The sequence below is a fragment of the Carex rostrata genome, chromosome 11 (assembly GCF_964058835.1).
Source record: "Carex rostrata chromosome 11, lpCarRost1.2, whole genome shotgun sequence".
Taxonomy (NCBI): Eukaryota; Viridiplantae; Streptophyta; class Magnoliopsida; order Poales; family Cyperaceae; genus Carex; species Carex rostrata.
Window position 1 is genome coordinate 6,554,106 of NC_135928.1, and position 72,089 is coordinate 6,626,194.

Sequence of the window (72,089 nt, forward strand, 5' to 3'; positions counted from 1 at the left end):
AGGTTAAAAAAATTGGTTAGATTTTTTTTTTTTAATATGTGAAGTAATTTGATTTATTTTGAATAGGTTAGATTTTATTTTTGAAATTCAGATTTATTTTTAATAGGTTAATAAAAGATGTTAGATTTATTTTTTTTGAATATGTGAAGTAATTTGATTTGTTTTGAATAGGTTAGATTTTATTTTTGAAATTCGGATTTATTTTTAATAGGTTAAATAAAGATGTTAGATTTATTTTTCAAAATGTTGGATTTATTTTTTCAAAGGTTAAAAAAATTGGTTAGATTTTTTTTTTTTAATATGTGAAGTAATTAGATTTGTTTTGAATAGGTTAGATTTTATTTTTGAAATTCGGATTTATTTTTAATAGGTTAAATAAAGATGTTAGATTTTTTTTTTAATATGTGAAGTAATTATATTTGTTTTGAGAAGGTTAGATTTATTCTATTAAGAATGAGTGCCAACACAGCGGAATCTCATACGCGAGCTCTCAGCCCGATTACAGAGCCCTCAGCGGAATCTCGTACACGAGCCCTCCCCTACTTCCGCTCAAGAGATCTCGAGGAACTTATGAAAGAAGAAAACCCCGAGAACCTTCATGAAAAGTTCCAACAACGTACAAACAAAGAACCGGTGGATTTTTGCAATCCTTGTCACCAATATGGGAAGAGGAGCGAGATGTTCTGTTGCGCGGAATGTTTGCAAGTTTTCCACCCTTCCTGCATTAGCGCCTACCCGACACGCACAAGGGAGGATATAAGGTTCAAGCATTTTATATGCCCACCCTGCGCCTTAGACAAGTCTAAGCGAAACAGGCAAAAGAGAAAACGAAAGAAGCAGTGGAACTCTGATTCCGATTAGGATTATCTCAACGTTGTATTATTTGTACTTTCAAACGCGAGCTATCAGTTGCTAGTTGTAATTTCCTTTACTTCAATGTTATTTTTTCTTCATTTATCTCAATTAGTTTTTTACTTTCAAAATTGAGTATTTATGACTTTAATTCACAACAAATGAAATTTTTATCTTTTAATTTTCTTATTTTGTTTTGTATATATGTATTATTTATTTTTATAGGAAAGATATAATTACATAAGCAATTAAGATGTGTTAATTAAAACAAAAATTATTGAGTTCAAAAACAAATATAATTACTTATATTTCAAATGGAGAGTGAACAAATAAATCAGAATTTTTATAGGTTATAAAAATAGGTTATAACCTATTTTTAACAAATATAATTACTATGTCAAATGAATTTTAATAGGTATGAATTTGGATTTATAATTTATTAGTTTTCAAAGAAAAAAAATAGAAAAAAAAAACAAAAACAAAACAGAAAAAAAAAGAACAAAAAAAAAACAGAACAAAAAAAAACAGAACAAAAAAACAGAAAAAAAAACCGGTCTAGACCCGGACTGGACCGGACCGCCCGGCCCCCGTACCCGGACTGTCCTGCCCCCGAACCCGTGACGGGCACGGGTATTAAAAGGGCAGGGCATGATTTTTGAAAAAAAAAGCCTGTGATCCCCGGCCCGTTGTACCCGTGACGCCCGTGACCGTGGCTACCCGTGCCCGTGTCCGGATTTTGTCCGGACCGCCCGACCCGACCCGTTTACCAAACACTACCCATCCAGCCCTTTCCAAACGACATATATAAATAATCAATTAAAGAGATTCTTTTTGGGCGGTAAAATTAAATATTCTGGCAAATTCGTACAGCACACCACCTGCTTAAAGAAAAATTATAAATTTATAAAAGTAAAAGTACCGCCAATTAGGGCTGTCAAAAAAGCTCGGAGCTCGTGGATCGCTCGTGACTCGCCTCTAGCTCGCTCGCTAACAGCTCGCTCGATAGTGGACCGAGCTGTTAACGAGCGCTCGGCTCAGGCTCGGGCTCAATTAAACAAGCTGAGCTAGAGGCCAGCTCAGACCGGGCCAGCTCGGCTCAGCCCATTAAGGCCCATATAATTTTAGGTCTAAGTCTCATTTTGAAATAGCGGCAAATTTGAGTCCCGACTCCTCTTCACTCCCGATCCCGTCCTGACTCCTCTTCACTCCCCGACTCGTCCTCTACTCCTCTTCACTCTCCTAGGTTTAATCCTAACTCGGCGACTCCCGACTCGGCGACTCCCGTGGTCGCACTGCCTCGCGCTGTCGCGCAGTCCTGCCGCCTCGTGCTGTCAAGCAGTCCCGCCGCCTCGCACAGTAACTCCGCCCGCCGTTCCACCTCGACTGTGCGACTGTGCGACTGTGCGACTCGGCGACTCCTCTCCACTGGACAACAAACTGTGCGACTCGGCGACTCCTCGCACAGTCGCTCCGCCCGCCGTTCCGCCTCATATCTGACAAGTAAGGGTTAAAGGTTTTTTCTGATTTTTTTCTTATGATAAATAACAGATGCTTGATGGATTTTTTTCTGATTTTTTTCTCTGATAAATAACGGTTTTGTGCTTACTGGTACGTTGTACCAGTATCTGTTTCGTACCAGTTCTATTTTATAATGGTTCTGTACCAGAATCTGTTTAAAGGTAATGGTGCTATTTGTGGTGTTATATATTGTGTTTGTTCTTGTTTTAATGGTTCTGTACCAGTACCAGTTCTATTTGCTGATTTTGTTTGAGGAATCAACTTCTATTTAAATGCAGCCGCCAGCTGATCAGTGAAGATTGTTTGAGGAACCAACTTCTATTTAAAGAAGTCCATTATGATTTAAAATAAAATAAAAATAATAGGTCTAAACATTTTATCAACTCTCACTATTAAAAAAATCATGAATTCTCGTTTACTTGAAAAGTTGTTTTTCCAAAATTCTCATAAACAAAATTATAAATGATATAATCCTTTGTGTAACCTGGAACGATATTTTGTCAATTAAGTCCATATGTAGACATACTGCACTGAATAATATTCATGGATATTAACAAAAAAGAGTACAATCCTTTTCTTGTATTTTTATTGACATCACAGGCATTTATCTTGATTCTTTATTAACAGTATTGTATGATGGTTAGAAAGCTAAATTCTAGTATACATATCTTGAACAGTACAAAGACACAACAGAGGCTTCATTAAACGGGATACATACAATCCTAAAGTTTTGTGAGCAATCTGGTACCGTTAGGCGGGTCGTTTATACCGGCTCGGTGGTTGCAACCTTGCCGTGGAAGGAAGACTTCACCGGCTACAAGGACTTCATTGCTGAATCAAATTGGACTACAATTGATCTCCCTTACCCCCATTATACCGACCACTTGAAAGTATGTTTTTTTTCATTTGGTATATACATGATAGTTTTTTAAATTAAATTATTTTTTGCTAGACCAAAAGGCACTATAGGAAATTTCCTTTTATCTGGTATGCTAATTTACCTTGCATCTCTTACTATTTTGAATTTTGAATTGATTTTATTTTGTCTTTGGGTTAGTTTAATAAATGCAGAGTTAGACCTTGTTTCTTTATTTCTCTTCTCGGTTAGAAATTTTTTCACTTTTTATTGCAAATATTCTTCTTATTATTTGCATCTATAATTTTCAGCTAGCTTTGACTAATATTTGTGAGCTTCGATTAATAGGCACAAATGTCAAATACATCATCTGATGGTGCTACTGCAGCCGGCAGTAATCCAGTGATACCGGAAAGTGCAAATAGCACAGCTAGTGGATTTAGTTATTGGCTGTTGGCATGCCGCATGAATTTAGTTGTGTTAATTTATGTTATTTGGTGTGGATTCATATAAATTTATGTTATTTTGTATGAATTTATGCTCCATTTCAATATATTTTTTTCCTGTGAAAATGGTGTATGTATCAGTAACAATATTAGTATATTACTTCTGGCCCGATGGTGTATGTTTATATTTTGATAAATTTCTGAAATTTGAATGATACCTGTTTCATATGGACATATTTAACTGCTTGTCCATTTATAAATCATCAGAAATAACTTTTGTATATCAGCAGAGCAGCCCAATAAAGCAGCAGAACAGCCCAATAAAGCCCAGTGAGCCAGCTCGCCAGCTCGCGAGCTCGCTCGAGCTGGCTTGTCACAAGCTGAGCCAAAACTTTTGGCTCGGGACCCCTATGTCCAGCTCGCTCGGGCCAGGCTCGGGCCAGAATAAACAAGCTGAGCCAAGGCCCAGCTCGGCCCGAGCCAGCTCGTTTACAGCCCTACCGCCATTACACCCCTACCCCACTAATTCCCTCCCTAGGTCAAACCTCAAAACCGAATTCCTTGTCGTTTTTCTCGAGGCACATGGGAAACCCAAAAGAAAATAAAATCCGAAGCAACCATTAGGGGTCCCAAAAAAATTTGTATTTCATGATTTGAGTTTGATTTGAATTTAGTTAAATTTGAAATTAGTTCAACCTGAAACAATCAAACTAATTCAGTTCGAATCTTATTCAAATCAAACTGGATATAATTCATTCGAAATTGATTTGCAAACTATTTAGGTTCGAATCTTAAATAATACAACTAACGGATTCAACCTAATATCTTTAATAATGCAGGAACCAAACTTATATCACAGCTCAAAATTGTTAATATAATGATAAATTATAATAATAATATATTTCAGCAGCGTAACAAATTAACAATAAATAAGTTTTATTTGACAAGGTCCATGCCGTGATTTTAATCAATCTAGCAGCGTAAAAGTTAGGAAAATCTTGAACTGGCCCATAATCTATTAGTGTGAATTCGTGAAAGGTAAAAAAAAATCGTGTGAATTTTGTTCCGCGAGAAGAAAACTAATACATAAACTACCGATATAATTAGGACTGCTAAAAGAAATTGTAGTTCGTAATTCAATTGACTTTGATTTGAAAAATGTATAGTTTGTAATTAATTCGATTCGAAATTAGTTCGGTTCGAAATAAATCAAATCCAGGTTCAATTCGAATTTTATTCAAACTCAAATTAAAACTAGAGTAAGCTTGATTCGGTTTGATTTGTTGCTACAACCATCCTCCTATAATTTCTTCATTTAATTTTTGAAAAAAATCGCCTGGTCCAGTCAAAATAAAGAGTCCATAAATACCGGACCATTAGGCGTGTGCCCTCCATACTCCCAAATCTCTCTCCCCTCAGATTACTTCATTTCCTTCTTAAGTAATCTAAGATCTAACACTAGAGACAGCAACTATGTCTTCTCGTATGAACTCTGTTGTCCCCACAAGAACCCCATCACCAGAAATTTCCCAAATCCCGACGCCCCCCAACCAAAACAAAGACCTTGAACTCGGCAAATCCGATGACACAATCGACTACATGCAACGGGCCCAGTGGCTTCGTGCCTCTGTCCTAGGGGCCATCGATGGGCTTGTATCCGTCGCTTCCCTGATGATTGGTGTTGGTGCAGCTAGCTCGGCTGCCAAGGCTATGCTAGTCTCTGGCCTGGCTGGTCTGGTAGCTGGTGCATGTAGCATGGCCATCGGTGAATTTGTGTCAGTTTACGCTCAGTACGACATAGAAAAAACTCTGATCAAGGAAGGCGAAGTGATAGATGGAGAAGAAGATAAGGAACCATTAGCAAATCCGTTACAGGCTGCTGGTGCATCAGCTTTAGCATTTTCAATTGGCGGGCTGCTACCGTTGCTTGCCGGGGCGTTTATTAAATCTTGGGGAGCGAGGCTGGGTGTTGTTTGTGGAGTGAGTAGTCTTGCATTGGTTGTGTTTGGTGCAATTGGTGCACTTCTCGGTGGTGCCAAGCCGTATAAGGGTGTGCTTAGGGTTTTGATCGGAGGATGGCTGGCTATGCTGATTACTTATGGGATTCTCAAAGTGTTCAGTTTACTTTTCCATGTGAATATTTCCTCATCTGTTTAAAGTGACTATAAATTATTAACGGCTATAAGTGCCTAGTTGGGTTGCAAGCCAAGCCTATGTATTATTTATGTTAGTTATATATAGCTCTCTATTTTTCTTTTTCTTTTTTTCCTGCTAATAATATATACGGCAGGAGTGCCTGATAAGTGTAGTATCATGCATGGTTCAGAAAATCGGAATCGGAATCGGAATCGGAATTGGATTTTTGACCGCCTAGTTAAAATCGGATAAATCGGCCGGAATCGGAAAATCGGATCGGTAAATCGGGTTTTTTTGGCAGAAGCCTTGTTTTGTAGCCAAAAAATAGGAAAAAATTGATAAAATTTTTTTATAAAAAAACTATGTTAATTAAGATAATATTACACTCATATAATCCACTAATTATTTAATGTATTACAAACATTACAAATATAACATATTTTTATTGCCAGAAGCTATGCCGAGCTGGCTGGATCATCTCATCGTCCTCTGTATTAAAAAACGAATAGGGATATTGTTGTACAGGGCCAAAAAATGAAGAATTATTAGCATCCTCATATCCAACATATGGATTGTATGTGCTAGAAAATTCTGAATTACTACTTGAATTGTAGTCTGGTTGTACTCCATACGTAAATGAGCTTGAATGATATCCTCCACTAAACTCTGAGGTCCCATACATGCCATCATAAGAATTAATATTTCGATGCCTTGCTGATAGTGAGTTAATAATGTATTTGTTTTTATTGTTAATACTCACTAAATTTTCATCAGAAGAACTCTAGTAAGTCACATGCATAATGTAATGAGCATCACATGCAAGAAAAAACAAATTGAACACTAGTCATGCTACTGCTGAGGGCCTTTCATTAAAAAAAAAAAGAATGAGGGCCTTTCACTAAAAAAAAGATATATACATATTAAGTTCTGAATAAGAAAAACATCAAGGGCCTATTTAAAAAAGTGCCAAATATTAGCACTTCTTCGGTGTTCATCTTCTCCTCCTGCACGACTTGGTGTTCTTCTCCCCCTTCTCACCATGGTGGCAAAAATCAACGCCTTTCGAAAAATCAAGTCTTCGGTGCACGGTGTTCTTCTCCTCCTGCACGACTTCGGTGTTCTTCTCCGGATCCCCCCCTTCTCACCACGGTGGCAAAAATCAGCGCCTTCTCAGTTCTCCATGGTTCGAAAAATCAAGCTCAAATGGCGCGTCTTCAGTGCCTTCTCCCCCTTTCGGGCTACCTTCTCCTCCTGCGCGCCTTCTCCCCCTTTCGGGCTGCCTTCTTCTTCTCTGAATCGACATAGAGGTGGATTCAAATGGCGCGATTTTCTCTGAATCGGCACAGAGGTTAGTCAAATTGAAATTTTTTTGCTTTAAATCGTTTGAATCGGTTCAAATCGGCGTAAATCGGACAAAAAATCGGAAAATCGGCCGATTTTTTCACTGTTCATCCGCTTTTTTTGAAAAGAATCGCACCAACTTGAGAATCGGGCAAAAATCGGATCGGTCCAGTCTGATTCCGAGTTGAATCGGCCGATTTGAATCGGAATCGGCCGATTTTACGAACTATGGTATCATGTCATTAGCATGTGTAATAATATCTTGACGGTGGTTAATTCCATGTAGATTTAATAATCCTTGCTTCTTTTTTTCTTGTAATTTATATATTTTCTGTCACTTAGCCGGGGAAGTTTATATTTGCCACTATTTTTCTTGGTATTCCAGCAGTGCGTAGCTTAAACCAGGATTCCATGAACTGCAGTCAAATTGTGTCACACCCCCGGACAACCCGCCGCGCATTTATGCGCTAGGCGTTAAGCACATCACATACATCATCAATAAAAACATTCAACAAGCCACTTTATTTAAAAATAAATGGAGTTCACAAACAAACAGAAAAGGGACAATATGTCAGACATGGCTAGTCAAACAGTCACTGCCATGTCCACACAATATATTGTTCATACAAATATAAAATAAACAGAGAGTGGCTATCTTAACAACTTCTGCTAATTTCCTCACCCGCGGCCTTCCTCCATGCTTTCTTCTTCGTTTCCTGGAACCCACATAACAGGTGGTACGGTGAGAGATCGAACTAACTCTCAGTGCGGGATTTAGTTCCAGCCCGGTGCTTTTACAAATCAATGCATTTAATTCCCCAAATAACATAAAAAGAAGGTTTTTGAATTTTTCCCCATGTCCCTATCAATTCGGATATGCAAATCACTTTAAAATAACCAGTTTTTATTCCCGCCCCTTTTTAACTCATTTCAAAAGGTTTTAAAATTCCACACTCTGGGAATCCATGCCCGTACATGAAAACCCGGTGAATCGCCACGCAAGGACGACCCGATTATCACACTCTAGATGGGCCATTTCGGGGACCCATCCGGCGAACCGCCGCGAATTTGGCGACCCGTTCTGTTCTGTTCTGTTCTGTTCTGTCCTGTTCACACACTGGGCTGCCACACATGGACAGCCCGCTTTTCAAAAACACATGCAGAGCCGCCTCACACGGACGGCCCCAATTTAAAACGATTCATTCAAGTTCCCCATTCTCAAATTCAAAATTCAATTCCTATCAATTCAATTTCATGCATCAAGAGTTCCTATCATGCAATTCTACACAAATTCAAACGATTGTTCGACATTCACAACATGCAGTTTATCCACCAGATTAAGGAAAAGGACTACTTACCTCAATCCATGCATTTTTTGTATTATTTGTAAAAAGACCAGGAACCCGCACCTGTATTTTCAGTGCCTTCGTTTGAGCGGTTGTCAGGATCTCGCGTATTCTCAGCGTCTCCTAAATTCACGCGGTTTGCTCCTAAGTTTTAAACGCTTAATTAACTTCTTATTTCTGTTTTAAATCCAAAGAATTTATACATAATTAAAACCCTCAATTCAGTTTCCCCCACAATTCAATTTGGTATTATTAAATTGGTATTAACCTTGACCCTCGTACTAATTTGATTGACTTTAAAGAGGGAAGGGGTTCGGTTCGGATATTGGGTTATTGGGTTTAGGTTTTGGTTTCCTTACCCCGTATATTAAATCGGCGGTTCCGCTAGCAGGGTTAATGGGTTTCGGGTCTAGGGTTAATGGGTTCGGGTCTAGGGTTAATGGGTTCGGGTCTAGGGTTTGGGTTCGGGTCTAGGGCTGTGGTTCGGCCAGCAGGGGTCCGGCTAGGGTAGTGGCCGGCGGCAGCGGCAAGGGGAAGAAGAGAGAGAGGGAGGGGTTCGGCCAGGGGGCTGTCGGCCTAGGGGGCTGGCGGCCTTGGGGTTGATCGGGTCAGCGGCCAAGGGTGGGGCTCGGGTCAGCGGGTCAGCAGCCAAGGGAGAGAAGGGGGGCGGCGGCACAAGGGAGAACAAGAGAGAGGGAGGGCCGGCGGCATCCAAAAAGAGATGGGGGGGGGGGCGGCCAAGAAGAGAGAAAGAGAAAGAGAAAGACTTACAGGAATAATTGAAAAGGAAACAATTGGGAATGAGAAGAGAGGAGAGACTTTGGTTGGTTATATTATTGGATCTGGGCTAAACTTAGGATTGCATATTTCTAATTTGGGCTTACTAATTGGGCTAAGAAATGCATAATTAAAATTTATATGCAGAATTTAGATATAACTTTCATGTAAATTAATAAAACGTTTTGCTATTTATTTTCTGAACTATATATATTATTCTTATTTTTATTTTGATTCAAATTGGATTCTAAATTTAAAATATACCCGAATTCAGAAGCGTTACAAATTGTGAATTATCGAAATATTTATGGCCAACACATGCAGATACATAATACGTGCAAGTTATTAGCTATACCAAACAAGAGGACCGCTCTCTCGGATCTGAGTAACTTGATTTCCTTCACATCGTTTTTAAGCATGTGATCACCTGGTTTCAGTAACAGTTTTCAGCATAAAGGAAAGAGGCTAATTAATTTGAATTTTCTTGACACTATAAATACTTTGGGGGAATCAAGGAAATCCGCTAAAGAATAATTCTATAAAGCAGTTATATATATATGCAGAGGATACCAAAACAAAATTATAAATAAAGTCAAAATCTTTATTGAGTAGAACTTGGAATCACATAGTAAAAAGAGCTTTTTTATTAGGGAAAATTTCCTCCATGCCACCTCAAAACTTGAAAAATACCAAATTGCCACCCCAAAACCTAAAATTACTTATTTGCCACCCTAAAATCAATAAAATTATCAAAATGCCCCATTTATACATCTAATATACATAATTGATTAAATTTATTCTGAAAAGTGTTGTATAAAAAACGTATTTTCATATTTCCTATTTTGCCCTTCAATTCATCTGATAAAATTTGAAATGGAGAACTCCAGTCCCCTTCCCTGTCTTCCTCCCGTAATCCCTAGCACCTTTCTCCCTTTCATTCTCTCTTCTCTTCTCTTCTGTTTCCATCGGAGTCTCTCTCTCTCTCTCACTCGCTAGTTACAGAAAACAACAAGCATGCCTAGCGCGATCCGCTCACCCCGCCGATCCACCTCGTCGCTCTCCACCCTGCACGCCCCGGACCCAGACCCAATCCAACGCGAGGATTTATATCATGTTTCTTTAATGTTTTTAGGGATTTATATTTATGTTCTCTGTGTAGTAAGATACTGTTTAATTTCTGATCAGCTACCGAATGTAATTGAATGATATTCTGTGTAGTAAGTACCATGTGTTTAATTGTACTTCACTGTTCCCCGCATATTCAACTTCTCAAGCATAATAAATCTTGGTTAAAATGACGGTTTATTATTATGCACCTCTTGGCATTGTGTGTTAAATTATGTTCCAATAAGAGATCTTATATTTCATCCTTTAAAACTTATCAAAGAGAATTATTTGATAAAAAAATAAGCTAAAACATAAAAATAAGTTGAACAATCAAGCATTGACATACATAATCAAGCCATAATATTCAAATTTTTTTGAGAAAAAATGTGAGTCAAGTCCACATTTAATTCCATTGATAATGGTAAAAGATTACAAGAGTTTTGTAACGGTAAAAGAATGAAAAAGCTCAAACAGATGAGCTAAAGACAAAAAGGCATGAAAATCCTAAAATTAAACAACAAAGAACAAAAAACAAACAAACAAAAACAGAAACAGAAGCTTAAAAACTTAATTTATTTATAAGAGTCGCGGCAGTACGACTCAGTGTACCGGTATGAGTTCTAGACTATTGGTACGGCCACTGGTACAAGTCCTTGGATGATGGCACAATCACTGGTACGCCTGACCAATTCACAATCACTGGTGGCACAATCCCTTCCATATTGTCTCATGGAAATAGTTCATCCCTGCACGCATCTCATCTTGTGGAGTTGGAGGTGTTCTCCTGATCTCGTCAGTTCTAAATGCAGCACGAATCTGCGAAAAGAAAGCACAAAATTACAGCCTCAATATAATCATAGTTATGGAGCAACAATCAGTATTATTCAACAATCTGAGTGTATTTGTACCTGCATCTAAGAACTTGGCATTTGAATATTTGTTCTTACATACTACTAAGTTGACAATTTAAGAAAGTTGACAATCTAAGTGGAGATCGCAACTTCTGTCTCAATTTCAAGCTGCGACGGAGGAGAATCTGTCTCGATTTCAAGCACCGAGGGCAAGGAAGAGAGGGGTGGATGAGAGGAGCAGGAGGAGACGGGATGGTTAAAGAGAGGCGTAGCGAAGGCGAAGGAGGCGAAGGGGTCGGATCTGAAGGAATTGGAGTTCTCCATTTCAAATTTTATCAGATGAATTGAAGGGCAAAATAGGAAATATGAAAATACGTTTTTTATACAACACTTTTCAGAATAAATTTAATCAATTATGTATATTAGATGTATAAATGGGGCATTTTGATAATTTTGATGATTTTAGAGTGGCAAATAAGTAATTTTAGGTTTTGGAGTGGCAATTTGGTATTTTTCAAGTTTTGAGGTGGCATGGAGGAAATTTTCCCTTTTTATTAGTAGTAAAAGCAAATTTATCTACAAAATGGATGAATTTTCCCCTGGGTGATCATAACCAACCTCCTCTGGAATATTTTCACCAGGTTTTGATATTTACCTTCAAATTTCTCAGTTTCTTTTGCATGCATTAGCTAATAAACTAATTAATTATCGTTGGCAATATATTGGTAGAATTTGAAATTTAGAGTCCGCAATTCGAATAAAAATAACATACAAACCGTTAATTGAAGAATTTGAAAAAAATATTTTAAAATAACCTTTTGAATTCTAAATCCCCACCTGTTGCTGCTTGGATTTATGGACATGTAGTCAAGACTCAAGACGCACTTAAAAACATTAACCAAAGCTAATAATTTTAAAGTAGTTTTTTAAGTTCTTAGATTCAATCATACTGAATTTTTTATGCAAGTACATGCTTTGCATAATTTGTTTTTTAAAGTTTTAATTAAACTCAAACTTTAATCCTATGTTATAAGGGTATATATATGGTTCAATCGCATATACAGATCCTCTTAGTTTATTGATACATAATACATTTGTGAGGAGGATTAATTAAAAGGGATCAACTAACTATCCCCCACTTCATTTCCCCCATTCATTAACTACCTGGGGGACCACTAACTACTTGGGGGACCAACTAATATTTCATATATTTTACAACTGTCGCGCGTAAATATGGATACTTATGCGCGCAAGTGTTAATATATAATATATCAAGTATTCATATCTAAGATACCAAGTGTTTCGAAAAGAAATCTGGATATATCATCACACCCATCTTTTACACGTTTTTAGATGTGGTTTTATTTTTTTTTCATTCAATCTCGCTAATATTTTTGACGATATGTGAGAAATTTTGCAAATCTAAAACCGCAAACGTCTTCTACGCAATTTTCTCTTTCAAATAAGATCCATAATGACATACTTTCAGGTTGTTGGTCACGCAAGTATTCATACCACGTAGTGCAAGTATTCATACCTCGTAATGCAAGTATTCATATCTAAGATGCCAATTTTTTTTTTTACAAAAATGGACATATCAACTTCGTTTTTTCTCTCTCATAACACACCAATCTTTTATAAGTTTTGAGAGGTGAGTTTTTGCTCTCTCTCTCTAATCTCGCTCATATTTCTGACGATTTGTGAGGAATTATGTGAATCTAAAATCACGAACATCTTCTACGTAATTTTTAAAAGTGAGGAGATCGCTCATTAATTTGGGGACTACTAACTATTTGGGAGACCGCCTAATATTTGATAGATTTTATAACTGATGCGCGCAAATATGGATACCTATACGCGTAAGTAATAATATATAATATATCAAGTATTCATACCTAACAAATTTTATAAAATTTTAATTTTTTTTTTCAAATAACACTGGATGATGTCTGAAAGTATTAATATAAAATATTGTAAGTATTCATACCTCTTAATGTAAGTGTGAATAGTTCATGTCTCATGTGTTTGAATCTAACATATTCTATCAAGTATTCATACATCGTCATGCAAGTGTGAATGATTCATTTATAAGGTGTTTGTATCTAATATATTAAATTAATTTTTTTCAATATAGTATTGGATGACGTTTATAAGTAATAATATCAAGTATTCATACATCGTTATGCAAGTGTGAATAGTTCATTTATAAGGTGTTTGTATCTAACATATTTTATCAATTTTTTTATGACATCAGATGAGGTTTGAAGGTATTGATTATATTAATACGCAATATGCCAAGTATTCATACCACGTCGAACAAATATTTATACATCGTAATATAAGTATTCATACCTAAGATACTTAATTTAAGTGCAAAATGTTAAGCTTTGAAATACTAAACATATTAATTTTATAATTTCAAACATGAAAGCAAAATCTAGAGTTAAATTAAGTGCAAAATCTAGTAACACATCTAGTCACGAATAACTTCATAATACAAATTACAAATATAATCACAATTGCAAGTACATTGTAGAAACTACAACCACTACTTAATAAGAAATAAAAAAAAATCAACACAGGTACATAAAAATTGAGTATAGATAATTGCTCATAAATTCTTCTTCTGATAAGATGGATAATAATGAAGAAAACGCATCAGAATACGACAATCATAATCAAGAGAGGTGTCCTTTTATGCGCTAATTACTTCAGCTTTGGTACTAGACTACCAGCAACAACCAACCTCTACTAGGTGCTAGCTGTTTCAATTCAGGAACAAAAGGTAATCAAGGTCATATTTTCAAAGTTAAAAATAACATGTCTGAGCAGTTTCGTGGTACTGGTACTGGTACTGGTACTACACAGCAGTGAAATTAATCCCAGCATGGCTGCTGCAACACAGGGACATCAACAGATGAACAAAAATTTTGGATTAATCTATGTCAGTAGATGCTTTAATGAACAGGCAGATGCACTGGCAAAGAATGGAAGACAGGAAGGACCTGCTTGGAGTTACATGGGCACAACCTTCCCTCTTTTTTCCTTTTCTTTAGTTTAGCTCAAAAATTGGTTGAGAGTAATAGGATAGAGCAATGAAAACCTGTAATCTATATCCAATGTAACTAGTTTACTGGTAGCCTACGGGAATGTTTGAAAGCAAAAAAAAAAAAAAAAAATCAACAGACAAAACATAATTCATCTGACAATTAAACAAAGATGTCACCTTTGATGACCTGACTGTCGTTTCTTAGATCAGCCGAGGCATAGACAGCACGACCAGTTTGAATAGCATTTTCCAGCAATCCTTCCTCGTACGAGTCAAGTGTTATTGTCAAGGCTAGATCGGCGATCCGTACGGACCAGGCGCTGGAGCGGATCCATGACTGCTGGTAACCATGCACTGCTCACCACGGGGGGATCGAGGAGACCACCGAGGAGGCGGCGTCGAACGCGGAGGGGACCGACTTGCCATGCTCTGATAGTTTGCGCGAGGTTGTGATGAAGAGTATTATTGCTTTTTAGGAGCACAAAAAGATAGTGCATTTTAACCCTCCTTTACATTTGTCAATATATACCTTAAGCTCCTATTAGCATGTTTTTTTTAATGATAAAAATGAAACTTAAATTTTTTTAATTTAAATATTCATAACAATCGTCTAATCAAAATTTAAATTTGTGAGCTATTACGTACTGAGAATCTTGGCTGATAAAATAATAACTAATTATTTTCCTAATTAACGAGAGTTACATCACAAAATATAGAAAAAGAAGACTATTCATATAGATTGTGGCGTGTTTTTAACAAAGCACAATTCTCGTGTCCGTTTCTTTAATGCAACTTTGAATACCGGCTTGTAGAGTCAATACCTATTTTATTTCGTGTGGCGGCCACACTCCCACCAACGGCTTGGAGGCTGGAGCTGGCATTGTAAAACAAATATATATACCGATCGTCAAAGAAATTGCATTTCCAATAAAAAATTATGATGAACAAGGTTTTTTAGTCCCCAAAGAAATCAAATAGGATTTGAGAATGATATATATTTACGTCTGCCCTTAGAATTATCAAGTCCAACCTTCCCCAATCGAATAAATAGAAGGAATGAAAATTTCTCTTCATCTCTACATATCAATTTATTAAATTGTAAATTAGAGTCCCTTAAATAATTTGCTGCATGGTACTTCAAGTTGGATAGTGTTTCTGACAGTCCTAATTAAGTATCTAAATTAAGATCAAATGCTTCTTTTATTTCAGTCCCTAATTATAATTCCTGTTGGACTTAACAAAGGATGGTTTTAGAGAAGCTATTCATCTTATTATATATAGATTTACAATTATCAGATAATAATATCTAGATCGGAATAACAGGTTCATGTTATAATCAGGTTCTTGCATTTCACGCCATTCTAACGCATCTTAAAGTGTGGTTTTGCTTCTACTAGATTTTTTTTCGTTTTGGAGTGGTATTTTGGATTTTACTGAAATATTTAATTTGGGCATTAATAGGATTGTAGGTAATGGTAGTGATACTTCCTTTTGGTTAGACAGATGGCATGGTAATTGCTCTTTATATTGTGTATTCCCTAATTTCTTTCGAGCTGCATCTAATCCATCTATTACTGTATCTGTCGTGTTCTCTAATTTTCCATTTATTTTGCAATTTAATAGGCCATTAACGGGGATTATCATTTTAGAATGGAATCAACTATTGGGGCTCTTCCCTTATCACTCTTTAAATCCAAATCAGCCAGATAGAGTTTACTGGAGATGGACTTCTACGGGTTCTTTTACTGTTAACTCTCTTTATAAATGGTTATCATGTAGGGGTATTCTTAATAATATTTTTAATAATATCTGGAAAGCAAAGATTCCTCTTAAGATCAAAGTTTTTGTTTGGTTGCTTCAGCAGGATAAAATTATTACTAAATGCAATTTACTAAATAGAGATTGGCAAGGCAATGTATATTGTGTATTTTGTAGTGCCCCGGAGACTGTAGATCATCTATTTGTTACTTGTCCTTTTATTTCTACTTTGTGGTCTTGGATTGGTAATCATAATAATTTTGTTTATAATTGCACGCATGTATCTGATCTATGAAATTTTGAGTATTGGATACCATTAAAGGATGCATTATTGGTTGAATTAATTAGGACAGCTACTTTGTGGATTGTTTGGTTAACTAGAAATAAAATTTGTTTCCAAAATACCCAAGTATCATCTATTAGTTATGTGGCATCTTCTATTATTGCTATGACATCATATTGGTGTAAAGCCCGTTTAGATAATTCTTATTTCAAGTTATCATTAATTTTGTCTTTTGATGTTTCTTCTTTGCCTCAGATAAGCACTATGATAGTTCTACCACCTGGACTCACAGGACAGATCCAGTCCTCGGTTGGATTCAGACATGGACCCTTCTCTTGGTTTCGAAGGATCGTCCCTTTTGAGTGATATTAGTGATATTAGTGACATTTAGTGAATTTTCTTGTGATGTTTTGCTCTTATGTTAATTTTGTATATATCTTAGGGCATTTTATGTTCTTATGTTTTGTGTTTTGTGGATGGTAGTTCCTAGTGGTTGAGGTTCCACTAGTTGGGTCTATATTCGATGCTTTGCACTAATTTTGTATGAACTTTGTAGTTTCGCAATGAAACTGTTGGAATATTTTCACTTTTACCAAAAAAAAAGCATCTTAAAATGCGCATTTATTTTATATAATCCAAATTTATCTTGTTCAGTTTAAATACAATTATTGTATCTATCACATTATGTCAAATTAAATCTATGTAAATTTATATAGTTGTCATTATTCAAAACTATTAATACACATACTTAACTATTACAATATGACACTTAATTTAAACAAAAATAAACACATACTGTTTTCAACTTCAACACTTTTTTTCTCCGTAAAGTCTAAACCTTCTTAAAACACACTTGACTATTACATACTCAGTCATAGCACTTTTTTTTTTCTGTTTAAGGCCAAAACCAGATGGAGGTTATATAGGAATGGATACTTAAATAACTCCAATATTTCAATATATTTTCGGCAAATATGTAGAAAAAATATACTACTCTATATCTGACAAAATCTAATGTCTGTTAGACCTTAGTATATATTAATTCTCCACATAAGAAGATTTACAGCAATATGACGTAAGTAATATTTTTTTTACATAATATTAATGAGTTCTTTTTTTCTGAAGTGTATGACAATTCTATAATTTTTCATTACCATATTTTCGGCATAAGATTGAGCAATAATTAATGACCATCAAATCATTTACCTTTGAATCATCATGACTTGCTTAATGCATATCTTGGTTTCTATACATAAGTTGCACGATGGTTCATCAGGCTGAACCATATATATATATATAGAGAGAGAGAGAGGGGGGGGGGGGGGGTTGGCTAAGATCAAAGTGGTAGTTCCTGAGTTTTGGTGCTACCAATTCGTTTTTTAATTTTTAAAGTTCAAAACGTCGATCCGAACCGTTCAAGTTGTTCTCCATATTAAATTGTACTTGGAGACCAAATTTTACATTTTTCTGAATTTTTTTTACTATTTATTAAGCCACTTTGAAAGCAGCTGATTCAACGGTGGCTTCTGATTTTACTGTTTTGTTAAGCCACCATTGGATCAGCGATTTTCAAAGTGGCATAATAAATAGTAAAAAAATTCAGAAAAATGTAAAATTTGGTCTCCAAGCACAATTTAATATGGAGAACAACTTGAACGGTTCGGATCGACGTTTTGAACTATGAAAATGAAAAAACGAATTGATAACACCAAAGCTCAGGAACTACCACTTTGATCTTAGCCAACCTCTATATATATATATATATATTATTTAATTTGTTTTTAACGAACAATATTATTCTTTAGTAGAATGATTTATTCTGTGTTCATGGGAACGGAATATTTCACTTTTGTCTACATTGATGGGTACATGACATCATTCTAGAATTCTATCTTAAATTCATCATTAAATTAACACTTAAAATCTTAATTTACAGAAACTTTGAGCGTCAAGATGATTACCAGGGCCCACATTAATTCCTTTTCCATCTATGCTTCAATTTTTCTGTTATCTTTAATTGTTTTTCTGTGTTTCCTTTGCTTTCGGTGATAGTCTACACATTCAATTGTGCATTTTTTTAGATGCCTTCTGCTGTTATATTTATACCATAATCGTGTCAATTAAAGACCTTTGATTTCTTGATCTTAAAAAAAGAATGTGTGAGTGCATATAGTATCTGCATGGCATATTATAATTCCTGTCGGTAGTGCAGATTAGAGGTTCACACTAGGATTTTGGGTTCTAATTAGGTTTAAAGTGAGCTCTTATCATACTGGGTCCCACCTGCAGGAGCAGGACCATACTGAAAATTAGATAAATATTATTGCGATCAAAAGCTTCTACATTTTATGATTTGATCGAATTTGGATGTGTACAGAATCAAGCCTAGCAACACGGACAAGAATTTATTATCATTAAAATGAAGAAGCTTCTAGAGAATAGTAAAAGAATATATATATACAAATAATTTCTTAAATTTTTGCCCCCTTGGTATTTTTAGAAATAAGAAGAATTATGTTAAATATTTTTATTGCTTCTTGAGAAAGTGATGTCTTTTATTAAGTAAAAACAAGAGGCACAAACTACAGATTTAGACTCCTCCTTTATTAATAACCAATAAAAAAATTATGTATGCTTAGCAAAGCCCTGATCTGAAGCAGTCACTATTATATTAATTACTGCCATACACAATTACCAAAAAGTCAAAAAGATGCTCTCATTTCAGACAACTGCTACTTAATTTTAGGGAGATGATATGAGTACCCGCACTCTCATCCCCTCATTATCCCCCCAATTTTATTTGTTCAATCTCGTCCACATTTCTCATGATTTATAAGGAATTTTGCGAATCTAAAATCACGAACGTCTTCTACACAATTTTATCTTTCAAATGAGATCCATAATGACATACTTTCGAGCTCGTCATCACACAAGTATTTATACCTCGTCATTTAAGTATTTATACATAGTATTTTTCACATATGACACTGCTGACATTTAAAAGTATTAATATCAAGTATTATAAGTATTTATATCTATGCACTAAAGTATTTATACCTATGTGGTCAACTTTTTTTGTTAGAGAAAGGTTGACGCATGGACGATTAGGGAAATATGATGCGGAGATGCGGGGTCCACGATTGGGGATAAATACTTAGAAGTATAGGTATAAATACTTGTACGATGCGGTATAAATACTTGCACAATGAGATATAAATACTTGTGTGACGATGAATCCGAAAGTACGTCATCATGGATCTCATTTGAAAGATAAAATTGCGTAGAATACATTCGTGGTTTTAAATTCGAAAAATTACTCATAGAACATGAGAAATGTAAAAGATATTGAAAAAAAGAAAGAAAAAAACCACCTCTAAAAACGTGTATGATTCTTCTCCCCATGTAGTTTGAGTGGTCTCTCCATATAGTTATACATGCAAGTATTAATATCTTAATTTGCAAGTATTAATTTATTATATTCCAAGTATTTATACTAGTGTTTTGAATAAATTTAATTAAATTAGTTAGTTAAGTTAGTTTATGGGAAGTTAAAATCTGTTTAAGAGATGGGTGTATAATGTAGGTAATGGAGTGTGGTGATTGAAATAATTATTCTTAATTTTATTTCACAAACGACAATTTTAATACCTATGGGGCCATATTCACAGCCACGTCAAGGATGTCGTTTTATAACTAATTGATGGAATGGAGACGTGCTTTACGTACTCTCTAGTGACGCATTTGTTTGGTATTATTCGCTGGTTGTTTCGATAACGGTTCCTCGATGGTAGATACTTCGCGTGGCGGCCACGCGCCTACCTTTTAATAGGGATTTTAAAATATCAATGTCACATTAATTTAGCAATTCAATTAGAAGTTTCGAGGTTTAGTTATTATTTTAAATAAACAAATTAATGAAGAAAATTGGCTACTTTGTTTTCAAAGCAGTCAAGAGACAAGAATGTATTGAGTTTGCATTAATACAGAGGCGGAGCTAGAAAATAAAGATTGAGTTTGCGTCAATATGTTGTTATTTGTTGTTACTTTTACTTTTTTTGATATCAAATTTCTATTTTCCTTCATCTAAATGCAAGCACATAAATAGAAAAATCATAATTTTACGAGTTCGTAAGAACGTAAAATTAATTAATAAGTAAAAATTATCTTTTAATCACATTTTTGTCCTTTTGATTTATGATGAAATGAAATTAAAAAATTACATTAATTTTTGGGATACATTATTTGCTTGTCAAATATAGAAAGTTTATGAATTTAGTTCATCCTTTAAGAACTAGTACATGCTAATTTTTTAGACATTAATTCGGAAAAGAAAGGATTAGAGCCGCATGACGGTCAGTGTGGGACACTCGCCATCCCTTGTCCATAAAATTTTCAAAAATATATATTGTTTGCTATAATTTTTCAAGAATAAAATTATAAAAATATATCATAATTTTAAATATTTATAGAATTATATACCATCATAAAATTTGTTCCATTATATCAGATATTATAAATTCCGTTTCTGAAAAAAAGTGGACATTGAAGACCTGCTCTAGGAGGAATATTGCATTAATTTTGACTAACAACAATTCTAACATTAAAAAAAAAACTAAATAGGGTTAGAGTGTTATTGTTTTCTCACACAAATAGAAAAAGAGAAAAAAAAAACTGAGAACTTCTGAAGAAGGCAGCTAGCAACATAAAAACCTAAAATACAAAACAACAAAATACATATTATCCACTCTCAAGGACAGGTAGTTAGATTTAGAATAGAATTAGGAGTAGATTATCATGAATGGACGGCTCTACTACACATTATCAGTACAACCTCTTTCACTCTTCCACATGATTACATTGAATGGAAATGGGAGGCTTCGAGGAAGTTTTCAACACACTCCATTTACACACTTCTTAATTTTGGGGGGATTAAATCTAGAGAATCAATGTTCTGGTGGAAATTACCGGTTCCACCAAAAATAAAATTGTTTATGTTGTTAGTATCTCATAACACAATTCTGACCAAAGATAATCTTACATTGAAAGGGTGGGTTGGAGACCAAACTTGTCATTTATGTTCTGAACGTGAATCCATTGATTATTTATTCATTAAATGTACTTTAGCATAGCAAATCTGGTTTTATTTGGGTAAAAGTCAATGGGTAATGAAAAATTGGCATACATGAGATGATATAATACATTTTGCTCAGTCGTTGGATTTTGAAAATAAAACTGGGTTCATGATTGTTCTTAGTGCAGTTAGTTTGAGTATTTGAAAACATAGAAATGAAGTTTGCTTTACTAATTATAATGTTAAAACTGCTAGATCATTAATTTTGCTCATTAAAACCTTGTGTGGATAGTTGTCAGGCAATTTGAAGAAGAAAGTCAAGGATGCGGTTGGAGAGTGGCTTCCTGTGATTGAAGATGTCATTCCATTAGCACAGTACATGCCTATGGAGGTGGTCGTTTACCAACCAGTAGCTGGCTCGGATAGGGCTACTCTTGAGATGACCTAGATGCTTATAAAGAATAAACTCCAATTTTGTCATTTAGATATAGTTAGCCTCAGCCCATTACTTAGTGGCTTAGTTTTAGCAACATTAGTCTATTTTTGGAGTATTGCAAATGTTAAGCTTTAGATGATGTATGTCTTGCTGAATATTATTTCGTTACTTTTTTTGGTTGACTCTAGTCTTGGAACAAATGTGATGGTGTAATTATCCATATTCCAATCAATGGAATGGACATTTTGCCTTTTAAAAAAATAATAATAATATGTGCTTGGTATGGTCAAGACAATTACTTTTTCAAGATCTTAAAATTTTCAATGATGAAAGTTATTCTGCTTGACTAGAAATTTTTCATCAAAATTATTTTATTTCTGGATAGTACTATAGTGTTTCTAAGTTCACCAAGTTCCTTTGTAAACTCAACTTAAAAATTTATCGGATTGGCTTTAAACGACGAACTCAAGCCTTTGAAATCTTTCTACCTTACGAGTAATGTATTTACATGCAAAATTACGTCGCAGTAACATATTTATACAACCATGCATGCATGTTAACTTGTTAAGGGGGGTAAAAGTTCAGCTTTCAAGATAATCTCAGAAAAAATAATGTAAAAAAGGTGACCACAAACAGGTTCTATGTTGGTCCGTTATATATATATCCTCTGAGATATCTCAAAATTTCAATTTATTTAAGATCAGATTAAATTTGTTTTGATGTCTAATCAGAATGCTGGATTAGTATTATTTTTGCTTTGATATTTGTACATAAATTTTTTTTGAACGATATGAATTTTTCACATATTAACTCAAAGTTTGAGATACCTTAGATGATGTGAATTCGTGCGATGTGCCGATGTAGGGTGTCACGAGAACCCAACATTGTCTTTTTTGCAACTTTTGACACAGCAAAAGAAAAATAATGTAATTTTTAATTGCTCATCTTGTCCGGCATACAGAAAAAAAATCAATTAAAGAATTTCTTTTTGGGTGGTAAAAAATCAATTAAACAATTCTTGCTGGAATCGTAGCAGATTTATTTCGCACCTTTAAAAGATAAAGTATAAATTTATAATAGTAAATGTACTACCAACATAGGCCCTACCCCACTAATTTTCTCCCTGGCTCAAACCTCAAAACCGAATTCCTTGTCGTTTTGCCCGAGTCACATGGGAACCCAAAAGAAAATAAAATCCGAAGTAACCATCTAGAGTAGGAAAAATGGGCATGGCGGGCTCCGTCATGGAACGTCATGATTATGGTACGGTATGTGTGACTGTTCTGTGTTGTGATTCGCATGTTCCGTGCTGTGATCAGCTTTTGAAAATTTGACACGGCACGTCACGCGAGAGATCCGATCACGGCACGACACGTAATTATGCGAGTCACGTATAATTAGGACCGTTAGATCTTAATTAAATGGTAAATCTTGAATAAACTAACTTAAATTATGACAAAAAAATAGTTAAACGTGAGAAACATAACCAGTTACATTTGGACACGACACGCGAGTTATGATGTTACTCACGTGCCGTGACCATCTCTCAATATTTTAGTCACAGCACACTACAGTACGAGACCAAAGTCACGGTGTGTTAACGACGGCACGGCACGAGACCAAAGTCACGATATGTTAACCACGGCACGGCACAATACCTTTTTTCCACTCTACAAGCATCCTCCTATAAATTCTTTATTTAATTTTTGAAAAAAATCGCCTGGTCCAGTCAAAATACAGAGTCCATAAATACCGGACTATTGGGCGTGTGCCCTCCATACTCCCAAACCTCTCTCTTCCCCTTTTTTCCAGTCTAAAAGCATCCTCCTGTAAATTCTTTATTTAATTTTTGAAAAAAATCGCCTGGTCCAGTCAAAATACAGAGTCCATAAATACCGGACTATTAGGCGTGTGCCCTCCATACTCCCAAACCTCTCTCTTCCCTCAGATTGCTTCATTTCCTTCTCAAGAAATCTAAGATCTAACACTAGAGACAACAACTATGTCTTTTCGTATGAACTCTATTGTCCCCACAACAACCCCATCACCAGAAATTTCCCAAATCCCGACGCCCCCCGACCAAAACAAAGACCTTGAACTCGGCAAATCCGATGACACCATTGACTACATGCAACGGGCCCAGTGGCTCCGTGCCTCTGTCCTAGGGGCCAACGACGGGCTTGTATCCGTCGCTTCCCTGATGATTGGTGTGGGTGCAGCTAGCTCGGCTGCCAAGGCTATGCTGGTCTCTGGCCTGGCTGGTCTGGTAGCTGGTGCATGTAGCATGGCCATCGGTGAATTTGTGTCGGTTTACGCTCAGTACGACATAGAAAAGACTCTGATCAAGGAAGGTGAAGTGATAGATGGAGAAGAAGATAAGGAACCATTAGCAAATCCGTTACTGGCTGCTGGTGCATCAGCTTTGGCATTTTCAATTGGCGGGCTGCTACCGTTGCTTGCCGGGGCGTTTATTAAATCTTGGGGAGCGAGGCTGGGTGTTGTTTGTGGAGTGAGTAGTCTTGCGTTGGTTGCCTTCGGTGCAATTGGTGCACTTCTCGGTGGTGCCAAGCCTTATAAGGGTGCGCTTAGGGTTTTGATCGGAGGATGGCTGGCTATGCTGATTACTTATGGGATTCTTAAAGTGTTCAGTTTACTTTTCCATATGAACATTTCCTCATCTGGTTGAAGTGACTATAAATTAATAAATCTTTAACGGCTTTGCACAAGTACCCAGTTGGGTTGCAAGCCAAGCCTATGTATTATTTATGTTAGTTATAGCTCTCAATCTTCCCTTTTTTTGTGTTTTCCTGCTAATAATATTACGGCAGGAGTTCCTGATATTGCCAGTATCATGTCATTAGCATATGTTATAATATCTTGACGGTGGTTAATTCCATGTAGATTTAATTATTCTTTCTTTCTTTTTTCTTTTGTAATTTATTTTCTGTCACTTGGCCGGGGAAGTTTATTTTTGCCACTATTTTTCTGGGTATTCCATGGACTGCACTCAATTGTGAATTATCGAAATAATTTATGTCCAACACAGATACATCAGACATGCGAGTTATTAGCTATACCAAACATCCGCTCTCTCGGATCTGAGTAACTTGATTTCCTTCACATCGTTTTTAAGTATGTGGTCACCTGGTTTCAGTAACAGTTTTGAGCATAAATAAGGAAATTAATCCGTTAAATAATAATTCTATAAAGCAGTTATATATATATCCAGACGATACCACAAAACAAAATTATAAATAAAGTCAAAATCTTTATTGAGTACGTGGAACGTGGAATCACATAGTAAAAAGAGCTTTTTCTTTTCTTTTTTTTGTTAAGGTTGGCAGCCCCTGCTAACCATAGTGGTTTGCTAACGGGTTACCCGTGACCCGTTCCGGGTAACCCGTTAGGGGTAACGGGTAGGGCGGGTAGACGGGTAGGACGGGTACGGGTACAACCCGCAACGGGTAGACGGGTAGTTTTCCCAAAACCACTACCCTACCCGTTTATTACCCGTACCCGTTGCGGGTTGACGGGTACGGGCGGGTTTTTTTTTTTTTTTTTTTTCTTTTCTGTTTTTTTCTGAATTTTTATGCTTTGAGATTCGTGCCAAGTTAAAAGACATTCCAGATGGAGTTTAGATATAGGGGTCCGTTTTGAGATTCATGCCAAATTAAAATTGATGACTCAGATCTCATTCTACAAAGTCAGGTATTGCACTGGATCTGAATTCTATAGGGTGCCGCCAAAAAAATTTTGAAATTCAAATTTTGTAACGGGTCAGGTACGGGTACGGGTAGACGGGTACGGGTAGGCGGGTACGGGTTGGCGGGTAGACGGGTAGACGGGTACGGGTACAACGGGTTATTTTCAAAATTATGTTGTCCGGTCCGTTTATTACCCGTACCCGTCTACCCGTCTACCCGTTTGTACCCGGGCAACGGGTACGGGTACCACGGGTAACGGGTACGGGCCGGGCAAAACGGGTTCAACCCCTAACGGGTTTAGCAAACCACTAGCTAACCACTCAAAAAAAAAGAGCTTTTTGATTAGTAGTAAAAGCAAATTTGTCTACAAAATGGATCAATTATGGGTCTCCTCATCTGGAATATTTTCACCAGGTTTTGATATTTACCTTCAAATTTGTCAAATTCCTTTGCATGCATTAGCTAATAAACTAATTATTATCGTTGGCAATATTGGTAGAATTTGAAATTTAGAGTCCGCAATTCTAATGAAAATAATATATATACAAACCGTTAATTGATGGGCCGGCCGCTTGTATTTTGTATAACTTGTTGTACTTGTAACGCCACGTTATTTAGGTATAAAATTATATGGCCCAATTAAAATTTCATAAATACTTTAGAATAAAATTTCATAAGCACTCTAGAATAAAATTTAGCTAGGAGACTTCTAAATTTCAGACAGACAACTGTTAGTATTTTAATCATATACCGTTCATATTAATTCGGATCTAAATGAAATTTAATACCTGAAAACCTAACTCCAAGATCTACAACAATTGTTTAGAAACTTATCTCAAATTCTGAACGTAAAATTCTCCATATCCAAGAATTAAACTCCTAAATTATTACAAATTTAGGGCTGCTAATGATTAAGGTTCGACTCAAACTCGGCTCGGCTCAATGAGAGAAGCAAAATAATTCGGCTCTAACTCGGCTCACTTTTAATAGAAAAAGCTCAGCTCGACTCGGCTCATGTAAGTACTTGGCTCGACTCGGCTCGGCTCATGTATGCACTTGGCTCGACTCGGCTCGTGAGCTCACGAGCCGACTCATATTACATGTTGAAGAAATGATCACTTAACTATTTTTTCAAAAAATTTCAAATTTCAAATTTCAAATTTTTTTCATATTTCAAATTTTTCAGATTTCAAAATTTTTCAGATTTCAAAATTTTTTCAGATTTCAAAATTTTTCAAATTTTTCAGATTTCAAAATTTTTCAGATTTCAATTTTTTTTCAGATTTCAAATTTTTTTCAAATTTCAAATTTTTTCAGATTTCAAATTTTTCAGATTTCAAATTTTTTCATATTTCAAATTTTTCAGATTTCAAAATTTTTCATATTTCAAATTTTTTCATATTTCAAATTTTTTCAGATTTCAAATTTTTTCAGATTTCAAATTTTTTTCAGATTTCAAATTTTTTCAGATTTCAAATTTTTCAGATTTCAAATTTTTTTCAGATTTCAAATTTGTTCAAATTTCAAATTTTTCCTTTTTCAAATTTCAAAGTTTTCAATATGTAATATGAGCCAGCATTTTAAAATTATTTTTAAAAAATGATCTTTTTTTCAAATTTCTTTAGATCATTTCTTTAAAAAATAATCAAAATTTTTCAACATGTAATTTAAAGTCACAAGAATATCTCTATATATCCCACTTCATTCATTTCTTTAAAATTATTAAATGATCATTTTTTTAACATGTAATATGAGCCGGCTCACGAGCCGACTCGCGAGTCGAGCCAAGTGTTTACATGAGTCGAGCTGAGCCGAGCTTTTTTTTTTCAAAAGTGAGCCGAGTCGAGTTAGGGCATTTTTTAGTTTCGAGTCTGATTCGTTATGAAATATTGAGCCGCTCAACTCATTGATTCGCGAGTCGGCTCGACTCATTAGCAGCCCTATACAAATTATCACATCCTAAATTATTTTACTTTTTTGAATCAGTACTTCATGTTTATTGAATATATCCAAAGCTACCTCGTGTTCCTCTGGCAGATGAGATATATTTGTTATTATTTACAAATAGGGTGAAACTTATATTTAAATTGCAGAAATCCCAGAGAAAAAAGTTGCTCATAAGAATTACTGGATTTGCATCACCTGAAGGAATAGTTTCACTTTGCCCGTTTGAACCAAGACATGCATTCCATTGAATTTTCAGTTGCACCACCGAAATCTTCTTCTAATTTACTAAATTCAAAATACACCAAGATGAATGATGTCATTGCATTATGAAATATGCTCAAACTAAGCATGGGAAATTGAATATCTTTCTTTCAAAAAGACGAATGCTAACCTGACAAGGTGCACTTGTATTGGACCTGCATTGCTTCTAACAATAAATCTGTATCTCCTCTATGTACCATCACCACGCTATATTTAAGAGACAAACTTTAAGAATATTAACAAGGATTTGAAAATACAAATTTACTAATTTTATTTTGAAGAAAAGACAAATCTAACCTGGTCAGGGTCAGGGACTTCAAGAGTTGGAGCTCTAACCGCAATTAGAGTTTGGTTCTGAGAAAAAGGAACAATACTAGTTGGGTTTAATTAAGCTTACCTGACTTTTAATCCAAAAATCAAATATTTACTTTGAATAACACCAGAATAAACGAAACTAAGACCAGGTTGCAAATTAGATAAATAATGGGCCTAACTTGCAAAATGGGAAAATGGTTGGTGCAATTTACAAGCAGATCTAATGAAAACAAGTGCAAGAGCACCTTGAAGCCAGGTAGTCCCTTCAAGTCACTCTCTGTTAGGAAAAGCAATATGTGAAAGAGCGGAGAATGAGAGGGAGAGACACGGAGGAGTTGAGAGAGCAAAATGAGAATGAGAGAGAGATTGGGAGAGGCGGAGTTTAAATTTCGCTAAGTTGAAAATGAGAGAATCGAGAGGTGCGAAATGAAAATAAGAACCCTAGGCATTATTAGGATCGGTTATATAGAAAGCTGATCCTAATGTAGGCACTATTATGATTGGTTATACATAAAAGCTGATCCTAATGCAGGGTACCATTAGTGTCGGTTAAACAAATAACTGATCCTAAAAACAATCAAGATCGCCTGTTCTAAACGATTGATACTAATAACGAACAATCATGATCAGTTTATTGTAAAGAACCGATCATGATTCGTCCAGAGCTTTTAGTATCGGTTGTTTATAGATAACCGACCCTAATAGTTCCTTTCAAGATCGGTCATTTATGAAGTCCAATCCAGATATATATCAATATCGCACAATTGAAAAGTCTGTTCCTAATAGGCCAATCCTCATGTGTGTTTTTTCACTAGTGTCTAGAAGACATCTCGAAATTTTGAGTGAGCATTAATAATGAGATATATTGCGATCGATGTGAAACAAGGACCTATATTTAGATTCCTTGTCTTCATATTCTCTGCATATATATATATATATAGAGAGAGAGAGAGAGAGAGGAGTGATCCAATTACCACAAAGTTATCACAATCATTTTCTACATTTTCAAAGTCCAAATCGTCAATTCAAACCGTTCAACATGATCTCCACAATAAAATGTGCTTGCATATCAAATTTTATATTTATTTTTTTGAATTTTTTTACTATTTATTAAGTATTTTACAAAAATTAGTCAAATTCAGACCATTGAGTTTTGTACTCATCTTAATAAATAGTAAAAAAATGTAAAATTTAAAATGAAAGCACATTTTATTGTGGAGATCATGTTAAATAATTTGGATTAACGAATTAAAATTTGAAAATGTAAAAAATAGCTGTGATAACTCAAAATTATAGTAACAAAATCCCTCCTCATCTATATCTAATCACAGGATCTCTCGTTCTGCACCGGCCATATGATTTATATTTAAGTCTTCTTACTACATGGATTAGCTAACGGAGCTTTCGTCATTGCCGTCAACAATGCTTCTTTACTCGTGTATCTTTCTATGAAAAGAATATCAATATCCCATGCTCCTTAGCCCGTTTATCTTTGTATGAAAAGAATATCGTCCCAAAAAAACCCAAGAGGAGAACAAATTGCTTAATTATATTCAAGAAAAATAGTAGTTGTAGTTGTTGGTACTGTGGTACTTGCCGTGTCAAATGCGCCTTCTTTCAGTCTTTTCAAAGCGACCTTTCTTGTGTATGCCACCCGCTATTTCTTTAAGTTATCTCATACCTTGTCCTTTTTTATTTTTATTTCTCTTTCCCGTACCGACTAGCGTGGTAACCACGCGCCTCTCATTGTTTTAATACCACAAGTCTACCTAGGAAATAAATCTGATGTGCTGCGATTCCAAAGAATCGCAGGACCCTGTTTTTTCAAATTAAATCATTCATTTTTTTTAAATACACGGATCTCGAAAACACTTAGTTTTAAACACGAATCTCAAAACAAATGGATGGTTTGATGTGAAAAAAACAGGGTCCTGCGATTCCAAAGAATCGCACAGATTTATTTCCAGTCTACCTAACACGCTGGCATCTTTGTCATGTTGTAGCACTTTTCCCATGGTGGACACACGCCAATGCTTAAAATAATAAGCCTTTAATGGTGGGATTAGCTGGATCCAGTGAATTAAGCCACTTTTCCCAATCCTCTAAGGACTTACATTGTTGTCTGTTTGACTTATGAATGGGTCTTATGAGACCAAATTAACATCATATATAGTGTGTCAAGTGGTGTGGTGCATTAGGTAAGTAGACCAGCTTGATATCTCTTATAAATCAGAGGCCGCACCATGGATTGAGTCCAGCTCTCTTAATTAATTAATCTCCTTATCAGCACAAACAAGAGAGAAGTTCAGAAATTTAAGGTAAGTGTTTTAGACTATACTTTAGCATTCTCCAGTTATAATATGTTAACCTTTTCAAACACATTTTCAAATCAATTGAGTAGCCATGCACCCCCTCCCCCGAGTAATAAAATCATGAAAACATTATGTTTTTGTTTTCTTCCAGAACAAGCTCAAGCTTCTCAGCTAGATCTAATTGAGTTTTATCAATAATATTAAGATTAATTTTTTTGTTTACATCTAACAGGATAACATGCAGCGAGCAAGACAGAATAGAATGCTAAGTTTCTCGCAAAATCCCTTGTCTAACAATGAATCATATGGTGTTGAACAGGGATGGTGTTATGGTCCGGGTAGTTCCTTGAACAGCCGTAGACTTCCTGCTTCAAATTCACACTGTAGAAGCCATGATAAAGAGCATAGAGTGGCACAGAGAAGCCTAACTAAGGTGAGAAAAGAATGGATGAAGGTTAAAGAGGAGATGGGTTATGCAAAATTGTGTGGGGAACATTTGAGTGAGGTGTTAGTCGAGACGGATAAGAAAATAGAAGCTATGTTGGCCGAGCTTGATCAGACGGATAAATATATGCAGGATTTGATTGCTCAAAATGAGGAACAAGGGTATTGCTAAGAGAGAGAGGACAGTGATGGTTTCTGGTAGAAATTAATTAATTTCGAGTGTAAAGAGGACGGAATAATTTTAGGATGATCTAGGTTAGGATATAGATGTATGGTTTCAGCCTTTCAGGCACACATTTTTTTTTTTTTTTCCTTTTTTGTTGGATATCTTTATGTATTTATGATGTATAGTTTACTCAGTTTCAATTATTCGTCAGGTTCATAGTTCTAGAACTACAGATTTCCATTCATTAATTACTTATTTTCTGTGCAGAGAGATTGGGAAGGAATCTGATGGTAGTCCTAAGGTACGACTGACAAATCTGTAAAACTAATTAATAGCTAATTAATTACCGTTTATTTAATTGGTAAACTAATTAAGGCGGCTACACGAAAATCCAATTGATGATACAGAAACATTTAATCAATTGCAAAAACTTTTAAAGTCAAAACCTAGTTCCCCTTCTTAATATTTATAAGATAAAGCACCCTGTTTTGCAAAACAACTTCCAATAAAATAATAGAAAAATAGCTGTCATATATTGAAGTCAACAAATACAGGATACAATGAGACGTGCAATTTGGCACTGTGCCCATCAGCCCATGGTTTTCTTCAAGTTTATTTATAAAAAAATTATTTGTGTCGTAAACAGGACATTTAACCCATATTTTATTTTGTTTGTTTTTTATGATGTTGAAATGATCCTAATCCAAGTTAACCTGAGCTGGATCAATGAACTTGGGCCATATATATATTTGATGCAATTACATCACTGCAAATTGACTTGAGAAATTAATTACCTAATTGTTCTATGCTAGCAAGCTTCTAGCAATAAATTAACAATTAACTAACATATGGCTTGTGTTGCTCACACTTATATATATTTACTTCTTAATTTCTGTGTTCGTACTTGTTGAAGGATGAAAGAAACAGAACAATAAACATAATTTCAAACCATAGAAATATGTGCATTATTAGATTGAATCCAGTCAGGATATAAGGATATATAATATAATACAATTAAGAGTGAGTCTATGATACTATGCATATCACGGGTTGTTACCGTGCTACGGCTCTATATTCGAGTTTTCAAATCCTAACGGTCGATCCGAACCGTTCATCTTGTTCTCCATATTAATATGTGTTTGGAGACCAAATTTTACATTTTTTTTTAAATTTCTTTACTATTTTTTTAGATATTTAGAAAATCACTTGATCTGAAAATTCTGGACCATCCAAAAACAGTGATTTTCAATAAATCTAAAAAAATAGTAAAAAAATTTTAAAAAATGTAAAATTTGGTCTCCAAACACATATTAATATGGAGAACAAGATGAACGGTTCGGATCGACTGTTAGGATTTGAAAACTCAAATATAGAGCCGTAGCACGGTGCCAAATCGTAATATGCATAGTACCATAGACTCACTCTACAATTAATGTTAATTATGTATCAGTTTATTCGAGATGTGATCTCAAAAGATAAAATTATTGTGAATTAAAAAAGATTGATACCGAGTCAACCCACTAATATGCTAATTACGAAGCATCTTTCAATTGTAAAGTTTGAGTTTTGTACTAACAATCGATGTCAGTTTTTTTTTTTTTTTTTTTTTTGAAGGTTGACAAAGATGTCAGTTGTTTCTAGTTTATGATGTAAAATAATGTTGTAAAACTTAGGTGAGAGAAATAATATAAATATGCTTCCACTTAATTCTGCGATATCTCTCTTCCTCTCCAACTCTCTACTTTCCTACTTCGTAGAAATCCTAACAAAATAAAATATATCCCAAAAATACCAATGCACATCATGTTGAAAATTAGGATAAGTTACAGGTAGGAGCGGATTCAGGATTCCGGTCAGAAGTAGGTACAAATATTAATAAAATTGTAATTTTTTTTCTCCTGACAAATTAGAGCAGAAAAACAAACAAGGATCTAAAAAACTCACAACGTGAGCAGATACATCACAACATGACACGGTTCAGACACAGCACAACACGATTCCATCATGGCATGACATTTCACGTGTTGTGACTCGCGTGTCCCATGTAGTGACCATTCACCCGACGTGGTTATCTCTTAAAAATTTGGCAAGATACAACACATGGTCACGTGTAATTAGGACCATTAGATGTTGATCGAATGGTGAATCTTCAATAAACTAATCTAAATTATGAAAAAAAATAGTTAAACATGATAAAACATGACCGGTCACATTTGGATACATCACATATGGCCACGGCATGCCTTGGTCATGGCATAACTAATGTGTTGTGGCCATTCACGTGCCTTAACCATCCTTCCAAATTTAGTCACGACACGTTATGTGATTCAAGTCATAGCATGACTAGTTACGACATAATATATATTTAGATCCTTAGTAGTAGATCTCTTTTTTAATATGGTGAATTAGCGATTCTTCTGAGTGGAGTAGTGAATCAGACCACATCTTTTTTCTTTAATTTTTTTACGCGAATCAGTCTGGACTTTCTTTTCTACGTAACTTTCTTCTACTTGGTAAATTAAATCCAGGGGTAAGCGTTGTTTTCGTTCAGAAATAGGTACAAGTATAAAATACTACTGAATCTAAAAAAAAATTGAATCTAGAGATAGGCAAGTGCCTACCTCAAAAACACCTTGGGTCCGCCAATGGTTATAGGGTTACAATTAATTTAGTTTCTACGTATCTGAATTAAGCTATAAGTGTAAAATTAAATTTAAGATAGAAGTTACTAGTAGAACCATATATAACAGAAGTTCTTTACAACTCTAGTTGTACTTCATGCTTCTCATTGTTATGTCAGATATATGCAACAATAGCAATCATGCCTTCATCGATCCACATGAATAAGTTGGCAAACAACTGATAATAAGTATGCTAGTACCGAACATACAACTCTCTAATCTCTCAGTTTTGTGAAAATATGTGTTCATTTTTTTTTTATAATTTGAAAATCCGAAATCTATGTTGCATGGATACGGGTACGGGTATCATATCGAATACAATACGGATATGGCGATACGGAAATTTTTAAAAATCAAGATACGATACGTCATATATATATATATATATATAGAGAGAGAGAGAGAGAGAGATGGGCTACGGTACATTGCAATGTATAGCCTTCTTTGTATATTGCACTATAAATCACGTGATTCGAAGTCCAAATAACCGATCCAAACCGTTCATCTTGTTGTCCATATTAATATGTATTTGGAGACCAAATTTTATATTTTTTTTGAATTTTTTTACTATTTTTTTAGATTTATTGAAAATCGCTATTTTTTTATTGTCCAGATTTGTCTGAAAACAGTGATTTTCAATAAATCTAAAAAAATAGTAAAAAAAATTTTAAAAAATGTAAAATTTGGTCTCCAAACACATATTAATATGGACAATAAGATGAACGGTTTTGATCGGTTATTTGGACTTTGAATCAAATGATTTATAGTTCAATGTACAAAGAAGGCTATGCATTGCAATGTATCATAGCCCATCTCTCTCTCTCTCTCTCTATATATATATATATATATATATATATTATTTTGAGTGAGTCTATGGTACTATGCATATCACGGGTTGTTACCGTGCTACGGCTCTATATTCGAGTTTTCAAATCCTAACGGTCGATCCGAACTGTTCATCTTGTTCTCCATATTAATATGTGTTTGGAGACTAAATTTTACATTTTTTGAAATTTTTTTACTATTTTTTTAGATTTATTGAAAATCACTGTTTTTGGATGGTCCAGAATTTTCAGATCAAGTGATTTTCTAAATATCTAAAAAAAATTCAAAAAACGTAAAATTTGGTCCCCAAACACATATTAATATGGAGAACAAGATGAATGGTTCGGATCGACCGTTATAATTTGAAAACTCGAATATAGAGCCGTAGCACCACTACAGCAAAACCTACTTTCAGCGACCGGAATTCCGGTCTCTGAAGGTTATGGCGCCGGTCGCTGAAACTAATTCCGGTCTCTGATAATCAAAAACGGTCGCTGAAAGACCGGTCGCTGTAAGCCTCGTCGCAGATACAATTTCGATGACGTCACCGGTCTCTGAATGACGTCATCCGGTCGCTGAAACTTTTTCTGCGACCAAAGGTTTTTGCTCGCTGTTGTTTTTTTGCTGACGTCATGTAACTTTATCAGCGACCAGAAATAATGGTCGCTGATAGTCTATTTGGTCGCTGATGAGCGAGTTATCAGAGACTAATGTATTTGGTCACTGAAGCTCTATCCCGGTCGCTGATACTTATTTATCAGGTTTTTAGGCATTTTTTATTATTTACATTTGCACCATTTAATAATTGGTATCATATGTACCAACATACAACATACAAGAAAAAATAAATATCGATACACACTCAACATGCAACACAAGCATACAAACAAATATAAACATAAAAATCAAAAAATAGTATATCATCTCATCAAACATAAACATCCGAGTAACATAAACAGTAAATCTAAATGTCAAACAGTATCATCAGCACCATAAACATAAATATCGAGTACATAACTGTGCCAATAACATAAACAATATCATATGACAAGGTAGAAATATAAAAAAAGACCTAAGCAGTACCATCACCGCCAACATCCGACCAATGCTCCTCGTCATCCTGAGGAGCGGGCGGCGAGGCCTGGTGCGAGCCCGAACCTCCTGGCTGTGAGCCTGAACCTCCGGCCTATGAGGTTGTAAGAAAGTAGTTTACATAATTAGGATTAGTTTACGGTTCACAATTAAAACATACTTATCGAATTTTATACCTGAGTAGCTCCCAACCGAGCCTCCAACCGAGCATCCACCCGAGCCTCGATCTGAGCCTCCATTTGACGAAGTATCCGAGAAGATATCCTGTCGATATCTTCTTCTGAGAGACGCTGACCTGGCGGCATAGAGGAATATGACTGTGAAGAATGCGACTGAGAACCGCTAGACCCTCCGGAGCGAAACATGCCTCTCGTCTTGCCTGAAACATTAAAAGTAAGACAATTAGTACGAAATGACAAAACTAAAATAAATTTCAAATTTCAAAGAATGTTTATTTTACCTAGAGCACCGAGACCATAGTTGTCGCCGTGGACATTCTGATCATCAATGCCCGTAGAGTACCAGAGGTCGGCGTCGTATGCTGGCCATGCGCCTCTATCCGCTCCATACTTCTCAAGCGAATTGAAAAAATACAAGTAAATATAAAAATCACCTATGCTGTACAAAAACATCCTGTGTGTACTCCCCTTTCTTTTTTAATTTGACATGCTCCTAATACTCCTATCTGTTCACTGATTATTTGAATTTATCTGTTGTGGATTCTGCATTAAGTTTTGTGACAGCTATACTAAACTTAAAACTACAAGCAAAGTACAAGACCCATTACTGATAATAAAATTATGTACGTAGTTTTGTTTAAGTGAATGTTGCTCATTCATTTTGGTGAAAGCACAAATCCCAATGTGAAACAGAAGTCAAACTGCACTCAACATTACTGATAATAAAAGAAATTATCAAATTAATATTCTGGTTTATATGACCAGATGCTGATCTTGTACTGGTACATATCAGTAGCTTTTTACTACAATCTTTATAGTATTGTTTGGGTGAAAGATTCTTATGCATTTTGGTGAACTAGAAATCCCAAATTGTACACTTAGTCAAACTGATTGGGAACATCGATCATTGGTAATTAAAATAAAATAGTATTCTGGTTTAGGAGACCACATGCTAATCTGGTACTGGTACATAGCTTCAACATATGTTGATATTGTTATAATGTTGAATTATTCCATTTCTCAGGAGAAGATGGATTTAAATTCTCAATTCTCATGCTTTTTTTTTTTTTGGCAAAACCGGGCAGTAGCTGCCAGGAGAATTCTCTTGCTTTCTATATAGGTTTTCAACCATTTTTTTCCACATAGGACATTTAACTTTAAAGGAAAAATGTAGAGATATTTTTATTCAATTTTCCACATGTATACAATGCAAAATAAGAACTGTGCTATTAAATTTGCTTCTCATTCAGAATGAACCCTAGTACCGAATGATACCAGTGCAAGCCAGGAAAGCCCCAACACAAACTGCAAGCACACAAAAAGGCATTGCAGCCATCACTAAGGTCAGCCGGGAAAATCAACAACCCGCGCGACTTTAAATTCGAAAATACACGACAAGCATCAATTAAAGAGGTGTGCTCAAACTAACCTGAAATGGAAGGAAATCACAGGGAAGGGCGAGAAAAAGAGACTGGTACCAAGGTCGACTTGCCTCGCCTCTCGGCCGTCACCAGAAATGCCGCAGGAACGGCACCGGCTAAGTCGCAATCAACAACACAACCCCAAAACCCTTTGCTTTCGGGAAATCATGAGAACAAGAGGAAAACAGAATAATAGAGAGGAGAAGGGCAAAAATGGCTGGCTGCTGGCTGTTGTCCGCCGAGAGGAGGGGAAGAGGTGGCGCAAGGGCTAGGGTTTTTGGGTTTTGGGGTTCTGGCGAAGACGACGTCGGCTCTGGCGCGCGAATGGGTTTTGGGGCGAAATTTTCGCAGAAAAAAAAAACTTTCAGCGACCGACGAAGGCGCCGGTCGCTGATACTGTCGCTGAAAGTTATCGTCGCCGTTTGTTTTAGTTTTTCTCTTTTTTTTTTGAGGAAAAATACAATCTGCGACCGGCGTCAGCACCGGTCGCTGATACCGGTCGCTGAAAAACGATTTTGTTGTAGTGCACGGTAACAACCCGTGATATGCATAGTACCATAGACTCACTCTATTATTTTTATTATTTTTAATTAAAAAGATGAATATATTACAAAAGTCTAATTTACTTTACTGAATTAAGATATAAAAAATTAAATGCTTAACCTAAGTATAGCTTAAATAATGAGAAATATGTCACAAGCCAAACTCTGGCAGAGTGGCTAAAGCTTTTCTCTCTCAACTAAGACTTCCCAAGTTCGAATTCTATGGAGGGCATAAAAAAAAATACAGGTGTGGGTGCGTTTCACATGCAATTAGGTTCGATCCGACCGTATCCATGCATATCCAGTCCTTTCAAAGGAGTATCGGCAACCGTATAAACTGGCGTATCGGATATGTTTCGGAGTTGTATCGAGTAGCCTATAATAGAGTATCCGAGAAACATAGTCCGAAATGTTGCATATATATATCATCCAAATGCACCTATTAAGGTGCACCTAAAGATAGAGTGCAGAATTTAGCCTATAATTAATTTATGTGGCTTAATATGATTTAATCCATATTTAATTTAAAAAAAAATAAACTATTAATTTTAGTTCAAAATAACTTGACCCGTAATAGAACATTTCTTAACGTACATCTTTCCACGAGCACACATATTAAATAATCGCAACAAAAAAAATATATATATTGTAAGGCTGCTTACATATCAAACAATTAATACATATTGCAAGTATATATTTTTGAAAATTATGGCCTCTTGCTGGTGCTTGTCTGCTCTAATTAAGGAACACGTTGTGCCTATATTTGTGGTTTCCATGGTGGTGAACTGTAGTAAAACGTTCAAAGGAACCTGCACGAAGAGCACTTTGGGAATTGACCCCCTTCCAAAATTTGGGGACATTTTTCTGAGACGGAAAGGGATGATGATAGAGGCATGGTAAATAACTGTAAATAGGGTACCGTTAAATAATTAATCAAGAATAATCGATCATATTCAAAAATAATATCAGTTGATTAGTCAAAAAAATCACAATAATCACCCCTAACAACTAATCAGCCTAAACAGATGTTTTTTACAACACTGGATAGAGGTCCAAACGAATTGAACACGAAACGGATTAAATTAATTTTTATATTAGAAAATAAAATAACATAAAACACAACTATAATTTTGATATTTGATCACAAAATAATTTTTCATGTTAAACTTGGTATGTAATTACAAAATATATATTTCGTTAATAAAAATTAATCACCGATATAATTATACTTTTAATCAAAAATAACAGCAAAAAGAATATTTTTGTTTTCTCTAAATATTTATGATTCTAAAACAAACGAATATCCAAAAGATTAAAAAAATATAGATATGGGTATTTATGTGTATCTATACAAACAAATGTCTAAAAAAAACACACATATATATGGATAATTAGTAGTATTTGTATTCATATATGCTTTCAGAATTGAAACCGTATTAATTGTATCCGTATCCACATATTTCATATATGTATTTGTATCTGAACGAACCATTCGTATTTGAATTTAATATGCATGGATCCGAATAAAGAGGCATTAATTCAGCATGCACTTCTATTTTCCCTCTAATAAAACTTCCAGGCTAAGGGCTTTGAAAAATAAAACTTGGTGCTTTCAACTTTCAAGACCCAATAACCTTCTGGGCTTTAAACGGCCTATTAATGCGAGCTTTTAGATCTAATTCAACAATATATAATATCGGCTTAGGGGCTGAGACGGCCTGGACTGACAAAAATCAAATTTTTTTCAGGCCATACAATAAAAAATAAGACAGCTCATCTTTAGAAAGCAAAATTCAAATCTCAACATGATTAATAATTGTAATAGGTGCATGTTATATATATATATATATATATATAGGGTCTGTCTAAATTGCTGCTGGCAGCAGTTCTATGCTAAACATATATATATATATATATAGGCTGTGGCTAAATTGCTGCTGGCAGCAGTTCTGCCCAGGTGCTTCCAGGGCTATTTTTAGCCGTGTGATGTCCAAACAATAAATCCAAACCGTTAGATGTTTAATCTATATTATAATCTACTTGGAGACCAAATTTTATATTTTTTGGAATTTTTTTACTATTTATTAAGCTGGTTTGAAAACCGCTGATTTCAATAATTTTCTGCAGCATTGAAATCAGCGGTTTTCAAACCAGCTTAATAAATAGTAAAAAAATTCCAAAAAATGTAAAATTTGGTCTCCAAGTAGATTATAATATAGATTAAATATCTAATGGTTTGGATTTATTGTTTGGACATCACACGGCTAAAAATAACCCCGGCAGCACCTGGGCAGAACTGCTGCCAGCAGCAATTTAGCCACAGCCTATATATATATATATATGTTTAGCATAGAATAAATTCAAATCTCAACATGATTTAAAGGCTTTATTAGGTGCATATGCTTATATAATGATGTTTAGCATAGAATATTTTAATGGGATTGACTAACTATCCCCCAGTCAATTTCCTCCATTCATCCCCAGTCAATAACTATTTCTGGGGACCATTAACTAACTGAACTTCATTAATTACTTAAGGGAACACCTAATATTTGATAGATTTTATAACTGACGCGTGCAATATGGATACCTATGCGCACAAGTGTTAATATATAATATATCAAATATTCATACCTAAGATACCAAGTATTTGGAAAAGAAAACTGGACACATCACACACACATCTTTTACATGTTTTTAGAGTTCGATTTTTTTTCTCCGTTCAATCTCGTCAATATTTCTAAAAATCTGTGAGAAAATTTGCAAATCTAAAACCATGGACGTCTTCTACGTAATTTTATCTTTTAAATGAGATCCATGATGACATACTTTCAGGTTGTCCGTCGTGCAAGTATTCATACCTCGTCGAGAATACCTTGTCGTGTAAATATTCATCTCTCGTCGAGCAAGTATTCATACCTCGTTGTGTAAATATTCATACCTTGTAATGCAAATATAAATAATTCATGTTTGAAGTGTTTGTACCTAACATATTTTATAAAAAATCGCTGATCCAATGGTAGCTTCTGATTTTTACTGTTTGGTAAGCCACCGTTGGATCAGCAATTTTCAAAGTGGCTTAATAAATAGTAAAAAATTTCAGAAAAATGTAAAATTTGGTCTCCAAGCAGATATTAATATGGAGAAGAAGATGAATGGTTCAGATCGACTTTTTGAATTTTGAAATTTCAACTTTCCACCGGAAGCATTTCGACCCATATGCTAGAGGAAGCGCGTTAGCCGTACTCTATATATACTTACATATATATACATACATATATATACATATATATATAATTTTGAAAGAAGAACACTTTATAAAAAAATTCTTAACTAGGCAAACTGTTGGAAATGTTGAAGATGTTTAGCATAGCCATGTATAAATTTGCAAACTTTTTTTGATGATTACTGATTAATTATCACTAACAAATATATTGATAAGGAAAAAAATTATTTATAAAATTTTAAATTCTATCTCTTCATATATATAACATAAAAATAAATATTTACATTTATACTCAATAATTTTTGGAATTTATTTTCCATCTCGCTACACGATCGGATCCGCTTATTTAATAGCCACGGCGCTTCGATGATAGATTGATCTACTCGATCACCTTCGTGCTCCAATCGAGATGAAAACTCTATACTCTGAGCTTCGACGATACCGTGTTCTCGGCTCTAATCCATCCCCTATCACTCCACAATCGGATACGCTTCTTCGATCGCCACTGCGCTCCGACGACGAGCGGATCTACTCACCATTACGCTTCGATCGAGATGAAACTCCACGCTTCGAGCTCCGACAATACTGCACTCTCAACTCCCGAATCGTCTGTGCTTTCAGCTTTAATATTCATGCATGCTCGCATCAATTGCCGTACGCACATATCGATCTTAAAACAAATCAAACGGTTGTGAAACCCAATAGACTCAAAAGTAGATCCAACCGGCATCGGACCTACTCATCTTTCTCTTATTACAGATACTCTGGTAGCCATAGTAAGTCAGATAATCCAAGAAAAAAAATATATCTTGTTTGAACAAATTTGAAGATGAGAAGAGTTCATATGCCTTTATCTTTTACTATACTTTAATTTTTCAAAATTTTACAAACTTTAATACTCAAATATTAAAATAAAGCCTTTAAATGTAATTTATTTCAAAATAATTACACATAAAAAGTAATGATCTTTTAACTCATTTTAGTTGGAATAAAAAAATGTAAGAATTCACTCATATAAATATTAATATTTTAAGTTCTTGATTTCTATCAAACTGAAGTCGAAATATCACTGATCAATATTTATATCTACGTACAGAAATAATAATTTTTAAGTTGTTGTAATGATTTACAGTGAATGACTTGAAAATAAAGATATTTGATCTCCTCCTTTTAAGACATGCATCTGGTGCGTGTTAATTTTTTTTTTTTGGAAAATAGGCTGAGCCCTTCCATTAAGATATAAAATGGTAAATACAAATGTTTCAAATGAAAAAATAGAAAACTACCTAAAAGATAAAATCAGTGCCTTTTTGTGGTCTCAGTATCCTGGGTGGCATCCTGAATTAAATACAGAAGGAGCAGTATTAAAGTTTCAACCATATCAATTTTACATCCTTAACCCTAGACAAAACACAATTACACCCAACCTAATATTCATATCCAAGAAGTATAAGCATGCCAGCAAAACAAAGAGTGCATGCCAGTAAAGTCCCCTACTACAAGCATCTGAAATTAAAGGCCTTAACATAGAGTACCAACAAAATTGAGAGATAAAACTCATTTATTACAAATTCCATAATGCATGACAGTAAAATATCATGTTAATAGCATCAAGAGACCATAAGGGTCTGTACCACAAGAACAGTGGCAACAAGAGGCATGTTAAGAGCAGACAAAGGAGAGAGGGATTGCAGGGGAATCATATCCAAGTCCTCAGGGATCCAGCATTGAGTAAACCGCATCACAGCCCTTTTTTTAGTATCTATCCAGTAATCCAACATAGAGAAAATTAGTAATATCATATTTCTAATTGTGGGAATTTGGTGATTATCAAAGCACACCGAATTTCTAGTTTTTCATATACACCAACATATAGCACTCACTGCTATTAACATGGTTTCTCTTTTTTTGAGAGGCATGGATTGAGCCAAGAGTTGTATATTTTCTAAAAAAGTCCAATCTCCATAAAAATCTTAGAATTTACTCATTCAAAATCAGATTTCAAAGTGTAAGGACATTTGAGAAATAAATGTAATGATGTTTTCATTTCACAGTTGCAAAAATGACAACGTGAGTCACCTTGCCTGATGCGTGTTAAATGTTTGTTTCCCAACCAAAATCTTCAAAGCAATATATCATATACATCTCAAACTACTTTCTTCCTTTCCTAGCTTACAACTTTCATGTTTAAATACAGGCTAATAATGCTACATCTAACTAAAACAGAGGTCCTCCTAGCTTACAATTGAAGCAAAAGAAACAGAGCACACCCTACACCATAAAACAGAATAACACATTGACTAATTAAAACAGAGGTCCTCCAAACTCCTTCACGTTACTCAAGTTGAGCCAGGCCCGATCAATGCGAGAAGCGCCAGAGTATTGCTGGTTCGCTGCATAGCATCCATAATGTTCCTTTTCAACCGCTTCGCCGCTGTCGTCTCACCACCGGTAAATCCACTCAGGCATGTATTCTCATCGGTCATGGCCGCACTAACCCATGTCTTTATATTGTCCATCTCTATCCAGTTTCCTGCTAACTTACTCTCATTTAAAGTAACCATTGTATCCAACGACTTCTGTAATACCATGACACAATCTCCCATTGTGGGTACGCAGTCGCGAACAGCAAATGTCTCTGATGGAGTCAAGACACCGTTGGATGAGAGTCGAGTTACAAGACTCGATGCTGACCGAGCGGCATCTAAGCTTACCGAGACCGCAGCCCGGGCAAGGTTGACGGTGCTGTTGCTTATGGTGATTTTGTAGGGAGAAAGGGAGGAAACACAGACCCGAGTGTATGTCGTTTTAGCGCACATACTGTTTAAGAAATTTAAGGTGCCAGGTGGGTTGTTAGAGGCGCGCAGTCTTGCTGCCTCTATTTGTCCACACAAAACAACAGTTAACAGAAGAGCGAAAATGGTGGTCGTAGAGAATTTCAGGAATTTCATCTCTCTCTAATGGGGTCTACATAGGACACATTTCACTTGGCTTTATATATATATATATAGATGTAATTATGCTTGTTTTCATTTAATCTTAATTTCTTAGAAAGGTTAATTGTAGTCTTCTGGACCGACACTCTAGTGGAAGTGCGCGTGCCATATACATATAAATTCGTGCATGGATTGCATGCTTGTATTGCAAGACTTGACTGTCATTAGCGTGTTTGCCACTGTTCCCTCGTTAAATTCTCTCGACTATATAATTAAAATCAAGTGATTTCAAATTAATCAATATAAAATTAAACGGTTCATTTGAGCAAAGATTGAATGGTTTGATTTCGAATAGAGGAAGCTTCTGGGAAGGTTGTCTGGTTGACCCTCGTCAAATTAAAGCATGGAGATACGTACGTAGAGGATGAGCATGAGCTCTGTGTACGAGAAGATGAACTTTAATTTTAACTCAATTAGCGGTGAATTATTAGCTGGCGCATTAGGATATCATCAATATTAGAGCCTTAAGTTGCCTAGCTATATTGACATGCATGGTGCCTCTAGGGAGACGAGATTGAATTGAAAAGAAAAAAAAAAAAAAAGAGTTATCAGCACGTATCAGAAAATGACGCGCTTCTGGACGCGTCGATTGCCATTGTGCAAATGCCGCAACCTACTATATATACAGAGATATATGATTGACCAACTAGAAATGTCCAAAAGAGTGAAGAGATATATGATTGACCAACTGCGCACCAATTTCCACACAATGACAGAATAATATGTGTTTTTCAATGCTTAATCTAATACAGAGACAGAGAGACTAATTAATGTGCATTCAAAATATATATGGGTCGAAATACATACGGTTCAAATTCTTTAAAATTCAAATGGTCGATTCGAACTGTTCATCTTGTTCTCTATATTAATATGTGCTTAGAGACCAAATTTACATTTTTCTAAATTTTTTTACTATTTATTAAGTATTTTACAAAATTGTTTAAAAAAAAACACCCTAGCAATATTGAACAAATAGTACTCATATTTCATTTCTATTGGCCCTGTCCGCTTATCCTGGAGATATATTCATCAATTATTATTATTATTATTTTACTATTTTATTATTTTAACTTACTTGGTTGAATAATTTAGTGCAGTATAATTTTATTTTATAAAAAATAGAAAATATTGATATATGAAAAAATTATATTCTAATGGACAAAATTATAAAATTTTAATTATAGAGAAGCTTAGCCTTATTTTACCACTTATATCTGTCACTGATTATGATGATGATGATGGTGATCACGATGATGACAATGATGAAAGTAACAATAACAAAATAATAAAGATCACAATAATTTAAATATAAATTGTGAGTTCCATTAAAACATATATAAATTATGCGTAAATTATTCATTATGTTCTAACATATGTAGCTTGATGAGTTCTGGCATTATGTTCTTTATGTTCTTGCACTGCAAATTTTTTTCCGATTTAAATTTTTTTCGATTCATGTTTAAACCCAAGTCGAATCGGATCGGATCATAAAGAATAATAAAATAAATCCAACCAATATATATATATATATATATATAGAGGAGGGTTCAAATTCCTCCATTTTTTGTGCCTCCATCATGCCTCCATTTTTAAAAACTTAAATAACTCAAAGTTTAAAACTTAAACGTCAAAATAAAACCGTTAGATGTGATCTATGTTATTTTCTCTATGTGTCCATAAAAAATTATCACATTTTGATTTTGTTTTTATATGAATCAATAAGTTGAAAAATCAACGTCTAGAAATTATGCACATTAGTATAAATTTTTACAAGCTCAAGATGACAACCAAAACAAAGTTGAAATGATATAATTTTTTACATATGAATAGATAAAATGATGTAGTTCATATCCAACGGTTTTATTTTGAATTTTAAGATTTAAATTTTGAGTTATTAAAGTTTTTAAAATGGAGGCATGATGGAGCACAAAAAATGGAGGCATTTGAACCCTCCTCATATATATATATATATATATATATATATATATATATATATATATATGAGGTTGGCTAAGATCAAAGTGGTAGTTTCTGAGCTTTGGTGTTACCAATTCGTTTTTTAATTTTTAAAGTTCAAAACGTCGATCCGAACCGTTCAAGTTGTTTTCCATATTAAATTGTGCTTGGAGACCAAATTTTATATTTTTCTGAATTTTTTTACTATTTATTAAGCCACTTTGAAAATCACTGATCCAACGGTGACTTAACAAAACAGTAAAATCAGAAACCACCGTTGGATCAGCTGTTTTCAAAGTGGCTTAATAAATAGTAAAAAAATTCAGAAAAATGTAAAATTTGGTCTCCAAGCACAATTTAATATGGAGAACAACTTGAACGGTTCGGATCGACGTTTTGAACTTTAAAAATTAAAAAACAAATTGATAACACCAAAGCTCAGGAACTATCACTTTGATCTTAGCCAACCTCTGTATATATATATATAATTTTTTTCATGGGTGTCTTTTGAGAGCGTCGAACCTCTCGATGCCAGTATTTATTCTGTGCAGGGGGGCAGTCCAACCAGTCTGGTGGGCCGAAAATGACTTGTACTTTTTATCAGCCATAATATTTTAGGCCGCTGTTAATTGGAAAATATTATGGGTCTGTGGTCCATTTGTTCACGTAGAAATCCATAACTAGTTTTCCACTATCCGAAAACGAAAACGCTTCTTAAGCCTTTTGCGGCCATGGGAACGTCAACGTGGCCTCATTCCAGCCCTCGTTGCTTCTCGTCCTATCCTATTACCCCTGGATCAACTAAAAATTAAAATTCTTACTAAGTAGATTGATGGCAAGTAATGCAATTCTAAAATGGAAACTGGTAACGATAAAATCATTAGAACCAATCGAATGGACAATTAGCAGGATATATGCTAAATATGAAGCTGAAGCAATTCTTCGCTTCATTTTTTTCTGAATTAGTAAGGCAACGGTTTGTTCTGTTAATACCAAATGACAGGCTTAGTAAGAGAACCGGAGGGCATTTGATGGACATCGGACCAAAATCGAATGATATTTGATTGGAACCGTCCGATTTGCGTTAAGATTCACACAAACATGTTCCCCATGAATCAGATGGCTACGAACCTACGACTGAACATACGATCAAAATGATTGATTTTGATCCAATGTTTGCCGGTATGGCGGTATGTAACAAGTAACTGATGTTTAGTCACTGATACGATAATGGCATTTCTGATATAAAAACATGTAGTCCGGGCAAATAATTGAAAGGCATATATCGCTTCCCTTCCCTGAAATAAATTGCGGCTCTCAAATATCCAAAAAATTCCGCGGGGACAGAAGCAGCGGCACTCGTAGTCCGCAAGCTTTGCGTTATCTCTTAGCGCCAGCACTGAGCTAACAAGCTCAAGCGCAGAGAAAAGAGAGAGATTGAATTGTAAAAAAAATGGCGTCAGAAACAATTAGAGCAACGGCAACGCCGGGGAGATGCTTGCGCGGTTCCCGGCGGACTATTCCTGTTGCCTCACAGCGCCTCCTCGGACCCCAATTCTTCTCTTCTTCCGGCGTACAGGCTTCATCCCTCCGCCAAGCATATACTTCTCACTTCCTAGGGAATCCCCGTACAAGGTCAATCGTGTCAACTGCTAAGGAGAGCAAGCAGCGGACCTCAGTTATAGCTATGGCCGGAGAAGGTGAGCATTTACTTATTTTGTGGTTATTCACTAGCAGTATACTTGTTTTGTGCGCAGTTGTATTGTTTGCCTAAATTATTTGGGGCTTGATATAAAAGTGTGCAAATTGGAAATGTTAAGTTTGATTCATCAGTCTCATTCTGACTTATTGTAAATGTAAGGCATTAAGTATCAAAATATTGAGTACTTTTATGTCTTTCTTCTGCATTATTTTTATTTTTTTAGTTTTTATGGATTATTTAATGCTGTTAGGTTGTCTTAGAATACATTAGAGCATGCACGTAAGTTGTTTGTTGAAATGACTTTATGAAAAGTAGTGTTGTACGATGTATGCTTAAGTTTCTTCTGAGATTGGCTTCATAAATTAGACAAATTCAGATCTCTCCTTGTTATATGACGCAGAGGCTTATCATTTTTTTCACCTTGTCGTAACATCAAATCATACTGTGTTGCATTTTGACCTCAATACAGACAAGCGTACAGTGCCATTGAAGGATTACCGCAACATTGGCATCATGGCTCACATTGATGCTGGAAAAACTACAACAACAGAGCGTATCCTCTACTACACAGGAAGGAACTACAAGATCGGAGAGGTGCATGATGGCACAGCCACGATGGATTGGATGGAGCAGGAGCAAGAGCGAGGCATCACTATCACCTCTGCTGCCACCACTGCTTTCTGGAACAAGCACCGCATCAATATCATTGACACCCCCGGCCATGTCGACTTCACCCTTGAGGTTGAGCGTGCCCTTCGCGTACTCGATGGCACAATTTGCTTATTTGACAGTGTCGCTGGGGTTGAGCCCCAGTCTGAGACTGTTTGGCGCCAGGCTGACAGATATGGCGTCCCTAGGATATGTTTTGTTAATAAGATGGACCGTCTGGGTGCTAATTTTTATAGGACAAGGGATATGATTATTTCAAATTTGGCCGCAAAGCCGCTGGTTATCCAGTTGCCCATCGGTGCTGAGGATGCGTTCAAGGGAGTTGTTGACTTGGTGAGAATGAAGGCAATTGTATGGACTGGAGAGGAGTTGGGTGCAAAATTTTCATATGAGGAGATACCTGATGACATGAAGGATCAGGCACAGGATTACCGGATGCAATTGATTGAAACTGTTGTTGAACTGGATGATAAAACAATGGAGAACTATCTAGAAGGAGTAGAACCTGATGAGGCGACAATCAAGAAGCTGATCCGTAAAGGCACAATAAGTCTTAGTTTTGTACCTGTTTTGTGTGGGACAGCATTCAAAAACAAGGGTGTACAGCCTTTGCTGGATGCTGTTGTTGATTATCTCCCTTCGCCACTTGACCTACCGCCCATGAAGGGAACCGACCCCGATGATCCGGAGGTGGTCATGGAGAGACTAGCGAGTGACGATGAGCCATTCTCAGGTCTTGCATTCAAAATTATGACTGACTCGTTTGTGGGAACGTTGACTTTTGTGAGGGTCTACTCTGGCAAGCTCGTTGCAGGTAGTTATGTATACAATGCTAATAAGGGGAAGAAGGAGAGGCTTGGACGACTTTTGGAGATGCATGCGAATAGTAGAGAGGATGTAGAAGTGGCCATGACAGGAGATATTGTGGCTCTGGCGGGTCTTAAGGATACAATAACCGGTGAAACACTTTGCAACCCAGATAAGCCGATTGTGCTGGAAAGAATGGATTTCCCAGATCCAGTTATCAAGATTGCAATTGAGCCGAAGACTAAGGCTGATATAGATAAGATGTCTAATGGATTGGTTAGGCTTGCACAGGAGGATCCATCTTTTCACTTCTCTAGAAATGAGGAGACAAACCAAACTGTTATTGAAGGAATGGGTGAGCTGCATCTGGAGATCATAGTTGATAGGTTAAAGAGAGAATTTAAGGTCAGTACTTTAGCTATCTCTTAAAAATTACAATTAATTAAGTTTTGTGAAATTGCCTTAACCCCAATCCTGCACAAACAGGTTGAAGCAAACATCGGTGCTCCTCAAGTGAACTACCGTGAGAGCATATCAAGGATCGCAGAAGTAAAGTATACGCACAAGAAGCAATCCGGTGGGGCTGGGCAGTTCGCTGAAATCATAGTACGGTTCGAGCCACTCGAGGCAGGTAGCGGCTACGAATTTAAGAGCGAGATAAGGGGAGGAACAGTACCAAAGGAGTACGTCCCAGGTGTAATGAAGGGGTTAGAAGAGTCCATGTCGAATGGTGTGCTTGCAGGTTTTCCGGTGGTTGACGTGCGGGCCGTGCTTGTTGATGGGTCCTACCATGATGTGGATTCTAGCGTTTTGGCCTTCCAGTTGGCAGCAAGAGGTGCTTTCCGTGAGGGAATAAGGAAGGCTGGACCAAGACTCCTCGAACCCATTATGAAAGTCGAGGTGGTGACACCTGAAGAGCATTTGGGAGATGTTATTGGAGATTTGAACTCGAGGAGAGGGCAAATTGATACTTTTGGTGATAAGCCAGGTGGTCTCAAGGTACGTAAGAGTTACTTAAGACATAATTTCATTCTATGATCTGTACAGTTGTCTATAAGGGCATGTTTAGAATTAGCCCGGTTTGCTACTGTTGTGTGATCTGATTTTATTCTTTGGACTACAGGTGGTTGATTCTCTTGTGCCATTGGCTGAGATGTTCAATTATGTCAGTAATCTTCGGGGAATGACTAAAGGGCGAGCATCATATACAATGCAACTATGCAAATTCGATGTGGTGCCACAACACATTCAAAACCAGATCTCTGCTGCAAAGCAGGAGAAGGAAGAAGTTGCAGCTTGAGGCAAGTTGCTCATGGAGATCAAGGGTACATTGCATACACAGGGAACTGTTTCAGGAATCAAATTGAGTTTCTTATAGTGATAAGTTTTGTCCAAGATAGGATTTTCTAATGTTCAGAATTATTTCGGGACATTATCGGTATTCAAACATTTATTTGTTAGTTGCCTGCAAATGATAGCTTAATAATCTGAAAAAGTTTTTCCTCATCGTTCCAGATCAAGTCTTTGCTTACAGTTGCTTCATTTTGTAGCTCTATGGCTATCTTTTTATTTATTTTTATGAAAATCGCTTGATGGCTTGATGCTGCCATCTTCGCCATAATAAAGAAAGACAACGGCTATCACAGTTCATATTGTTTACATACAATAACCCCCACAGAATTAGCTTTGGTGGCAACATAAGTTACGGCTTTGGCACAGTTAATGCTTAGCTGACATTGTTGAACTATTTAACGTGATCAGTGGCTCCACGGTATCTCAACCTAGCAATCATGATCTTTTCAAAATAAGCCAAGCAACATGGCAACAGCTATTAGAACATAAGAACCAATCTCTATGATGCCATCTTATTAAATTATGGCTGGGATTAAGATTACTCGGACGAATATCATACGACATCTCTCCAGTTCTAGAAGATAAGAACAACAACTGCTCCAATTTCAGCTCCGAGAACGATTCAAATACATCCATTTTTTTAATCTTTTAACAAATAAATATTTTAGAGGTCAAATATTAAAATAGAACAACTACATATATATTTGGGGAAATTTTCCGATATGCCCATCAAAACATTTAAAATAGCTAATTTTCTCATAAAATCACCATAATATTTAATATTCTCACAAAAAAAATTACTTTTTTTCCTCTATCCCCTTTTACTTATTTTACCTTTTATTTAATTATTTTAAAATTCATATTGATTAAGCCCTTTATTTTGAAATGGAGATGTGCCGTTATTCTTTTTCTGATCGTCTCCTCATTGTCCCTTACGCCTAATATTTCCAAGCCTTCCTTCGTGTGTGTGTGTCTCTCGCTCATGGGCGGAGCCAAATTTAAAAAATAGAGTTGGACCCAGGCATTGGCGCTTCCAATTGCCCCCCTCTAATTTGTTCATTGCATCGACGCTTTCAGTGGAGCAAAGAAAAAAGAAAGAGTCGGAGAATGAGAAGATCAAAGGAGATTCCTTCATACACCTCCATTTGAGTATGCTCTCACCTCACCAACCAATTATCTTGCCATTTGAGGTATATTATTAAATTATGAGAGTTTTGCTGTTGGATAAGTTCTTAGGTTGGTGGGGAGTTTAACATTTTGATATGCATATAAGGTGTTTGATCATTGTCTCCTTAGAGCAAGGAATACACTTCTTTTTGTTACTAGTAAAGCTGTTGTGCCATAGGACAACCATAAAGCATTTTAAAACCGTGTTGGTATATACTGTCTCAGCCTGTTCTATATTTAGTGAAGTGCTTTGTTGTAAGGTAAGCAATGGATCATTATACCAACTGGCACCAGTCGGATCATGGCTCGAATTTCGTTTGTTATTGGTATGAGAAGCATTTTCAATTCTATATTTTTCTATTATAAATCTCTGACTACGCATTAAGTAGTGACCCTCAAGTGAGTTAAGAGGATAAAAGCAGGTTCCGTTAAGTTAGATGCCTTTGTTTTTGTTTCATAAATGATAACAATGGTTATGAATATGAACGGCTCAATATACTAATAAGTAGTACTAAACATGTTTAAACCAGATATGTTGGTCCTGGATTTCAGTACTTAGTTGTGAAACTTGTTTGCTGTATTTCTTTTTGACATGTATCAGATGTACATAATTAGTTTGCCTTCTGAATGGATCTTTAGCTCAAACATTTTGATAGAGTACTTGAATCTTCAGGGGATGATCGTTCGAATCCATCAAGATTCTTATATAGTACATAAATACCAGTGAGGAGAAAAGAGAATTTGGATAGATATGATGTGTTTGAGTGAAATTCTTGATTAATTTTCATGTTCTTTGTGATTTTTTTTTATCCTTTCATCTATAGTTGATCTGAATTCTAAGAAAGATTACTTTATAATAGAGGCACACAATTGATAACTACTGCAATGTTAAATCCAACCTGAAATTTCTAAATAGGGAAGATAAACCTTTGTGCAAAAGCAACTTTAATTAAATCCAATGTGGGAAAGGAACGGTTCATGATTTCTCTTGTTCATGAGAAAACTACGTATCATTTTGCTTCTAACAAAGAGTAGGCATCATTTGTGTCATTTCTATGCCAAGGATAGACATCATGTTAATTCAACCTACCTACTGGCAAGCATATTGTTTTCTTCAATGGCAACCTATTTTTTAATTGAAGCCACATAGTTAATTTTACTACGAAGTAGTATTAGTTCCATTCCTAACTAGCTATCTTGTTTTAAAAGGCATGTAAAAAAACAATGTTGTTTGGTCTTAAACTAGTGAATTACTTGTACTGTATTTGAATTTATTTTTGAATCACTTGTTTGGTCTAAAGTTAAACAATATTATTTGAATTTATTTTTACTTGTTGATAATTGATTCATGTACAGGTTAAGAAGAAGAGAATGAAAAGAACTGATTAATAATCAAAGTCATATTGTTTTTCTAAATTTTTATCCATTTTCATTGTGTTTCAATCAATGAAGTTGTTATTAATCACTTAATCCTTTTGTAACTCTTCTTTCATGTGTTCAGCTAATTTTACAACTCATTGATATCCTCACTGGAACCCATCTACTCTGATAATGACATAAAGAACTGATTACTGATGAAACAAACATTTTCTGGAAATACATAATTATTTTGACAGTACTTACAGATGCAATTGCATATCCTAGGTCTCCTTCTACATCAAAAGGTATACTATGTTTTGGTATGATTAAAACTTGCTTATTTTTCAAGGGTAAAATTTCATAATTCAAATAATGTATTATTAAGGATCTTGATGGAACCCATCTACTCTGATAATGACATAAAGAACTGATTACTGATGAAACAAACATTTTCTGGAAATACATAATTTTTTTGACAGTACTTACAGATGCAATTGCATATCCTAGGTCTCCTTCTACATCAAAAGGTATACTATGTTTTGGTATGATTAAAACTTGCTTATTTTTCAAGGGTAAAATTTCATAATTCAAATAATGTATTATTAAGAATCTTGATGGATTCGAACCATCATCCCCCTGAAAATTCAGGGACTATCCAAATGTTTGAGCTAAAGATCCATTTCACAAGACAAACTATTTTTTTGTATATCTGATACACATCAAAAAGTAATACAGGAAACAAGTGTCACAATTAAGTACTAAAATACAGTACCAACATACATGATTTATCATTGAACTGCAATTAACCTTTTTTCTTTTGAGGGGTTCGGTTCAGCCTATAATTAGCTAGTAATAGTTTACCAGCAAGCCAGTCGACTATGCTTCCGACTTCGTACAGAATGGATACAACATTTGACTTTGCATTATAACCAATAGTGTCGTTCATTTTTTCCAAATCAGGTATGTATTTGAATTCCTCCTCATACACAAAACAAGTACCCCAAAAGCAGGTAGGTGCTCGTGGGCAAAACACAACATATGTCCAAGCTTCAAACAGATGTTGTATTGTAAAGTTTTACCAGCAATTAGAAAAACAATACCCTATGATTAGACACTTCAATTTTACGGCAGTTATCCGAGAACCATTTCCAGTTTCAATTTTGTCAGTGGTAAAATCACCTTCTGAACGCCCCCTTCAACTCTTTGTTCCAGATTATTATTAACATCGTGCTCTAAATACTCTGTCCCTCAGGTTCTCTTCAAGTGCTTCTTCTTTAATAGGTGCATAAACAAAAAAAAGAGAATGAAAATGCAAGTTCATAGTTAATAATATTGCATGTGCAACATGCATGCAACAATTCGCAATTTGTTCTTTTCTTTCTCTTGCTTATTTATGTTAAAAAATTTCTATATATGGGAATTATTTTTCTATATTTGGGGATATATTTCAGTTTTTGTTATTATTAATATTCTTTATACAATATCAGAGAATTCAGGCAAGAAACAAAGTAAAAAAGATTGAATGAAAGAATATACATGATTTTAGAGCCACCTGATGTATATTCCTTGCTCTAAGGGGACCAGTGTTCAAAATAGCTAACTATAACGGTTTTGGACCTAAAAAACTAAGCTACGGGGTAAAACTGCGCTAATCGAGCTACGGCCGCTGTAGCGCTAATAACGGTCCACTATAGCGCTTAGCGTGTAGCGGCAATAGCGGTCCACTATGCTACATGGGCTTATGATTTTGCAATTTTAATGGGTTTTGATGTCCATATGAGTTTTTTTTACTTTATCAAACTATATATCATTACAATGGAATATGTGCGGGCTATACCGTTATATCAATTAAATTTTGTATCATGTATTAATATATGGTATAGTGGTATATTTTGAATATAAAATATATCGATAATTTTTTAATTAGGAATATTTTGACTGACAATTTAAACTTTTTATTGGTTCAATATGAATATTAGAACTTCTTAATTAAATTGGTATTTTTTTCTTGATGAGACATGTTTACTATTAGTAGAAATATAAAATATAATTTTTGAAATTAAAAAGACGTTATTTATGATAGTTTTCGCTATAGCTGCGTTATTCGTTAAAGCTTTTTTTTTTGTCTTCCCGCTATGTCGCTATAAACGCTATTTAGAACCTTGAAGGTGACCATGATCAAACTCCTTGTATGCATCTCAAAATGTCAAACTCACAATGATCAAATACCTTGTATGCATCTCAAAATGTACTCTCCACTAAGCTAAGCAGTTATCCAACAACAAAACTCTCATAATTGAATCCAACAACAAAACTCTCATAATTGAAATGATAGGGTATGAAGGAATCTTATCTAAATAATGAGAGCTTACTCAAATTTGATTGCAAGGTGAGAGCTTACTCAAATGGAGACGTATGAAGGAATCTCCTTTGATCTTCTCATTCTCCGCCTCTATTTGCTCCGCTGAAAGCTTTGATCTTCTCATTCTCCGCCTCTATTTGCTCCGCTGAAAGCGTTGATAACGAGGAGACGATCAGAAATAAAAATAACAGGACATCTCCAGCATATTAATTAATATGAATTTTTAAATATTTAAACAAGAAATAAAATAAGTAAAAAGGGATAGACTTTTAGACGAAAGAAAGTATTTTTTTCTTAGAATTGGCTATTTCGAATATTTAGATGGTATAACAGAGAACTATTTTATTAATTTCTTTACAACTACGTCTTCAGTCCAAAACAAGTTGAAATAGACAAAAAGAAGTAATCCAATTGAAGTCACACAATCAAAGTAGATACTAAAATAATAATAATAACGATACCTGAACATATTCTTATTAAACTATTTTAAATATATTGATGTCCAAAGTCATGAATAGTCTTACCAATATATTTGTAACTCTGAGACGTTTCCCAGAAAAAGATCAGAATACCAAAATTACTCGATTGTCATCATTATTTATATAAGACAAGAAAATGATATTAAATTATATCTGGTGACTTTATTTTGATATTTAAATAATAAATTATAGCAGCTCTATAAAAAGAGGAATAGCGATCGCACAAAAATTTGAAACATTTAAAACCCCTCTTTTAGCCTTCTCATACAAGAGCTGACAGTAACAACATCTCAGATATCAACAATCATACAAAAATAAGACAGCGCCTAAAGAGAGTTTTGAACAGAAGAAATCAGGAATTGTCAAATAATAACAATCTACGTTACAACCAACACACAAAACACACATAATGTCCATTATTTAATCTGGACTATTCCAGCGTTAACAAGCTTCTGAATCTTGTTCATGACCTGAGGGTTCTTCAGGTGATTCTGTGCAGCTGATGGATTCTCTTGGAAATCAATCAATACCTACACAACAGATTATTACATGTATCAGATTAAAACTCCAAAAAAAAAGGGAAAACCAACTGTAACATCATCAAAACAACTGAGTAAACATGCCAACAAGATATTAAAACTCACCTGTCGCATGATGGGATCAGTTAATATACCCTGAATTTCTGGGTCTTGCATACCCTTTGCCTGAAAAGAACAACCAAGAGTTAGTTAATCATGATCATCTTGAAATATAAATAAAATAACACACAAACTGGAAGCAGAGATAGAGACTGACCTGTCTCTCCTGCAATTCTTCAGGTGTAAGATCACCTCTGCCCGCCTTGTTAACCTGTTCAACACATCTGCAAGTAACCAAAGTACGACCATTATTAATGAATAATATGATTTCAAGAGTATACAGGAGAAATGCACGTGCGCTATATAAATGTAATTATTCCTGTTGTCTCTAATGCCATCTGTGAGTTCCTTACAACAATCATGAACAAATAATATAATCTAAGAGCATGCAAGAGAAATGCACCAATGCTTCATAAATGTTATTATTCCATTTACCTTCTAATGCCATCTGTGAGTTCCTGGTTGTTCGGGTCATGCTTCAAACCCTCCTGATAGGTTAGCATTGCCTTATCGTACTCCTTCATGAAAAACTGGATAGCACCCTTCCTAGTGTATCCCTTCGTGAAGGTTGGATCCAGCTCAATGCATTTCTCAGCATCCTTGAGACCTTCAGGCAAAGCACCCAGCTTTGTGTAGCATGCAGCCCTATTGCTGTACACCTGTTGCATTTTGTACTTGATTAGCAATTAGGAAATATTTATCATCAGGTAGGTACTGAATTCCCATCACTATAAGTAACATTCTAAAAAGTGAAACTCAATACTTTTCAAAGAACTCAAGAGTTTGTACAGAGGAAAAATTAAGGTCAATGTTCAGGGTCGCTCATTATAACAAGGCGCCAAAAAAAATTCACTGCATTACCCTAGGGTCCTTGGGGTTCCTCTTCAGTGCTTCCGTGTAGTGCCTCACTGCTTCTGGGTAGTTTTGCTGCTTGAAGAAGTCATTTCCTACAAATACAGGTAGAATGTTGTTAGCTTTAGACTTAAAAGAGCACAATCCCATCACATTATCATTCTGATTATATATAATTTTTCACAAGCAATTGTTCTAACTGTATCAATTTTAGTAATTACTGTTGAGGTTGCACAGAATTACAATGCAGTCTCTTTTTTTTTTACTATCTTTGTAGACAGGGAAGGGTAACAGTTTAAACAAGCACACCTTTCTCCCTCTCCTCATCAGCAATTTTTGGGTCAAAGTACTCTTGCTGTTCTAGTTCTTTCTTAGCTTTCTCTGCATCATTCAGTTTCTTTAGAGTGTCTGGGTTCCTGTGCTCTGTCAAGGCCTTCTGGAAAGCCTCAATGGCAAGGTCATAGTCTTTGGAAGTTTTTGCGAGTTTCATTAGAGCATTTCCTTTCCTCGTTAATGCCCGAGCAACCATCTTGTAGTCAGACCGAAGCTCCCTTCCCCTCTCTACGGCTTTATCACAATCATTTATACATTCATCATACTGCGTACCAAAATAATTCAAACAATTAAGAAAGCTGCACATGAGGGGAGACTAATGAAAGAGCATACTACAAGCAAAAATAGGGTTTGATACTGACAAAAATTTGACCACATGAATAGGTTGATTCAAATAGCCAATCCTAGTATTCATAAACAGCTAAATTAACATATAAAAAAAAAATCAATTGCTTTAAAGCTTTAGAAAATCTACCGATCAGATTGCTCCCAGTAATAAGAATTATATATATTGGGCATGATTATCTCCATTAGTACCATTTTCATTGGAAAATCTCAGATAAACACCCTGTTCATCTCAAGATCAAATGGTAAAACCTAACAAAATGATTCAGTGCTCGATTTTAATGAACCACTTTTACCTAACCAAAAGCTGCCTGCTCTAGCTCACGGTTTTTCATCAAGTTTGGTCTAACATTCTAAACCACTAATTGAAATGAGGCCATAAATTAAAAACATGCTATTGGACACCTATATGAGCTAAGAAGCCCAACAACACTATTGAGTTACATGCACTGATATATGAGCTCTCACAATAACAACAACAAGGCAATTCAAGTGGTAAATAGGAGAGACCAACTCTCTAGTTTGTCATTCCTCAATTAATATTACTAATATTAATCTAATAACAAGTATTTAAATAACATTGACAAAAAAATGAGCTATAAATATACAAGAAAGGATCTTACCTTCCCCATCTCCAAGTAGACCGCAGCCCTATTCGTGATGTAAGATATATCCTCATCGTCTATTTCCATTGCTTTTGTATAGTGTGCAATAGCCGTCTCGAAATCTTTCTTCTTATAAGCAGCATTACCCTTCTCCTTCTCCTTCTGAGCCTCAGCCTTCCTCTCCTTGGCCGTCCTCTCTTCTGGCACCTCCATAGGCTCCGGTTCCGGCTCCGGTTCAGGCACCTTCTTCTCTGGCTCAGCCGCCCTCTTTGTAGACTCGGGCTCAGCCTCAGAAGATCCCATCTCCCTTTCCATATCATCACCACCAGCTCTCATCTTGACATTAAGCAACACGCCAAGAACATTCATCATCCTTGGATCCTGGAGGTACATGTTGATCATATTCGGATTCTTCTGCACCTCTCTCATCATTTGCACGAAATCGGGCTGCTGGAGGTAAGACCGTGTGGTCGGATCCGCAGTGAGCTTGCTCCACACATCCGGCCCGTTAAAGATCTGACCGAATGGCGACGCACCAGCAGGCCTTGCACGTGCAGCGGCTGTCTTGGCATCAGCAAGTCCCGACTTTAAACCTTCGTTAGAAGGATCCAATTCAAGCCCCTTCTGATAAGCCGAAACGGCATCTTCAGCATTGCCAAGGCCGATGTGGGCCGCACCAAGCCTAGAGTAACCCTTTGCCCAGTCAGGCTTTAGCTCTACCGTCTTTTTAGCGTCGTCTAGAGCCTCAGCATAGTGGTGGAGAGAGGCGTGCGCGGCGGAACGGTTTGAGTAGAGAACATGATTACTTGGGGCGAGGGTGATTGCGTCGGAGAAGTGTTGAACCGCCTCTTCGAACCGGCCAGCAGAGAAGGCGGCGTTGCCCTTGGCTTTTGCTTCATCTGCCATTAAAATTCAGAATTGAGAGAATTTTGGAATTACAAATTTGAGATCGGAATTGGGAAGGACAAGACGGCCGAGGGTTTTAAAGCAGAGAAGAGAGTTCTAGGGGGAGTCCAAGAGTTTCTGGAACGTTCCGGGAGGGGAGAAAAATTTTATAGAAAGAAAAGTATCCCAAATTTCCAATTGCTAAATTTGAGCTGCCCAAATTGCAATTGCTATTTATTTATACCTAATTTGGCGCAGGGGTTACGGGGTACACCATCTGAGGGTGATTTCTGCTGTCATGTGGGACAGCATTTGCAGTTCATGGAAGAGAAATCGTGTAGAACGGACCTATATTACAAAATTTCTCGGCCCTCAGAGGTCAAACGATTAAATGAAGTACTGAACTAGAATTCAGATCCGGTGCAATATTCATTCGAACATGGATAGGTTACAGCCATTGATCAAGGAGATGGAAAAAATGGCCTTAAAAATTGGAATTCATATCGGCTGAAATCCTCTCAGGATTTCAGCGAGCCTGCAATTTCTCTCCTCTATCTTCTTTCTCTCTTAAAAAATTTAAGAGAGAGAAAGAAGAGAGAGGAGAGAGATAGAGAGAGGAGAGGGATTGCAGGCTTGCTGAAATTCTGATTGCAGACTTGCTGAAATTCTCTCAGAATTTCAGCGGATGCGCACTCTAAAAATTGAACATATGTAATTTACGTGTGTTTTGATCCGATAATAATTCTTAAAAGAGGTACAAAAAAAACTTAAAAAGTTTATTGCTAATAGTAGATTCTTCCTCCTAAATAAAATGGTAGTAAAATATATTAGTACCTAATAATTGAAAAAGATGATCGATCTAGTATGACTGTGTTCCTGTAAATACAAAACGGATATTAGATTTATATTTTCAGTAGGGCATAATGTCCCACTGCTTATATGTTTTAATAACATTTTATATCTTTATCTTTAATTTTAAAATTTAAATAGACGATTTGAATTGCTTGACATAATATCCACAATAAAATGTACTTAAAAATTAAATTTTATATTAATTGAAAACTTTTTACTGGTTTTTAAGATAGATACAAAATTACTTTTTTTATATGGTCCAAATTTTTCTGAAAATAGTGATTTTATATCTATCTTAAAAGAGGAGGGTTCAAATGCCTCCATGTTTTTGTGCCTCCATCATGTCTCCATATCTCTCCATCATTTTCAAAGTTCAAACAGTCGATCCGAACCGCTCAACCTAACCTCCATACTAAAATATGTTTGGAGACCAAATTTTATATTTTTAGGAATTTTTTGCTATTTTTTTAGATAGGTAGAAAATCAGTAAATCTGAACCATCTAAAAATAGTATTTTTGTACTTATCTAAAAAAGTAGTAAAAAAATTCCTAAAAATATAAAATTTGGTCTCCAAACATATTTTAGTATGGAGGTTAGGTTGAGCGGTTCGGATCGACTGTTTGAACTTTGAAAATGATGGAGAGAGATGAAGGCACAAAAATATGAAGGCGTTTGAATCCTCCTCATCTTAAAAAAACTAGTAAAAAAGTTTCAAATATTATAAAAGAGAAAAGGTATCATCCCCCCACCTTCAGTCCTCCGATAATCCCCGCCGACTTTTTCACGCGGTTTCAATATTTTTAACGGTCCATCTCAAACTGCTTATTTAAAGCTTTTCCAATTCCTCTCTGTTCACTTTCACCTCTCAAAATTTAATTGCCAAATAAGAACGGAATCGTTTGTCCTTTTTACTTTTTTATATTAAAATAATATAAAGTTTATGGTTTGAGATGTTGAATCAATATTTTAACATAAAATTTCATCATGACATTTTGTTTTTTTCACAGAACTGTTAACTTATTTGAAAGGTTGAGAAGTTTTTATGTTTACAGAATTTGTTGACAGAAATGAGAAGTTTTTATGTTGACAGAATTTGTTGAATTAGTTTATAGAATTTAGTATTGATGTTTACAGAATTAGTTGAATTAGTTTACATGATTTAGTATTGATGTTTACAGAATTGAAAGTTTTATGTTTACAGGATTTGTTAAATTAGTTTACAGGATTTAGTATTGATGTTTACAGAATTAGTTGAATTAGTTGAATTAGTTTTATGTTTACAGGATTTCTGTTTACAAAGTTTTAATGTAGTCATTGTTAGTTTTTAGTTTTGAAAAGCTGTTTATAGGATTACATAGTTTTGTTTACAGGATTACTTTGTCATAGTTATAGGATTACAACGTTTTGTTTACAGGATTACTTTGATATAGTTACAGTATTGGGTTACTATTGTGATTATAGTTTGGACACTTGCAGAATAATTTTTAAAGAGTATGCAAGTAGTGATTTGTATGATGTAAAATTGTTGTAATTTTTTTTTCTTTCAGTGTTATGTTGTATATGTTTCCAAAAATGTTGAAAGAATTTGAATTGCTAATAGAATAATTCATATATGTTTACAAACTTTATTGATAATGTTTATAGAATTTTTACTATTTTACATTATCTTGTTTAAGTTATCAACTTTTTTGTAGAAACGTAAATTTAATTTAATTTATTTTACTTTAAAAAAAAATATTTTGAAATATGAAATTTATTATAATATTTTTTTATAATATTTTTCTTAATTTTTTAATTCACATAAATTGTTCACTAATATTTACAGAAGTATCTAAAATAAAATAAAATTAGAAAATGGATGCAACATACAAACTGTTAAACGGACACCTTCTAGAAGGTGTGGAAAAAAATTATAAAATCTGGTCCCGGTTATAACTTCTAGAAGGTGGTCCCCATATAACTGCTAACTGTACTTTGATTGTACTTTCTTAGTTTGACCACGCAATTTGGACTGATTTCACGCATTTTGCTTTGGACGCACGCGGTTTCATATGTGCAGCATCAATTGCAGTTGTTTACAGAATTATTTGCATAACATTACCGGATCTGATAGACTTGTTTACAGGATTAGTGTTAAAGGTCCGGGGATTTTTGGGGGACTGAGGTCCGGGGACTATTAGCTGCTCCCATTATAAAATTTAATCTCCAAATACATTTTAATGTGGATATCATGAGCCGTTTAGATCGTCCGTTTAGAGTTTGAAATTGAAAATAAAAAAAAAGATATAATTATGACATGAAAGCAATGAGACACTTCAGCTCTCCCTCTTATATTTTATGTATCTTCTTAAATTAAATAGAAGCTGCTTGAACTTGTTGCCACTTCGAGCCATCGGTTTAATTAGATATTTATAAACTAATCTTTGCTAATATGATCGATTTACCGGCAACTCCAGTGTGATTTTTAAATACTATAAACGAGTACAAACAAGATTTAAATTCAATCCAATTAGAATTCGAAATATCAAAATGCTATCCAAGTTCAATAAAAACATCAAGTCAGATCCATAGTCATTTCTTAACAGATCTCGAATTGGATTTGGATCTAACCATCGAGTTGTTAAAATATATGTGTTTCCGCTACAAAGCCTTATCTTTACACATGAATTTTGTTTTCGTTTCAATTTAATGACAATATTACTATGCATTTGTCTAAACATGAAAGAAGAAAATTTTGATGGTTCTATCGTTGGAAATGGTATTATTGTACACACAAGTGTTACTTATTGATTAAGTAAAAAAATTGAGTTCAGATTTCTTTAAAATTGAATTGACATATTGATCAACATCAAAATCCGGGGGAAACAATTAATTACTTGGGTTGTTTAATGTTTTCTATTCTGATTTTCGTCTGCTTTCATATTTTGTCTCGCAATTTCTGAGGGAACTAAATTGGCGTAAAGTCGGCCCATTGACAAATTATGGCCCTCTCAACCGAATTAATATTTAAATCCATGACCCAATGATAGGTGAATTCAGATGAAGTGCAATACCTACCGTTTAGAATCGGTATCTTCTCTCATACTCGTGAGCGGAAAAACAATATGGATCAATTGGGCTGATCCACCATTTCATAGTTTTCTCCCAGTTGGCTTTATTTTTTTAGTCAACAGCTTCAACCTTTCTTTTTTAATCTTAACAGTGAAAAATATTAGCTGATTTCTTGTGAATACATCAATACAGGATCCTCGAATAATGTGGATTGGTGGAAGCCGTGGCATCCACGCTGCTGCAATTTAATTACTTAGGTTTATCACATGGAAAATTGTATAAATTCAATGGTCTTCTTAGTTTTTCGGGTGAAGTGGCTGGCTCACATATGCTCCCTTTTGTTCTTCTTGTTTGAATAAGAGATGCTTAATATTTTTTTTGTTATTTTTTTCAGGATCGAGGTCTCTTTATTAAATTTTAAGTCAACTGTATTTGAATTCCATTTATTTTTGTTTTCTATATATCTTCGCACCAGGAAAGAATATGATTGCTCGCGCCTTCTTTCCTCTCTCATCAAATAATATGTATTCATCATACAACACTTCAATTCTCCTCCTCACCATCTTTTTCATCTTGCCATTTTCATTCTCCCTCAGAACTCGTAACAACGACACAAATGCCGACACAGATATTGATCATGAAATCAACCAGTGGTGCGCAGAGACTCCGCACCCTCGAGCATGTATCTATTACTTCACTAATAACACCCTCCCCTACATTCCGAAACAAAAATCCGACTTCTTTCGTATCTCCTTGCAACTTACACTGGATGCGTTCGACCATGCACAAAGCCACCTCAGACGGTTAGGCCCCTACTGTGATTCAACCTCTGAGCTCACTGCTCTTCTGGACTGTTGGAAGCTCTATGCCAATGCTGCACTCCAAATAAACCGCACTATGCAAGGCGGTTGTACCAACATTGACTCGCAAACGTGGCTATCTGCCGCTTTGACAAGTGTGACCACTTGTCGTAAGGGGTTTGCCGATCTAGAAGCTCCTGACTCTGTTATTAACCCTGTCATGCGGTACAATGTATCTGATCTAGTTAGCAACCTCTTAGCCCTTAATATTGGATATAATTATACGAACAACACAACAAGTAATGCTGGAGGCAAGAAAAAATTCAATTGGATGAATGCCGGTCACCGGAAGTTGCTTCAGTTGTCAACATCCCAAGCAAATTTAGTGGTGGCTAAGGATGGATCTGGAAATTATGGTACAATACGAGATGCAATTAGTGACGCAGCAGCTAAAATATCTGGGATGAACAGCAATAGCCAGTTTGTGATCTATGTTAAGGCAGGGGTTTACAGTGAAAATTTGCAAATTGTTAACAGTATAACTAATCTAGTTTTTGTTGGTGATGGAATTGGAAGGACGATAATTACCGGAAACCGCAGTGTCAGCAATGGGTTCACCACTTTCAGTTCTGCAACTTTCAGTAAGACTTAAAACTATGCATTCTTGAATAAATAGTATATCTTATTTACAAATCAATTTTAAATATGATTTTGGCTTCTTAATTAATGCAGGTGTACTTGGAAATGGATTCATGGCAACAGGCATCACATTTCGGAACACATTTGGGCCAACTTCTCAAGCGGTAGCCATGCTTTCAGGCTCCGACCAATCTATCTTCTATAAATGCAGCTTTGAAGGGTATCAAGATACGCTATGTACCTTCTCTCAAAGGCAATTCTACCGAGAATGTGACATCTATGGCACAGTCGACTTCATATTTGGGAATGCAGCCGCAGTGTTTCAAAAATGCAACATCTACACTAGGATCCCTGTACCCGGTCAGGCCAATGTGATAGCTGCACAAGGTCGATCTGATCCGAACCAGAACACAGGCATAGTGATTCAATCATCCAAAATCAAGGCAGCACCAGAATTCTGGCCTATACACCGTACTGTGAAGTCGTTCCTTGGGCGTCCATGGCAGCGTTATTCTCGTACAATATTTGTACGCAACCACATAGACAGCATCATTGATCCTGAAGGCTGGACACCGACGTCAGTACCAGATTTCTTAAATACACTCTATTTTGCAGAGTTTCAGAATACTGGACCTGGATCAAGGCTTTTAATGAGGATAAAGTGGCCGGGATACCATCCTATAGGGCGTGCATCCTTACTTCAACAGTTCACTGCCAGCCGATTCATTGCCGGTAGGGTATGGATTCCGGCTAGTGGTGTGCCCTTCAACCCAGTATTTTAACAATATTTGAGGCTTACTTAATAAGAAAATATTTAGATTAATTTCATAACATTTCCAGTTTCTATTCATCGATCAATCTGTTATTGATTTTCCTTGTGGTTTAATAAAGGTGTATTCAGTTTCTTTGAATAAAACAGTAGTACCATGGGCAAATTTAATTGTAGAGAATGGAGTCAGTACGAGTCCACTTTTCTTTTACAATTTTAAAATATGTTAATATATACTAATTTTTTTTTGTCTTAAAGAAACCTATAAACATACAAATCCAGTTTTTACTGAATCACATGCTTGTCGGATGATAAGTATTTTCAGAAAAGGAACTCTATAATTCTCAAATATTGCATAATTGACTCGTATTATGGAGTCTTCTAGACACTCTTGAGCGGTACTCGAAATTATTTCTACAGATACTTTTTCTTTATTTGTTCAATTGGTAAAAAAAAAAAAAAAACGGAAGATTTAAAAAAAAGCAATAATGTTTTCACAATTCCGTCCTTAACGGCTACACAGAATAAAATCATGCACAGCGGCATCTATTTGTTACTAGAAGGTAGAAGCATTAAAATATGAAATGCATTAATGCACCGTATTGTACGCATTACTTAACAATCTGTCAAGAGTGAGTCTATGGTACTATGCATATTACGATTTGTTACTGTACTACGGCTCTATATTCGAGTTTTCAAATTCTAACGGTTGATCCGAACCGTTCATCTTGTTCTCTATATTAATATGTGTTTGGAGACCAAATTTTACATTTTTTGAAATTTTTTTTACTATTTTTTTAGATTTATTGAAAATCACTGTTTTTGGATGGTCCAGAATTTTCAGATCAAGTGATTTTCTAAATATCTAAATAAATAGTAAAAAATTATCAAAAAATGTAAAATTTGGTCTCCAAACACATATTAATATGGAGAACAAGATGAACAGTTCGGATTGACCGTTAGGATTTGAAAACTCGAATATAGAGCCGTAGCACAGTAACAACCCGTGATATGCATAGTACCGTAGACTCACTCATCTGTCAATCTCTCACTTGTAAGCGTCAGTATTTGCAGGTTGCAACCCAGCATTTGCAATACCAAGGCGGCAAGGCACTGTAGGCTGTAGCATGATTCATGAATGGTTCATCCATTGTATTCTCTCTCCGCAAGACCGCAATAGTTACTAAATAATTGGTTATTTCCATATATTTTAACCTGTTTTGCAAAAATGGTGTAGTTTTACGATGATTCTTTTTGGCGCCAAGTGACCCTCGAAGTCAGAATCCTGCACGACTGATGCATTGTGGCGTAGCATGACACAACCTATCTTTTTTCAATATTTTTTTGCCATTACTATTATGCTATGTGCAAGTCCTCTCGTAGCGTTTAAACTTTAAAGACAACATAATTTTTTTATGATAAATTTAGACTAGTCTATAAATTTGGAGACTAAAAATAGTCTCTTTTTTTTTTTTTCCTCTTCCTCTTTCTCCTCAGCTGCAGCAAAAAATAAATTGTGAGTGGGTAAGATAGAGAAAAAATCGATTTATAAGAGTTCGGATGACCACAGTTTCATGAAAATTAAGTGGGAATAGGCTCATCAAGCAAAAAAAAAAAAAAAAGTGGGATTGGGCTCAATTTTTTACTTTTTTTCAACTGCGTTCGGATGGCCTTTTTCCCTCAACTGTTCCCATCTTAGTTAATTTTTTAGTGGGGGTGGCAACGAATCAAACCGAATCCAGCCCACCCTAGTTTGAATTTGATTTGAATAAGATTCGAATTCAACAGGGTTTGATTTGTTTCGAATCAAATTAATTTTGAATTTAATTAATTGCGAACTACATATTTTTCGAATCGAAGTCGAATCAAATTACGAACTAAATTTTTTTTAGTAGCCCTAGTTATATCGGTAGTTTATACATTAATTTTCTTCTCGCGGGACAATTCACACAGCTTTATTTTATCTTTTACGAACTCATAGTTTATTAGTTGTTAGCTGCTATAATCCTGCCAACTGAGCATAGACAAGTGCAAGACTGATAGCTGCTACATTAACTCTCACAATTGCCACTACGGTACTCAAAAAAAAGTTTCAGTGTGACATCAAAGTATGAAATAAGTATTTTTAAATTGAAAAATTGTTCATAAAAAAATATATCATAACAAATAATCGTAAAAAGATGATAAAGTACAAGAACTGAAATATGCAGGAAAACAACTAATTGTACGAGAACTGAGTGTTTTGAGAGCCAAGAAGTGTCAATTAGGATAAATTACAACTCTCCATCTTGGATTCTAATTTTTTCTAATTTCATACGGCCGATGTTATTATGAGATTCGAACCATAAAAGTTCGCGAACCCATTTTAATCACCAGACCGAATTTGAATTTGATTTGAATTAATTTTGAACCATACCTAATTATTTCATGAATTTGGTTTGAATTAATTTTGAACCATACCTAATTTGGTTCATTTCAGTCAAACTAATTTCAAATCGAATTAATTTGGTTCATTTCAGTCAAACTAATTTCAAATCGAATTAAAGTCGAATCAAACCTGAATTGAATCAGGAACTACGAATCTTTTTTCCAATCCTAGCTGAGAGAGAATTATTTTTTTTCCATCCCCTCACATTTTTTTCTCTACTCACGTGGGCCTATCTGCCACTTCACTTTTCTCTCTCGCACCACACAACAACTCTTTATATAAGGAGCTTCTATTAAATTCCATTTTCAATTGTGGGACAAGTCAAATGGCTAGTGTCCGGACCAGTTTTTTGTTTTTTTCTTTTACATATACAAATTATATATAAATTCTTTGTACAAGTCAAGTGGTGTTGTACATAATTACATAACTATAGAATTACAAATTACATTTTTTTTTTTTTTACAAATTACATGCTTATTGATCATCTATGTATAAAAATTATTAATTTGTACATAACTATTATTTGTACGTAATTAATTTTGTGCATAATTATTTGTACAGATCAATGGTTCAAATACGATTGTACATAATTACATAATTATATAAATTACAAATTACAATTTTTTTTGGTACAAATTACATGCTCATTGATCCTCAATTTTATTTAATTTCATTAATATATTTTTTTTAAATTATGTTTACCAAATGTTATAATTTACAACCCATTAAAATATTAAATTTACAATATATTATTGTCTAAATAAATAGATGGTGGCTTGACAATTTTTTCATTGTAATTTTATATTTAATTACTTTTTTATATTAAACTAATTTTAACTTAATTGGTTAAAAATTTAAAATCAATATAGAACAGAATGCTATACTATTCAAAAATAATAATTAAATAAAAAAATATTTATAACTAAACTAAACTAAAACAATTAAATAAATATACATATTTTAAAATAAATAAAGATTTCTCACAATTAATTCCATGATACAAACGAACACTCATTTTCTCATTTTTTTCAAAAGTGAATTCTCATTCTCATTCCATAATCCCGTGACATCCGAATACGCCTGATAAGGCCATGTATAAGAGCCTCATGAAAGCCTTCCTGAAAAGCCCACTTAAGCAAAGCCTATTAGGCCTCTACCAAATCCCAGCACCCAGCCTACAAATCAGGCCCATCAAAGGCCTAAAACCGGGAACCGACTAAAAAAAGGCCCGGCCTGCCAGCCGAGCTTATAAAGGGCTTAAAAGCCGGAAACCGACAGAAAGCCCTATAAATACCCCAAAGGCTCCCTGAGGATCGGGACGGCGAAACATAATCATCACGTACGTAAAGAATAGAGTAAACGTACCCACAGAATCAGGACTCGCCCCAAGTCAGATACATCATACCACTCACCTAACACACGAGAACTAAGCACCCCTGCTCAGGACTCGTTAGCCTTAATTACGCTCTAATCTCGCCGAGATAGGACGTATCAACGCCCTAGATGACCACTCCATTGTGGAGCGGTCAGAGCAATTTTCAATTTTTTTGAAATCTGAGGGTACATCCAGTAAAATCTTTTTTTTTAGGGTGTTAATAACAAAATCGGATACTTGAGTTGGAAAACAAACGGCCTCCTGAAAATATGAAATAACATAATTGGTCAAAGCCAGCCTATTTCGTTTTCGTGTATTAAAGCACGCATTAATGTCTCTCAAAGCAAAATATGTATGGACACTTGCATAATTATCTCAGACATCGACCGTTGTTTGACTAGCTCAATTATTGCCTATGTATAATTATCTCAGACATCGACCTTTAATCTTCAATGCAGATATCATTTTCTTTTTATACAAAAAGGCGAAGATTTAGCTTATTAATTTTCATTTAATTGTTTATAAATAATTATTCAGATTTTGAACCCATAGTCTTCCATTTCAGAGAACATGTATTTTTGCCCCTAAACAAAACTAGTTCTTTGATTGAGGATCATTGAATCCATCAAGTAAAACATATTTATTAATATTTGATACAACATTTTATGTACATAAAAAATTATAAAATTTGATACAACTTTAATTTGTTGTTTATCAAATAAAATAAAATTTACAAAGGACCATATTTTTTAATATTTGATAAAACATCTAATAATTATAATTATTACAAAAAAAATGATACACGACCAATCTAGAAGAAAAAAAACAATCTATAATTTTTTTTAATAATTTTCTTTACATAATTAGCAAAAGTTTTATTATATGAATCAAGATAAGACGTTATTAAAGAACCTTTTTTTTTTATTTGATCAACTGCTATTATGATTGATATAATAAAATATATGGAGGGATCCCCTCTAATATATATGTCGGATGCATGTGGTCGACAGGTCGAGTGATCTCTTATGAACTCTCATATAAACAATTATCAAAAATCTTCTCTAATTTTTTTCAAATAATTTTTAAATTATTTGATGAATGTCTTTACTGCTTTCAAATTCTTTTCTCGAGTTTGATACATAGCATACTGGCATGTCTAGCTATTACAAAATGTATCTACAATCTGAATTTTTTTCATTTAAATAATACCAATAAACTGAAGAAAAAAAATTGAAGTTGCTTTTATTATCTGCAGTTTTTATTGTTAATAAATAATATATCCATTTTAATTAAATAATGCATTATAAGATAAGTACTGCAACAGAATGCAAACTGAAGTTGCTCTTAGTTTTTGCACCCTTTCTGAAGGAATCAAATCTTCTGACCAAAAGGCCAAAGACCGGGTAAATTTTTTAACAAAGTAGTTTTGACTTTATGCAGCGCCTGAATTATAAAATCAAAACAGTAGCTTCATATCATTTATGCTGCCTGAAGCCAAAACTGCTATGTTAAAACCTTTACCCTTAAAACCTCCATAATGTCCCCAATCAACCTCTGCACTTGCTCTCGTTACCACCCACTTCCATCTCTTAATTCCCCTTTGACAAGGATTGAAAACCACCTCCTGCACTCCTAAGAGAGAAGAAACAACTACATCCCTCAAAAGGATCCAACCAATTGAACTCACTCCAAAATCATGCTTTGCTTCCTATACATCATCACCACGCTTCTCTCTCTCACACAGCACCACCAACAAGCCTTCTCTACAAACCCCTTCGTTTATGCCGGTTGCTCTCCTGCAAAATTCCAAGAGAACACTCAATATCAGACCAACCTTTACTCTTTCTTCTCCTCCATTGCCACCACCGCATCCCATGCCACCTACAACAGTTTCACCACCGGTACCGACTCCCCACCTGGTAATATGGTCTATGGCCTGTTCCAGTGTCGTGGTGATCTCGACACCTCTTCATGTGCTTCGTGCATCCAAAATGCTGTTGCAGAACTTAGTCTTGTCTGTGCTGATGCTTTCTCTGCCTCTCTCCAGCTAGACACTTGCTTCATTAGGTACAGCAATAATAACTTTCTTGGTCAAAATGACACGACCTTGGCGTATCGAAGGTGCAGTACCAAGACGAGCAATGACGGGGACTTTTTGAGGAAGAGGGATGATGTGCTAGCAATTCTGCAGAGCGGGAATGGGTTTCAGGTGACGAGCTCAGGGTCGGTACAGGGTTATTCACAGTGTATTGGTGACTTGGCAGCAAGCCATTGTACGACATGTCTGGCAGAGGCAGTTAACCAGCTCAGAAACTCGTGTGGCTCAGCCAAGGCAGCTGATGTGTACCTGGCTCAATGCTATGCTCGGTACTGGGCTTCTGGTTACTACTTCCATGCTCCAGCAGGTACATAGTCACACTTAATCCTTGCTGAAATCTATTCATTTTAAGTAAAAGTCAACAAATTCAGTACTTTGTTTCCTGGACATTGATTTAATTATTTGTAAATTAAAGGTTGAACGGGTCAATTAGTGTGTGGTTTAGAATTAATGATGGCACAATATATGGTTTGGACCAACCAAAATAGGAAACATGGCAGAGGTACCGCCATGGACCAACTCAGCATTAATGAGATGCCACATCCAATATTAATTATGATTAGGATGCCCGATTGCCCGTTACTTCATTTTTTTTTTTATTTATACTTGATTATTATTAGCTCATC

The 72,089-nt window shown here is 35.2% G+C and overlaps 7 protein-coding genes, 2 long non-coding RNA genes and 1 pseudogene across 10 annotated transcripts in view; 7 read left to right on the forward strand and 3 right to left on the reverse strand.

The window, feature by feature from the left end:
* Positions 1-2,240: 2,240 nt before the first annotated feature.
* On the forward strand, positions 2,241-3,884 carry LOC144562414 (uncharacterized). Its single transcript, XR_013514078.1, has 3 exons — positions 2,241-2,352; positions 3,048-3,260; positions 3,575-3,884. It is a non-coding gene; the product is annotated as an uncharacterized LOC144562414 (long non-coding RNA).
* Positions 3,885-4,967: 1,083 nt separating this feature from the next.
* On the forward strand, positions 4,968-5,968 carry LOC144562120 (vacuolar iron transporter homolog 2 pseudogene; annotated as a pseudogene).
* A 17,689-nt stretch (positions 5,969-23,657) lies between these two features.
* LOC144561831 (vacuolar iron transporter homolog 2-like) lies at positions 23,658-24,528 on the forward strand. Its single transcript, XM_078310930.1, has one exon. The coding sequence runs from the start codon at positions 23,830-23,832 to the stop codon at positions 24,511-24,513; it is 684 nt and encodes a 227-aa protein (XP_078167056.1). The 5' UTR covers positions 23,658-23,829; the 3' UTR covers positions 24,514-24,528.
* A 3,064-nt stretch (positions 24,529-27,592) lies between these two features.
* On the reverse strand, positions 27,593-28,348 carry LOC144561495 (uncharacterized). The gene is made up of 3 exons (XR_013513864.1): positions 28,037-28,348; positions 27,870-27,946; positions 27,593-27,763 (listed from the first exon to the last, which is right to left on the reverse strand). It is a non-coding gene; the product is annotated as an uncharacterized LOC144561495 (long non-coding RNA).
* A 1,987-nt stretch (positions 28,349-30,335) lies between these two features.
* LOC144562373 (uncharacterized) lies at positions 30,336-31,012 on the forward strand. Its single transcript, XM_078311593.1, has 2 exons — positions 30,336-30,372; positions 30,599-31,012. The coding sequence occupies exon 2, from the start codon at positions 30,605-30,607 to the stop codon at positions 30,980-30,982; it is 378 nt and encodes a 125-aa protein (XP_078167719.1). The 5' UTR covers positions 30,336-30,372; positions 30,599-30,604; the 3' UTR covers positions 30,983-31,012.
* Positions 31,013-43,281: 12,269 nt separating this feature from the next.
* On the reverse strand, positions 43,282-43,893 carry LOC144561992 (pectinesterase inhibitor 10-like). The gene has a single exon (XM_078311108.1). It carries the CDS (start codon positions 43,891-43,893, stop codon positions 43,282-43,284), a length of 612 nt encoding a protein of 203 aa, XP_078167234.1.
* Positions 43,894-47,209: 3,316 nt separating this feature from the next.
* SCO1 (Translation elongation factor EFG/EF2 protein) lies at positions 47,210-50,573 on the forward strand. Its single transcript, XM_078311307.1, has 4 exons — positions 47,210-47,594; positions 48,066-49,477; positions 49,559-50,071; positions 50,196-50,573. Exons 1-4 carry the CDS (start codon positions 47,348-47,350, stop codon positions 50,370-50,372), a joined length of 2,349 nt encoding a protein of 782 aa, XP_078167433.1. The 5' UTR covers positions 47,210-47,347; the 3' UTR covers positions 50,373-50,573.
* Positions 50,574-56,012: 5,439 nt separating this feature from the next.
* On the reverse strand, positions 56,013-59,659 carry HOP2 (stress-inducible protein). The gene is made up of 7 exons (XM_078311308.1): positions 58,584-59,659; positions 57,592-57,880; positions 57,292-57,377; positions 56,866-57,089; positions 56,588-56,654; positions 56,437-56,496; positions 56,013-56,322 (listed from the first exon to the last, which is right to left on the reverse strand). The coding sequence occupies exons 1-7, from the start codon at positions 59,469-59,471 to the stop codon at positions 56,209-56,211; spliced, it is 1,728 nt and encodes a 575-aa protein (XP_078167434.1). The 5' UTR covers positions 59,472-59,659; the 3' UTR covers positions 56,013-56,208.
* A 4,153-nt stretch (positions 59,660-63,812) lies between these two features.
* LOC144562229 (pectinesterase-like) lies at positions 63,813-65,716 on the forward strand. The gene is made up of 2 exons (XM_078311413.1): positions 63,813-64,795; positions 64,887-65,716. Exons 1-2 carry the CDS (start codon positions 63,838-63,840, stop codon positions 65,573-65,575), a joined length of 1,647 nt encoding a protein of 548 aa, XP_078167539.1. The 5' UTR covers positions 63,813-63,837; the 3' UTR covers positions 65,576-65,716.
* A 5,233-nt stretch (positions 65,717-70,949) lies between these two features.
* Positions 70,950-72,089, forward strand: part of PDLP8 (plasmodesmata-located protein 8) — a 2,726-nt gene continuing 1,586 nt past the window's right edge. For both annotated transcript variants that reach the window (XM_078311311.1, XM_078311310.1), the window contains exon 1: positions 70,950-71,770. In XM_078311311.1, the coding sequence (XP_078167437.1) occupies positions 71,062-71,770 (709 nt within the window). In that variant the 5' untranslated portion in view covers positions 70,950-71,061. The remainder of the gene's footprint in view (positions 71,771-72,089) is intronic.

What these genes read in the sequence shown, in the direction of transcription:
- LOC144561831 (XM_078310930.1), top strand. Translation starts at nt 23,830, where the DNA reads ATGTCTTTTCGTATGAACTCTATTGTCCCCACAACAACCCCATCACCA.
- LOC144562373 (XM_078311593.1), top strand. Translation starts at nt 30,605, where the DNA reads ATGCAGCGAGCAAGACAGAATAGAATGCTAAGTTTCTCGCAAAATCCC.
- LOC144561992 (XM_078311108.1), bottom strand. Translation starts at nt 43,893, where the DNA reads ATGAAATTCCTGAAATTCTCTACGACCACCATTTTCGCTCTTCTGTTA.
- SCO1 (XM_078311307.1), top strand. Translation starts at nt 47,348, where the DNA reads ATGGCGTCAGAAACAATTAGAGCAACGGCAACGCCGGGGAGATGCTTG. An exon ending in TATAGCTATGGCCGGAGAAG is followed by an intron (nt 47,595 to 48,065) that starts GTGAGCATTTAC and finishes ACCTCAATACAG; the next exon opens with ACAAGCGTACAGTGCCATTG. An exon ending in ATAAGCCAGGTGGTCTCAAG is followed by an intron (nt 50,072 to 50,195) that starts GTACGTAAGAGT and finishes TTTGGACTACAG; the next exon opens with GTGGTTGATTCTCTTGTGCC.
- HOP2 (XM_078311308.1), bottom strand. Translation starts at nt 59,471, where the DNA reads ATGGCAGATGAAGCAAAAGCCAAGGGCAACGCCGCCTTCTCTGCTGGC. An exon ending in TCTACTTGGAGATGGGGAAG is followed by an intron (nt 57,881 to 58,583) that starts GTAAGATCCTTT and finishes TTTGGTACGCAG; the next exon opens with TATGATGAATGTATAAATGA. An exon ending in CTCACAGATGGCATTAGAAG is followed by an intron (nt 56,655 to 56,865) that starts GTAAATGGAATA and finishes GGTTACTTGCAG; the next exon opens with ATGTGTTGAACAGGTTAACA.
- LOC144562229 (XM_078311413.1), top strand. Translation starts at nt 63,838, where the DNA reads ATGATTGCTCGCGCCTTCTTTCCTCTCTCATCAAATAATATGTATTCA. An exon ending in TTTCAGTTCTGCAACTTTCA is followed by an intron (nt 64,796 to 64,886) that starts GTAAGACTTAAA and finishes TAATTAATGCAG; the next exon opens with GTGTACTTGGAAATGGATTC.